This window comes from Botryllus schlosseri, chromosome 3, assembly GCF_051294905.1.
Source record: "Botryllus schlosseri isolate E-star chromosome 3, Bs_hap1, whole genome shotgun sequence".
In the NCBI taxonomy this organism is placed as follows: domain Eukaryota; kingdom Metazoa; phylum Chordata; class Ascidiacea; order Stolidobranchia; family Styelidae; genus Botryllus; species Botryllus schlosseri.
In genome coordinates this window covers 15,589,171-15,661,259 of record NC_137238.1, presented here as the reverse complement: position 1 = coordinate 15,661,259, position 72,089 = coordinate 15,589,171, and the positions used below count along the sequence as shown (strand labels likewise).

At 41.5% G+C, this 72,089-nt stretch overlaps 1 protein-coding gene and 2 long non-coding RNA genes across 3 annotated transcripts; 1 reads left to right on the top strand and 2 right to left on the bottom strand.

The window, feature by feature from the left end:
• Positions 1 to 25,322: 25,322 nt before the first annotated feature.
• LOC145435296 (uncharacterized) lies at positions 25,323 to 49,369 on the top strand. The gene is made up of 5 exons (XR_013913795.1): positions 25,323 to 25,509; positions 25,581 to 25,704; positions 47,533 to 47,695; positions 47,778 to 47,860; positions 49,226 to 49,369. It is a non-coding gene; the product is annotated as an uncharacterized LOC145435296 (long non-coding RNA).
• On the bottom strand, positions 31,962 to 37,079 carry LOC145435870 (uncharacterized). Its single transcript, XR_013914085.1, has 2 exons — positions 36,881 to 37,079; positions 31,962 to 33,140 (listed from the first exon to the last, which is right to left on the bottom strand). It is a non-coding gene; the product is annotated as an uncharacterized LOC145435870 (long non-coding RNA).
• LOC145435394 (uncharacterized) lies at positions 41,944 to 43,436 on the bottom strand. The gene is made up of 2 exons (XM_080312670.1): positions 42,818 to 43,436; positions 41,944 to 42,681 (listed from the first exon to the last, which is right to left on the bottom strand). The coding sequence occupies exons 1-2, from the start codon at positions 43,238 to 43,240 to the stop codon at positions 42,559 to 42,561; spliced, it is 546 nt and encodes a 181-aa protein (XP_080168796.1). The 5' UTR covers positions 43,241 to 43,436; the 3' UTR covers positions 41,944 to 42,558.
• Positions 49,370 to 72,089: the final 22,720 nt, after the last annotated feature.

Genomic DNA, 72,089 nt, shown 5'->3' with positions numbered 1-72,089 from the left:
TGGTCCACTAACGGATCGAAAGAAGGGATAAAAATAATAATTAATCATCACTGCACGCCACTTACATATCGCAAGTGTAAGAACGTGCGCCCGACTACCCCAGTATAATGTGCTTCGAAGACTTACACATGGCAATGCCTGATGACGTATCGACCGGTAAGATACGTCTAAACGACAGTCTAAGTATTAGGTCAAATTCCCCAACACTGGATAAATAATTTATCCAAAAAAAACGTATATACACTAATAGTGTCCGATCGTGGATCATTTCGATAAAAAAGCGTACGGGCGAGACGCGAGTCGACCGAATTTCACCTCAACTTCGTTATGTAATGATGGAAGTTTATAGCATGAGTTAAAATCGCATGTTTACAACCCATAGATTCCCCGGCCGGTAGAATCGCTGAGCCACGCACAAGCAATTCCCATGTCTAAAAACGATTTGGCGAGATAACATGGCCAAACCCACTCATTACACACGATCCCAGGAGCAAAAGTGAAATCGTAGACCCGGTACTTCGACCCTAACCTTAATTAACGAGTTCCCCCGAGTAGCGACAATGGGCAACGTGATATTCAAAATTTAACAGATTCGTGACTATACAAACGTTTCACGGATAGGTGACCAGATGTCAGTAATAGGTAGCAATGCCATGAAATGTACAATGTACAATGTATAAAGGTAAAAGATATGTATAGCTAATCGCCTGTAACTATAGGTTGCAAAATCTGAGTATGTTCAGATGACATTATCGCGGGTAAGTATATAAGGACGTAAATTACGGGAAAAAATGACAATTTGTCACCGTGTTAAAGCGGCCTTATTTAAGTATAGGTAATTAGAAGTAAGCGAAAATGTCAAAGACCTAGTATAAAGAAAGTAAGGAAGTCAAGGTTTGAAGAAAATAGGGAAGTAACTTCCGTATTTATAAATTCCAGCAAAGCGCTGAGTTAGAAGTAACGCTAATATGTGATTAAAATCGAATTATGATTATGGGTAATTGAAGCAAAAGCGAGGTTATGCGAATACGTGTAGTGAGATAAGATGAAGTTGCGTTATGCAGAGTTAAGTTAGTTATAAAATCGCCATTCCCAGTGATACTGGTATATTTCAATAATTCAAAGCCGAAATCTAAATTTTCGGTTAAAAATAGCAGATTTTGCCGCGGAACATCATATAGAATCCCGATGGAATGCTATGCTATAGTCCGGCGAAAAGCCGCGTCACTATTTTTATCGAAGTAACATTGACGGTATATAGTTACGGTAGTTAAAAAGGGTAGCGCTTAAATACGCGCGGAAGTCAGTGTCGCATGAATGACATATGAAATCACAAAAATTAATATCCTGGAATTGGTAGTTATGTTCCACGGAGATGCCGTGAATTTAAAAAAAACGAGCAAAAAAATAGATTGGTAAATTTCCACTGTGGTTGGCAGTGATTTACGCGGTAATATGAAGGTAGGAAAAACCGCAAAATTTATAATCAGAATCGAAATGGGGGTGTTAAACAATCAAACAACTGTAAGCAAATGGTATGTTACACGACTAAGGTAGGCTATTCGTGCGAAAGTGAAGTTGTATATATGGAAATAGTAAATAGTTAATCGGTAGTAATTATTCGATTTCACGGGAGAGAGAAGCAATTGTACCGGGCGATCGAGAGTGTAATTCCCGACGAGGAATGGATGTGATAATTTCGTTAGAAAACAAAACGCTAAGATTCAAATAATAGTTTTTAAGGCCGTAATATAAAAACGAAACCAATGCACAATGTTCTGTCAGTGTCAGAGTATCACTCAAATCTGGTTCTCTGAATGTCATGGCGATGAATATAGGACCACAAACAACGAACATAATTATATGGAAAGCACGAATCGAGCAATAACGAGGAAATTTGCTGCTAGCCGATAAAGCCAAGTGAGATAAATCATTCTCACTGCAAAATGCATTCCCGAAATTCGAAGTCAAGTAAACGGATTTACCGTGTAAGGGTGGAAAAGTCCTGGATGGCTCCATAGCAGTTGTTAGTCCAATTGTGTAGGAGGCGATTCGTCCTTCGTTGAAGCTGAAATCATCTCACGAGCGTGCACCATATGGGAGGGTGTGTCGTCTGATAACCTGCTAGAGTTGCAACCTGAGTCCCACGTAATGTGTGGCTGGGTAGATATACTTAGCTCTTTTTCGTAGTAGACGCACGTCCCTGTGTTAGTCCTGGATCTGACAACTTCAACGTGAATGCAACGACATCATTGCCTCAGATAGATATATTGGTCGAATATGTATGGAATATACAGTAGGATATCGCAGATGAGTCTAGCTTGTAAAATGAGATGCACGAGCTGATAAATGGTAAGTCACGTGGTAGCGAGAAGAAAGATATAAGTCACGTGATATACAGATATGGGCGATGTACCATAATGATGTTGTATCTTACAAAGTGTATGAACCGTGAGAGGGCGCAGGGCGTCCCACAACATGCAACGTCGCCAAATGAGACTTCTCGTCGGGCGTTGCCACAACAATATCATCACAATACAGAAAAGGATTAGGAATGTCACCAAGCAGTTCATATGCCAATTTGCATGATCCCCACTGGACCGAAAACCTCAGACACATATTATACTGAAATTACAACTGACCTCGATATTACGATACGCGCTCGCAATATGAGGCGCGGAAAAGACTTATTTGGTCCCTGCTATCTGCGTTCGCATTGACGCAATATTCGGTAATGGATAACATTGAGGGGCAGCATGCGAATTCAAATACCGATAATCGATGCACAGCAGTACACCGAGAGGTTTCCCCTCAACGTGACTCTGCTTTGGAGCACACACGATCGGCGAGCAAAAATCCGAATCCGATTTTGAAATTACACCGCGCTCCAACATATCATTAATTTGCCGCCCAACTTCTAATAAATACTGAGGTGGGATCGACCGCGGTTTTGGAGATTTTAAATAACCGAACGTTTTTATTCTCATGTCATGTTTCATATCGCGCCGTTTCACAGGCTGCCGGACCAAGATCTCCGGAAACTCTTCAAGTAAATCGGCGTATGGCGTGCGTTCACTTGCATCAATATGCGCGACGATAGACGAAAATTTATTTTGAGACAATTTAATAACAACACTGCGGTCACAAGTCGCGAGCTCATCAAGCTCCGGATCCAAAAGCAACTTATGCTTTTTCATGAAATTCAAACCCAATATTGGCTTCGACACTTCCGTTATTACAAAAGGACATTCAAGTGGCTCATTATCATCGAACTGCAACATCAAAGTTTTAGTGCCATGAGCATTAATCACAGACACATTTGCTCCCCGAAATTGCCATTTCGGCGTATAATGCCGAATCACGTGTTTACTCGCTGGTAAATTTGAAATCATGGAACCACTGTCACTCAAGAAATCAAAACCATTTAATTTATCAAACACATAAGCCAGATACTCAAAATCAAAAGAATTTATACTAGGACCAATATTTACACCCGGCATAACATGAGTAGCTCCGATCATCATACCGATGATGATTTTGGCATGTCCATTCGGTATTACTACCGCTACCAGCACAAACATTACCGCCACGGTAATACTCCCTTCCGCGACCACACGGTGTAAAACCCTCTTCCGCGACCGCGGTGTGACTCAGGATGATCCTGCCACGTGCGGCCATTGTCCGAATTGCCATTGCTACCTCCGCCTGATCCAGCATCATTTCTCGACGGCTCATTTACAGGCCTCTCACTAACTCCTCTTGGTTGCACTTTAACACCAGCTACCTTCAACTCCGCCATTTGCTTCTCCATAATAACAAGTTGCCTACTCATCGACTCGATCAACTGCGTATCTTCCTCAGATCTAAGCACGCGCTTCTTTCCCTGTTTTTCCACGCTGACCTCATTAGTTTGAATGGAACTGCTACCCGGATTTGATCCCCCATTAAACAGCTCAACCGCGCGGTGACACATAGTGTCGAAATCGTCTGTCGGAATTGCACGTAACATGAAAGCAATGTCGGGCCTACAGTACTCCAAGAACGTGTGGCGCTTGATTCCCACGATATACGGCGAATTATCGGACCCTGCGCATACATTAATCAGCGATTTCAAAGATCTGGGGTTCATGCCCGGAACTGCCTCGGCATAAAAGTTATTGAACTTCTGATTAATCGGAGCATCAAAACGGTCCAACAAAACCTTTTTAAGCAAATCGTAACAATTAGGATCATGTGGGCTAGGAATACTCCCCTCAATAGTGGCTAAGTGTGCATCATTCAAGTTCTTCAACAAAATGAGATATCTAGCTTTTTGTGACCGTACATTCTCACCCTCGAGCTGATGCTCTAATATTCTGAAATACCGCGCCGGCTCAAGCTTGTTAAATGGACGATTGATAGTGATCTCGCGCCTCCTACCCTTGCTTCTAACCAGAGGTTCGCTATCACTACTCTCCACTTCTCTCGTGTACCGCCTGCTACGCACACTGTCTCTGTGATCCGACATGACCAGTCGTCGTGGGGGCAAAGGCCCCTCATCGCTTGACTCTGCCATCGTTTCATAAACCCTCGAAAGTCCTCTGCTTCCGCTTGATCAAGTATCAACATTGCGAACTTCTGCCTCGCGCTCACGGCCTCGGTCACGTGCTATCGGAGTCTGGACGTTCCGACCTTCTACCTCCTGAGCCTTTGAGCTGCGCCCTGTCAAATGTTCCGGCCCATCGACTCGTCTCAAACCAGTACACTTTCGTTTTCGCGGAGAGGGATCTCTACTCACTCCCGGCCCTTCTGGACGGCTGCTCTGTCTCCCTGCTCTAGGTTTCGGAACCACCCCTTGAGGTTCCTGGCGCACTCCGCTGTCAAGTGGTAATCTATTCTGATGCCCACTATTTTCGCCGAAATTATTTCCCCGAGGTGGCACATACAGTGCGTCCGCCTCTGTAAGCACATCGAAACTGAGTTGTACTGGGTTCCCCCGTCACTTAACTCGCGAATATTTTTATGTTCACCTCGTATTGGCTGTTGCTTGGGCGCATCACGTTCGTTTCCCCCATATCACAGGGTTCTGAATCACTACTTTCCCTACCAGATCGGTGGGGCATTTTGTCCCCCAATTCCGCGACATCGTCTGCCGATGCCGCAGACGCAACCCCCTTTACTCCGCCAACGGCTCCGAGCTCGTGGTCAGCATCTACCCGGGGAAACGTACTACTGGCCCGTTCCGTGGTTGGTTCAACTTTTAAGTGACCCTCCTTTGCGCGCGCACCGAGAGGTTTACCCTTTTTAGTCGAAGGATTAGGTACATCTTTAAATATTGCCAATGTTCTATCTATCACGTCAAGTTCCGTATTCTTTTCTTTGGACATATCGGTATCACTTTTTGACTGGTACACTTTACCACTACACAATTTCATAAATTCTACTTCCACATCTCACAGTGAATAGCAATAGCTCATGCGAGAATTGGAAATGATTACCTTCTCCGTTGCCCGTACACGCAAATGTCGCACTGCACACAGACGAGGATTCCGCCAGAAATACGAACTCAGACTTTATCACGAATTAATGGCTATATCACTGAGAAAACAAAATGACAGTAAGCAACATGGAATTCACACAAAACTACTAGCAATTTCTAATTATAATTAACCTGTTCAACGACCACTAAAATTTCCCAAAACAATACAATTTTACCACATAGCTCTGACATACTAAATCAATTAATTCCGCTATTGACACACTTCCATGCACGCACACACCACCGTCTCTGAAATCGAAATAAATGCAAGACCCTATCCGGGAATGCTACTTAAAGGGGCACTGCGCTCTAAAAATGATGTGGTCTCAAATTGAAGGTGAAAACGAACAAAAATTTTTGGCCGCGGTCATTTCCTTCAGAACGCCACCGTAATGGAGCTGCAATTTATTGAAATTTCTACAAGACCAGCTGCCGCGGCTGCTTAACCCGTTACATGGCACGATATCTCCACCGTCGCACTTGCTCGACGCGATTAGGCATTCACGTAGAGAACGAATTTTAGATAGTTATCAGCCGATGTTATGAAGGAAGTGTGTCTAAGTTTCTGCGTGACTGCGGACACTTCATTGAGTAATGTTGACCGTGGTTGAGTACTGCTATCACCTTTGCTGGCAGGTATTTCACTGTTTTTTCGTTTGTTGGTTGATTGTTAATAGGTTTTGCGAGCATAGTGAGAAAGTGCTGCATACTAAGGTCTAATGAAACTTCCGCCAATGCGCAATATTCAGGTACTGACTAGCTGCTTAGGTTTTTGCATCTGTGGATCAGCGTAAAAAAGCTTGGATAATTAAGACAGATTGAGATTCGAACATTTGTAAGCATCAATTACGACATCTGATATCTTGAAAGCGAAGCTGATTAAGATGCTTGTGTAAGTGGGTGGCCAACCTGAAAATTCGATGAGACTCATTTAACAGAAAGCAATAATATTTATAACTCCTTTTTCTCACTAATAGTTGATTGATGAATAGTTGGTTGCGTCAGAATGGGGAGATAGTGTTGCATACCAGGGTGTGCTAAAACTTCTGCCAATGCGCATTTGTTTAAAGTTCCAGCAAAACGTTTTTGCCCTGGAGCCAAATAGGCCTATAAATGGGCGGAAAACCTTGAGAAATTTATTAGAAGCATGCGCCAAGATCCGTGGCTGGATCAATTGTACAAAAAAGACGATTTAAAGATTTGCGAACTTCATTCGCGTCACCTGATTTGTTGAAAGGTGAGGAAGTGATTCTATACTGTACTCTTCATCATTGCATAAGCACTACAGAGTGGTAGGCTACCTTGACTATATATTTTCATTCCCATGGTAGTTGACTGGTAAAACTGACAAAATGAGTTTCGTTTTAATTTCTAATGCATTTGCTCTTGCGGACAGGACACAAATCGATCAATTTGAAAATTGGAGCCATTCCAACCTTAAATTTGCCTGTATATTGGCTAGATTGTGTTCTCATGACTTTATAGCTGTGTCGAAGACTTCGTCGCGAATATTTCAGCAATGCTGTTCACTGTGAAGTTTCATGTGTCTAACTACTTCTGATTTTTGGCATTTTCAGTGAAAGAGAATATTGTATTCAGTACAATGAAAGACGGGATGGTAGGATTCGTTTTTCTTGGGGAGTCTAGCCTGTAGATGATGATGAACCAGCTACACACGCTCTTCAAGTTTATGCCAGTGGCCTGGTAACGTCTGTTTCCAAAGCCTTGGCATACTACGCAACAAAGTCGGTGCCTTCATTTCAACTTTCGAGTATATTCTGGAAATGTGTCGGCATCTTGGAGGATTGTGGATTTCGGGTAGCTGCGTTTGTTGCTGGTGTCGCAAGATGTTCCAAGAGCTGAATAACTTGAACTTAGAGTATCCTTACAAATGCAAAAATATATTCAACCCCCAGCATGAGATATTTCTGATTTTCAACCCTCCCCATTTGTTAAAAACCGTACGTAACAACCTCTACGCCAGCCGCACTGGTGGTACGAAACTTCTCAACAATGATGGTAAATTTATTCGATCGCGGCATTTTACGGCTGTTTGAACCGACGGAATTGAGATGCTGCAAACTGACGGATGCACATTTTCGTATGCAAAGCTTGGCAAAGATACGGGAGATTTTTGCTGCTCAGCTTCTGTCTAATAGTGTTGTGCGTATTATGCGAGCGAGGAGAACTTCTGCCTTCTACCTCGCCCTCAGCCACATGCCATCCCATTTTGTCGCTTGCGTCTTACATTATCTGCATTACTTTTCATTCAGTGTGCATGCTTCTTATTTACTTCGCCTAGGCTAAGGTGGGTGTCTGATCTTAATGGCTACTCTAAGTTGTTTCGACACCTTCCTATCTTTTCATTGTATCGAAGTCTTGTGATGTTTTGAAACGATCAAAATATTAATAAACCTGATTGATTGATTGATTGCATGGTTTGCAGGTATTTACAAGTGGTTCGACATTATGAAGACATCGACCAAGTTCAGCTACAACGCCGACTTGAAGCCATATTGCATTTAATAACCCTGGACTGGTACGGTCAAATAGCCGAATCCATATTCTGCACTACAGATATTAATGAATTTGGTGACACCTTGATATCATATAAAATTATGGAAAAAGGATGTTCCCCATCCATCCGACCAATGATTCGGGCAAGAGCAAGCAAAGATGGACAAACATCTAAACAAGGCAGATTTCATCAAGAGGGGATACGGCATCATTCGGGTCGTAATTGGCCATTTTTGAGCCAACGAAAGCGAGTGTACTGCTACATTTTTGAAGGACGTCATCCAAATACTTTTCCCAAGCTGAAGATGACAAAAATTGATATCTATAGCACTGTTCTTGCCTAAAAAATCCCGCATAAACTGTTTTTGTTGTCCGCATGGTTATTTTTTCATCGATCTAGTTCTGTACAGTTGCATCTTAATGTTACTTTTTTCAAATGCATGCATCATTATTTCGGTCATATACACATGAATTAGGGATTTGAGGATTATATTATGTATTCGTAAATGTTCCATCTGTGAATTGTATGTATCTTGTTTCATCATTCCTCATTTCTTTACATAACATGATGGAATCCTGAAAATTCAATTCTGTATTGTAAGGCATCGAGATTTTGTGGAATGATCATGGATAGGTGACATTTTTTAGAGGTGGGTGATGTATGCAGCGTTGCTACTGAAGTAGTGGAAGTTTTGCTACAATGATTTACTCAGGTTCTAATAGAAGTAGCGAAAATATATATCTGTAGAGTACTTTTAAAAAGTTCTGAAATTGGATTTGATTGTTCGTTCGGAGTCAGTCGGAAATAGTCACTTTTGAAATTGCAAGGTGAAGCTAGGTGACTACCGCAAAATGACCATTGAATAAGTGGGTGCTATTTTCAAAAACCTTCAAAACCCAAGGGATATCCAGATATCCCTGGCAAAAACCAAGATGTGATGTTTTCGTAATGGTGAGTTGAGTAGAATGAAAACACAATCACCAGAGGAAGTAGGCAAACCTACTCGAGTACTCAAAATAACTAGAATTACTTCTCTAATACCTACGTCTGCTTGATATTTAATTATATATGATGTTATCGATTTAGCAATATGATGGAAAAGCGACACCTCAAGTTGTAATGAAGGTTGTGTCACTTTGCAACAATGGTTGAACGTCCGCGACTGTGGGAACATAAGCCTCGTTGGTCGTCACAAGGCTACATCACGGGGATTGCGTATAATTGTGAGTCGTCAATGTGTGAATTGGATTTGCGATACGCGCATGACGCGCGAAATTTATCTTGTGAACTAGGTGTACGACTCTACGAAATACGTGTACGTGAATCAACGTTTATATGGCAGCGGTCCGCTAGCATATTCAGAAAAAATCCCAGACGCGAGAAAGAAATGCGCTTTTAAACCTATTTAACACGTTAACGCTAATCGCCACTGATAAATATACCCAATGAATTATATATCATCGCTAGTTTCTCAAGGAAGTATTGCTGAGGAAGCCTTTGTTTACAGCACAACTGTGTATGCGATGAAGCGTGACCAGGAACACGCTGAAACGCAGAGCTCACGGCAGTTTCCAATCATTGTATATATATCATTGGACGAAACTGATGTACCAGTATGCCTACGTGATGAACATTGTGATCGGAGGTGGTCTCGCAGTAGCAAATAATTGTGAAGACTTCATAGTACGAGGTAGAGTTGGGATCAGGTCACTCTCTTCGAGTCATTGCAAATTTTTAATCAAGAAGTAATTTCTAAATTTTTCAAGTCAATTCAGGCAAGTTCTAAAATTGACTATGAAGTCAGGCCTTCTGAAGTTGTGAAAGTAGGCAAAACCTACTTGAGGACTTCGCAAAAACTATCACGTTTTTGAAGTAACAATAGTCCTTATTCCTTTGTTGTGGAGATTCATCTTGTGATTAGAATGCTCCTATATACAATTTAAGAAATTTGATTATTTTTGTTTGATACTCGTCAGGAGTAATCGTCAGCAGCTCATAGATAGTATACAATTGACGAACAAATGTATACAAAGTCTAGTCTAACTTATTTCTTCATACTACTTGAGTTCTTTTCAGACCGTTCATTTTCTGCTTCAACATCCAATTGACTAACAACCGTCTGCGAAATCTGATCTTAACCTACTTTTTCGAACTACTTCATAAGTACAATGATGTGATGGCATATCTGATAAGTGTATGTATGCGCGAGAGCGACCCACAATAGGTAGAAAGTTCCTGCCACTGTCCATTTCAGGTTTGATGGACTTGTGCACAGCCAATGATATATAAATGATTGTTCACAGCGTATAGGCTACTTTGCATAGTAATTTAATTGCAATACCGTCCATGTCCAGTTTGTCAACTCTTACAATCATAGTTGACTTGCAAGATGGTGACTTCGAAGAATAGGACAGAATAGAGACTGTCCAACAATCTCCTTCACTCAACATATTTCCGGACTTACACATGACCATCTATTCCTTCAACAGTCGAGGTGATCATGGAAGAATTTTATCAAATCCGAGCGTCATAACAATGTGTCATCGGATGGGTATTACAGACGCAGGATTTTTAACAGCTTAAATACCTCACGGACTCCTAAATGCGCTGATACTAGTTATGACTAAATTTCTATCAGGATGCCAACACCATAATATCAATGAGAATTTTATGCAGGGTATAGATATTTCATTTACTATAACACTTGAAAACTGTATAAACATATTTTGTTAATAGGTCAGAATTGTTGTCATCAAAATTCAGAATAACAAGAACCAAAATCTTAGTCAACGGAAAGCTTTCAAGTCAGGTCAATATGTAGCAAAAAGGGATTCTCATGTTTATGCGAATTACAATCTCAGATATACCTATGTTATATGTACCATTCCATAAATGTACTGCATCTATCCATCTAATGTGCACAATAGTGCATATATTTTTTCTGTAATTTATGAAAGTGTGCTGTGCTATTATGAACAATCAAATAACTGTGCCTAATAGTTTATAACGTCAATGTTTCTTGTCACGTAACAAAAATACATTTTCTCAAATGTTATGTTTTCGAGCGTTTCTATTCTCTCTTAATGACAATAACAGGACTGCAGTTGGATGGTAGAGCAGCGGTTTTACATGATGTTTAGCATCAGAGGGCATTGAAGCATCAAGTTCCGTGGCGTTTGAACACTAGTATGTTTCAAGCCTCTTTAGAAATCAATAATTCTTTGAAAATTACCATATCGCAGGTACGGCCAGACTTCCTGATCAGGCTAAAAATGATTCCAATAACGGATCAAGACTCAATGTCTTGATGATAATGAGGTATAGTCTGCTCGATGGATTGGCAAAAATGTCCGTATCAAATTTATCATTGCTGTTGTTTTCTTGTCTCCTTGATAAGCTTCCCTGCTCACGAATTTCGTTGCTTTGGGCGTTGCTGTTTCTGCGGTATGAGAATATCTCCAATATTGCAGTAGCGGCATATCTTTTTCCAGCTAGTACAAGTGAAGCAATATTATCTGTAATGCAATATTGCTTAAATGGCAGTTGTAGCTGAACTTGGTGTCGTATTCACAAAATTATCCGCAGATTGCATTGTAGTGTCCATCTCCTCACCTCTCGCACTCGGATAATATGCATAGTTTCTCAGCAAGACTATTTTTCTCCGCATCAATCGACCCAATGAGTATCAATCCAACCCGGCACCAATCGTAAAGTAATATTCATTTTGACTACAATCTTTCGAAATATCTCAATGTGCGAAGCAGAGTGGAACATGACATGGTTGTTTCTCATGGAGTGCCTGCCGTGCCAGAATCCCATAAGATAATGATTTGCACTTTTATTAAGACCCCTAAATTATTTTCAATTTCCTCGCGGTTGTGGGTTGCTTTGCGGCTGTTTCAATACACGAACAATCCATTCTTGAAAGTTAGAACAGACTTCAATTTTCAAATTGGTCAATAACGGTTCTGTAAAATTTTTTTGCATTAGACATTTACAAAATGGGAATTTGCTATGTCGAAGTTTTGCCAGTCAACTACTATTGAAATCAAGTTAAATAACTATTTTCCGTATTACCGCATATGCAATATGTATGAGCATGAGTATATTCAAGAGAGAGATCGCGCAACGGAGGATTATGGAGTTACATTGCTGGGAAATTAACCTGGGCATTTGAGGCACCAGTATATACAAATACAAGTTAATGCTCATGCTCAGGTCATAAAGCGTGAATAAAATAGCGAAAAATTATGAAGGTTTTACATAAAATACCATAGACGTACACACTATGCAATGATGGTTACAAAATCATTTCATAACCTTTCAATGAATAAGACGCCATAGAATGTTGCTCGCAAATGCACAAATCATCTATTTTGTACAATCCTTCCAGCTATCAATCTTGACGAGTACTCCTTGTTTATTTTCAAGGTTTACAGGCAATTCATGGGGAACACTTCACAACGTGTAGTTTATATGGAAGAAGTACCAAAACGTTTACCAGGTATATTTTGAATAAATGAGCATTGGTAGACGTTTTCGCACATCCGGTGTGAAAGATTCAACTGTTGAGTGGAGTACGACATATCGCGCCAGGTAGATGTGAACAATACCAACTATGAGTGATTATCCTCAATGTCATTTTAGTGCATTGTTTTGCCGATGGAATATTGTTTGGAAAAATGCCGATTCTCATCATTGATGGGGATAGTTTTCGGTTAGTTCCGATTTTTATATTATGAAGGTACAATCGCTATAATATTGATACTATACTATATAAAACAACTTAGTTGCTCACACAATTATCGTAATCAACCCTTTTCTTTTAAGAAATCAAGTGAGGTAAATGATGCCAGAAAATGTTCAAATCCTCTTTTAACAATCCTTCCAGATTCTGCACATCTATGTTGACGCTCACGCACAGTCTCTGGTAATTTTTTAGGCTGTGTCGTACATGCATGGTTGCAACCGATGCTAAAATGCCTCGCAGCTAGTCGGTACTTTGATAAATGTGCATCGTTAAGTTGTATTACATGCAGCACTGCCTCACTATGCTCAAGAAACCAGCTAAAACTAAGCCAATTAGGGAAAATCAGTGAATTATTACGCTGACAAGGTCGATTGCAGCACTACACCACAGTCGGTATACGGAATCCCGTACCTCTACTCAAGCATATCCTGCGACGGACTGATTTTGCCGGGAACCTATCTTATAGCGTTGAGGGGCGTGGCAGTGTACAGCCATTGTATATATATCATTGGAATCAATGAATTGCAGCGAAATATATGACTGAATTGAATCTACGTGGTATTACATTCGTATATATATTATAGCCACGAGAGATTATGTGCACCAAACATCGTACGATTTATTTCTGTTATCTACGTTTCACACGACAAATAGACGACGCACCAAAGGTCTTATCTAGTTTCATTTCAGGGAAATAGGTAAGGTTTTATAAACTCGTTATTGAATATTATTAAAATGGCGTTATGCCAATATATTCGGTTAAAGCAGTCTAAATAGATAAACACTTGATTAAGTATGATGGAAGCAGGCAAAACCGACTTGAGTTTCGCGATCGAGTCCCTCCCCGTAAAAAGTGTGTACGGCTTTAAACTACTTTTACGAGTATACTTAACAGTTTTAGATAAAATTCGAAAAAAAAACTAGCTCATTCACCTACTTGGAAATCCCTCCTTTGACTTGTACTTGAGTGGACCAAGTAAATCTTATTTAATAATAATTCTACTTGTATACTTGAACATATTTTATTACTGACATAATTACTTTATGTTATATTTTATGTCTGTAAAGTAACAGTATATGTTTAGGTGACCTCATATTCGCTACGCCGAGCTCGTTCTGTTTGATCAACTGAACTAACGATATTCATTCGGCGACCACGTCAGTGATCGCCTTGAAAGTTGGATCAGTGTTAGATGACATTATAGCGATAGGGAATTACGGCAGTTTAACATTAGCTACCTTGGGTCACCAAATTTCGTTTCTTGACTAACGATATTCATTCGGCCGTCTCGTCAGTGATAGCCTTGAATCTCAGTTTGAATCAGCAGAAGCGGGATTACTCGCGCCAATTACTAGGTACATAATACCGCAACTTAACACACCTTGATGTATTTTTCCTGATTCATAAGTTTAGCGGTTTGGAATCCACGATAAATTGGTTACTGAGCGAAGTATTTTGTAAATAGCAAAAACATATCCATATTTATATTTAGTCCGTACACACAGTATATTAGAACATGATATTTAAACGGGTAGAACCAACGAAATTTGGTGTCGTAATGTAGCTAATATTAAAATGCCGTAACTCCCTATCGCTATAATGTCATCTAACACTGATTCAAATTAAGTTTCAAGGCTATCACTAACGAGACCGCCGAATGAATATCGTTATTCAAGATGATCAAACTGAACGAGCTCGATTTAGCGAATAGATGTTACCGTAACATTTACTGATATTTGACAGACTTCAAATATAACGAAAAGTTATTATGTTATTCTTAAACATGGTCACGTATAATACATGTAGAATAATTAAATGAAATTTACTTGTTCCACTCAAGTACATGTTAAAGGAGAGATTTCCAAGTAGGTGAACGAGCTAGTTTATTTTATTCCGAATTGTATATCTAAAACTGAAACTGGTAATTACTGGTAAAAGTAGTCCAAAATCGTAGTCACTTTTTACGGGGAGGGACTCGATTGCGAAGTACTTGAACATTTTGGAGTACTGAAGTAGGTTATGCGTGCTTGCACTATACTTAATCAAGTAATTAGGTAGACTAATTATCTATTTGGACTGCATCTACTTCTACTTCAGAGTTTTCAGTTTTCAAGCAAACTGGGCCTTCAATTCCCCTTCTTGCAATTGAGTAGAAATTTAGTGCTAATAAAATGTTGAGATGTACTTTTTTCAATGGCCTTGATGAAAGGTACCAGTTTCACATATATCCTACAAATACAGTTTAGCAGTCCAGAATGACTTATTGCGATGAAAAAATAGCAAAAGCAATCTAATATTTGCGAAGTCTGACTATTTGAGCTTCACAATTCACCATTCGAAATTAGACCATGTGTTGGATTTTATCGAAAAGCTTCGTAAAATTCCGTTTCAGGCGCTACGGTTGTAACTCGAGCAAATAAGTAATACCAATCTCATGAATGAAATTACCTTCGTGATGTTAAATTAACGTACGGGAAAATAAATTGAAAAAAATTGCCGAGTCCCGTAGGCATCGAGACACTTCTCAAGGTCAGACCACAGCCCAATAACGAGGGCTTCGAGTGGAATATTATAGGAACCAAGCCGAACCAATGCAAAAGTGACGTTTCTGCGTCCAAGCGAGTAAAATTGCAGAAGTATCAAGTTATTATTCAAGGTCTATTATTGCTTTATTCTGAAACTGTCTTGAAGTTGAAACAGTCCTATGTCATAAACACTTGATTATCTGGTGCATGTCTGCAATAAACTACTTGAGTTCTCTGGAAAAGTACAAGTACTTCCCTACTCACCATCTCTGAAAGCTGGAATTACAGATAGTCTACAAACATTACCACTTACTTCAGGGGCGGTCAACCCGCAAATGTGGCCAGTGAGAAGGTTTTGAGTGGCCCGCAAGGTAATTTCAAAAATTAGGTATTATATCAAAAAGTAAATTACCCAGGTAATTTATTGTTAATTATAAGGCTAACCAAAAATTTGGTTACCCTGACCTCGGAATTTGGGATGGTAATGACTAAAATATCAATTTAGACACATTTTTGTAACCGGGAGCCAGCCACATTTTCGATAGGTCTTCGTATATGACCATGAATTAGAATATTTCGTGGAAGATTCAATTGACCTAATATTTTTCTTAGCAGTTCGGCCAATTTATTTTCTCTCAATTACGTTCTTTTAGTATTGGTGACCCGCCTGGAAATTCGAAATACGCCCAATTTACAGAATTGAGTCGAACTATAGTCGCAATTATTATAGAACGGTCGTGCAACAGTTGACTTCGCGTCTGTGCACACTCGCAGAAAGATTGTCGGCGATGAAAAATATGCACAAAATGTTTGGCAAGTGGTTCCCAACGTGGGAGATTTTGAGAAAGAAGGAGGTGAAATTACCAAATGGGGCGACTGGGATGCGATAGGGCAGTGGTTCTTAACCTTTTTTCCTCCAGCGCCCCTTTTCAAACATTATCGTGCTCCAGCGCCCCGCTCATATTGTAAGTACTGTAATGAAGACAATGGGTAAGAGGGAGAGCCGTAACAGTACTTCGTCAGCCCCCCTAAAACGATTGTCTTGCGTACCCATAGCGTCATTAACCAAACTTCTCAGGGCTTCGCTCCCAAGAACCCCGTCGCGTGATTTCGATGGTCAGCAAAGTTCGTGTGGCCTGGCCGCCCTATAGGCGTCAACATTTTCTATAATGCACGAATGAATAGGTGGCAATTGCATATACATGTCACTATAAACTTCTGATCCTCTCAGGCCACGTAATCAGATTTACCAGAAGCGCTGAGTGAGCTGTTGTATTGGAAAATAAAGGCCACGTAATTAATAATTGAACGTATTCGGGCGTGCCCGTTGGTACATTTAATTCGTTACATGTTGTTATATTGTTACCTCTTGTCCGCTATATAGTCGAAAGAGTCCCGTATTGACCGGAACTACATATGTCTTGTGTCTTCGTGCATCGTGGCGTGATAATGACCGACGCCGATATGCCTATTTATATAATTATGCGTATTCTTCCGTGGTGGAAGCGTCAAAATATGATGTGTAATTGATGTTGATTCACCGAAATACTTTAGGGCACCCTTCGAGCTCACCGATTCGGGGTTTGGGTTACAGCAGTTTTGGTCCTGGTGAGAGGTCAAAGTCCGGTCGTTTTTTTCGGAACTTTGGTATTGTAAATATTTCGCGCTTTAATCGCGCTCGAGGACCATTCGACTAAAATACACCATATAATAATTGTGTGTGGTATATTCAGGGTCAAATAAAGGTTGTTATAACAACAATCGGGTACGGTATCATTCCCTGTGGTTCGAACCATCCAGAATTCACATCGGCGATTGGCAATACGGGGAAATTATTGGTATTGGATTTTGTCTTAGTGCTTTGTGTACCAAAAAGTAAGTCAACTGCGAATGGGATGCATATATCTGCTCACATTTAATTTAGTACTGTACCATGTATTTAATTTTAACATGAATGTATTCCAAACAGAGCGACTCATATTATATAACGTTCATGTGAGGCTGTGAACCACAACACTAGATAGTATCATGCTTTATGATAGGATGAAGAAATATTCTGACGAGTTAATTTTGTAGATCTCAAATACAAATATATTTAGTAATTCATTTCGTGGACAAAGCTTCAAAACTCATTTTATGTACACGGGGCTCTCACTCTCCAAAGTGATATACAGTGCCTCCTCCTTCTTCGATTTTCACACGCTGTGCGCTGCGGGATATGATACCTAATTCGAAACATGTTGTTGAAAATAACCGTAGCAAGCGTGACGGTAGTGTTTTAACGGTAAATTGGCGATTTAAAAGTAAGCGCAATTCGTTTATATGAATTATAATAACCCACTGCATTTATGAAAACATATATGTAGCAAACATCGTCGCGTAGCGTAGCGCAACCAAACATTTCGGGATTTGACGTGTTCTGTTGAATGTTAATTTGCTCTAAATACTCATTAAGGATATGTCCTACTACCACATCATCTACTGCAAAGCCATTTTTCTTCTCGCCCCCTGAGCGTTTCCGCCCCCTTCAAAATCGCCAGCGCCCCTGGAGGCAAGGTTAGGAACCACTGCGATAGGGGACGAAATGTTAGAACGTTCAGTGAGATATATTTAATTAATACGGCCAAATATGCACTGCTTATTCTGAATATGACCCGAAAAAAGGTCAACTCAATTGAAAGTAGACGCGTAAACCCCCCTCTGAAAGTTACATTTTTGTTAATACATTAGCCAGCGATCAGAGTTATATGAATAAATTTCCCGGTTATATCACCTCTTTTTCGGATCCCTAAATAAGGGGGCTTTGTGTCGTGATTGATAAGGGGGGATTGTGTCGAGATTGATAAGGGGGCGATAAGTATAAAAAGATTGGAAACCACTGTGTTAGACGCTTGTTCACCGAAATCTTTGATATTGATATGTCCAAGCGCCAAATAATCCTGTCATTGCCAAATGAGCCCAACGGTATGCATAGGTGACCTGCAATACATACATGTAAAAATATTATTGACCGAATTCATTCATTAACTTTGAAAAAAAATCGCGCAGCTAGGACATGAATGCACTCTTAGTTTTCATGACGTAATTGATATCGATTTTGATGAGTTGTAAGATAAGACTTGTTTTCACCGTTACCGAATCCGGTTCGTTCCTATCGGACGACTATAAAAAGGTAATCGTCACTCAAGTGACCCGCGCAATGGTTCGTATTGAAAGTCGACGTCAGTAATATTCAGGTTACGGTCGATTCAAAAGATCGCATTATTAAAAGAATTTCTAAAAGGATCAGAGTTGTACCGAATTAAAACATTAAGATACGAATCAACTTGAGTTGTTTAGTGAGTTTCATTTCAAGTTGACAAATTGACACATTACTTGTATATTCGCATGATTCTTATCATACAACTAAAGTCGACCACGTTCCGAAGTGTCAAAACATATAGCGACCACCAGAAAGTGTCAAATTGTTGGTTTACGAATCACCGTCTGCGACGACTCTGTGACAAACTAGTTACGGAAATATTACCTTGTGAGCGGACATGAGCGATCGCTATGTCTGGAGCATTACCCTGTGAGCGGTCGTAGGATTTTAGAATTATTTCACGCCTTTTTGAATAAGCGTACACTTCACAAAGGATTAGGGTTAGAGTAGAAATAAGTGACAATTTGTCGCTATTCAAGTTACCGACACTGGCGGTCTGTTATTCGTTACTTATTAAATCTTTACGAGTGAAATCAAGCTCTGTGACAAACTGCTTACGAAAATTTCACCGCGTGAGCGATCGATATGCCTGTAACACCAAGTCGCGAAAGATGGTTATGTCCGAGACATTATCTTGTCAGCGATCGCGGGGTTTTGCAAACTATTTCACACGTATTTGAAGTGTTAGTTTGCGACCGTTGTTATTGTTGATATTCGTATCGCCGTCTACGCCGGCTCTCTGGCAAACTAATTACCAAATATTACCTTGCTAGTGATTCCTAGATTTAGCCAACTATTTCACACCCTTTTTGGTGAAAGTACGACATGCCGCCCGCGGTCTATACCGAAAGTACGAATCATCGCCGCATCCATAAGACGCAATAGCCGCATGCGACCGCACCCATAAGAACACATGGCGAGTCACCACAGACCCCGTAAGAATACATGACAGACACATTTATCGTCGTTAGCATGTCGCCGCACGTACCAAAAAACATTAGCATGCCACCACGAGTTTTCACGTTAGCATGCCGCCGCCGCCTATACCCGAAAACGTTAGCATGCGACCGATCCCTATCTCCGTAATGCTATCATGCGACCGCACCCATAAGAAATAAGAGCCGCATGCCACCACGAGTTTCCAGGCGAATCGCCGCCGCACCCATAAGAACCAATGGCGATTCGCGACCGATCATACCTACTACTGACGGCAGTGTTTTAACGGGAAATTGGCGACCTAAAAGCAGTGTTGGAATGACTCGAGTCAAGACTTGAATTGACTCGAATCACTTTGCTAAAATGACTTGACTTGACTTGACTCGGCTTATCAGAAATGTGGATTGACTCGTGACTCGGAGCAAAATTCACGAGTCAATTTCAAGTCATCAAGTAATCGGCTTTGATCAAAATCACTGCATCTTGCATATGTTCGTATTGTTCGCCAAACGCTGGTGTAACCCGTGAGAGCGACCAATCATTTAATGATCGTGCGTTTTACTGAGCCTCCATTATGCTCTCACAAATGAATTGACCGCAAACGACTTGATCGAAGCTTACAGCTTACGTTGTCGTAAACTAGTATAGTAAAGTAAATTTTGTTCTCTGTTTTTACCTTAACCAAACCTCTTGTTTTATTGAAACTCAATTCGAATATAGTTTATATAGTCCTCAACCATTGGCGCTGGCTCGAATTGTAGCCTATCATATCGATTTGTAAATGCGCAATGTATTGCATCTTATCAATTCGTATCTATATTCTCTATCTTGGCTGGTAACTATAAACTGAGGTTTAGCAGTTGAACTTACATGTGATCGATACAGCGCCTTCTTGGTGTATATTTAACTCTATATGCGTTCATCGGTTCAAAATCAATGAACACTAAATCTGTATATCAGACAGCTAGCAAAATGCAATGACGTTATCATGCCTCATACTTCGAAAAGGCAACTTGACTTGAATTTTGACTTGACTCGTGACTTGACTTGACTCGACTTGACTCGAGTCACCTCCAAAAATGGAGTGACTTGACTTGACATGAGTCATATTTGAAAATCGATTGACTTGACTTGACTCGAGTCAAAATGTGCAATGACTCGAAATGACTCGTGACTCGAAGGTAGTGACTTGATCCCAACACTGCCTAAAAGTACGCGCAATTCATTTTAAATGAATTAAAATAACCCACTATATTAATAAAAACATATGTAGCAAACATCGTCGCGTAGCGCGACGAAAATCGCGGGATTAAACGTGTTTTGTTGAATGTTAATTTGCTCTGAATACTCATTAGGGAGATGTCGTACTACTAAATCAGGGCCGGCCAACCCGTGGCCCGCGGGCCACATGTGGCCCGCGAGAAGGTTTTGAGTGGCCCGCGAGGTAATTTCCGAAATTTCTAATATCAAAAATGGATTGCACAGAGAGAGAGAGAGAGAGAGATATGATATTCTTTCTCGCCTGCACCATCGAGATGCTTTGGCGACGGAGTTGCGATACGGCCCCATGAGGTCATCTAGTCTGCGCCCCCGTTTTTTTTTCTCCTCCATGCTATCCGTGATTGCTGAGCGCCTAGCAGGATAGCTGCGGATACCATTTTTCGAGTCTTTGGTATGACCCGGCCGGGGATCGAACCCACGACCTACCGCTCGAGAAGCCGGACGCATAACCATTACACTATCTCGCTCGGTTGTGAACTTGCAAGGCCAACCAAAAATTTGATTAGTTTGGCCGCAACACTTGAGATGTGATGACTAAAATATCAGTTCCGACGCATTGACAGATCCATCAGCCAGTCACATATTGGTATATCTTCGTACACTACAATAAAGCAGAATAATTTGCGGTAGATTTATCAAAAGTAAAAATTTTCTGCAAGCTTAGCGCAACATGTTGTCACTCGATTCCTTGTTTTTAATATTGTTGCCCTTTTTGTGAAAATGGAAGAATGCCTGAGGTATCAGATTGAGTCTAACTATACTCGCGATTACGGGACAAAGTGTCGTTCAACATATGCGACCTTGCGTTTGCGCTCGCAGTAAGATCGTTGACTATGAAACCTAGGCACGGAAAGATTGACGCATGTTGGTCGCAGCTTTCGATATCGATATGTCCATGCGCCGAATAGCCCAGTCCTCGCAAACTTAGCCCAGCGATATACGGCAGGCTCGCAATATAGTCAAGTGACAATATTATTGACCTATGAACTTCAAAAAATTTTCGCGCTTCGCGCGGTAAGTGGCCCGCGCGATATTTTGTCAATCGAATGTGGCCCTTTGGCTGAAAAGGTTGGCCGGCCCTGTACTAAATCATCTACTGCGAAGATATTTTTCTTCAGCGCCTCCTATATCGCCCCCTGAGCGTTTCCGCCCCCTTCAAAATCGCCAGCGCCCTTTGGGGGGCGCTGGAGGCAACGTTAAAAACCACTGGTCTATATATACGTTGGATAGTTGCTGAACCTACGACGCTTTCGAGGCTTCCAATCACACCGTATCGTAAATCGGTCACTGCGAATATACCGGTTACAAATCGTCCAAATCGTCCGTAGGCTCATACTGCATGCTTTTGAAGATGATATTTACACAATTATGGTACAAATATGCAACTTAGAAAAAAAAACATTTTGTTGTTTATAAAAGGCATGTTCTATTCAGTGTTTTAAAACACCATTTGTTTTAAATGCCACCCTAATCGAGACAGTGGAATACAAATGCTATCATACCATCCATTATACTACAAATTACTGGAATGTTTACTAGGGATGGTGTGAACGCGAGGTTCACGTTCGCGTTCTGTGTGTGAACCTCGGGAAGGCTCTACACTGTGAACCTTTTTCGTATATTACAATTTTCACTTCATAATGACATACTTGGTTCGAATTTATTGCATTTCAACGGCGGGCCACTCTATGAATGACGTCGGCAGCACAAAAAACCAACTCTAACCGAGCATTCACCTTGACAATCTCAAAGATTGTTACAAAATTTTGCTTGAAATATCCAACTTCCCGTTTGTGAATATTTAGTGACTCTCTGCTGTGAGCTCGACCCGCAATCACACAACATCACGAGCGACATACATAACATGTAGAAAGCGAATGATGCTTATTCAACCAATCAATTAGATCGATATCGTTTTTTGATGTAACAAATCTTGCTAGCGTACGGGGTCAATCTTCACTTCATATGTTTACAGTATCATTAAGTCCAAACCCGTGCGATTAAAGTGTTGGCTACCTTTTGGGGTAGCCTAATATCGGTAGCAAGTGTAAAAACCTGTTTTACACTCTGCTCAATATCAATGTAGCAATACTCATGCACCGAATACATGCATGTCCGGTCTGGTCAAGACCGTTAAGGCGTAAGCTTATATTCCCTGGCAACTCCTCGTCGAAATTATTGGCAAAGCGACGGATGATATTGATTTTATGGGAGTATTATATCATTTGATTGCCTCAATTGATACATTTAGCGACGTTTAAAACGCCAAAATGTACTTCAGCATTGTGGCATTATGTGGCCCGAGTCGTCGCTAGGTATCGTGTACATTAATATAGGCTATCACTTCATTGAAAGATGGGGTTGGAATTAGCAATATGACGTCACGAGGTTCACGTTCGCGTTCACACAGAACCTTTCAAAAAGGTTCGCGTTCACACGAACCTGAACCTTTCAGAGGTTCACACCATCCCTAATGTCTACCCTCGGTTGGTACAATATTTAATGAAGGACATATGTATTCTACGGGCGATCTACACAATCTGTTCATGCCTTTTTTGGTTGGTAATAAGAATAGAAAATATTAGGCTTACATTTACTATTTTACATAGTTTGAAGCAACCTCGTGAGGTCGAACGATACGGAGAGCGCTCGAGAATTTTGGTAAGGCTTTTTTATATACTTATTTCCTGAATGCATGTATTAAATTCCTGGAAATGGCTGAAGAAACAACATAAAAAACTCGATCATTTAGACATAAACATGTCTACAAACATCGCCCAAAAACGGCCAATATTAAAATTATAATAACACTGAAACACATTCCTTAGATATTCTGCAGTTGATGCTATTTGGTGATATTATCGCCCACCCGTCGCCGTAGTAAAACGTGTCTGAATTTACGTATTGCATATAAGCCTTCAAGGCTCTCACGCAGTGCAGTCATCTTTCGCACCTCGATGCAAAGAAAAGCAACATGCCTGTGAAGGCAGTCATTGTTCTTGGAGTAGCGTTACTTGTAGCTTTGGACCTGTGTAACGGTAATGTACGACATATATTATGTTATAGAATGCAAATGGAACGCCAAAACTTGCTAATTTATAGGATTGATGGGTAGCCTATGCTATATGATTAGTCTCTTAATTAGATGATGTTTGAGGGCGGGCAAGACATTCACATTTAATTTCTACTTAACAAATCGGTTCGCAATGAAGGACTGTAGAATATATCATTGTTGATGTTGCTCTGTGAGCACCATATAGTCCAGGGGCGGGCAACTTCTCCTGTCGGCGGGCCGGATATGAACCAATAAAGCACTTGGCGGGCCGGATTCCCGAATCGATACATTTTTTGCGTATTTATCCACCTATATAAAAAACAAATCGTATTAATGTTAATTTCAAGCGTAAAGCATACAGATCAAAAACAGTAGCCAATGAAATTATCAAGTAATGTACTTCAAAATCTCTTGAAGTCAATGAGATATATGTGGTCTATCGAAGTTGTCAACAAGTTCTTTGAACTCTGGCTGCATGTTGGACGTAGGCCTACAGCCCCTTAGCAACGACTGCACTTGAACATTAGTTCGATTGGAATGCAGCTTCGTCTAATAAATGCTAATGTTCAAAAACGTTTGCACGCCAATGCATGTAGATTCGAGCCGTGAGCCACATTATCATGTAACGCTGGAAGCTGTCCGCGGGCCGCTCAAAATCCCGCTGCGGGTCGGATCCATCCCGCGGGCCGTATGTTGCCCGCCGCTGATATACTCTACAACTTGTATTTGCATTCGTTATTTACTTTCCCTTTAACTGTATTATATGATTAAAATTATAGGGTAATTGAACTATATGTTAAGCTATGAGTCAGGGGTTTCATCCGCGAGACGCATGTAAAACATTTTCGCCTGAAATAGGACGCGACCAAAAAAATTAAAAATAAATGATGAAACAATGAAATATAGACTATGGAATGAAATTTATTATTGTGTGCTGATACGGGCTGCTGGTAATACGGCTCCACATGGGCTGCAAGATGTTTGAAATCAGGCTGATATGATGTATCGGCGGTGCGAGGCAGTTCGTTCAATTGCTGATGAGAATTTAAGAAAGATTTTCGCGACGATAAGATGGCGTGAAATTTTACACTATCATAAATAGGTCGTGTCGAAAAAACATTGAGAACCACTGCTCTCGTAGGGCTACGGCCTATTAAGCCACAGGAAAGGAAAGGACGTAGTTTATTTTTGTCCAAGGGGCAATATAGTATCAGTATTTGCATAGAGGACTACAGATTCCTAATTGCATATTTATAGGACAATTAACCATCCCCTGAGTCCGTGACCAAACGTAGAATTGATATTACCGCCGTGAGTTGACTCGGCACTCGGCATAAATACATCATAATAAATTTACAAGAGCTTCACCATCTTGATTAAATACCATGTCTCTTTCTTCAATTGTGTTTCAAGCATTATGATTATGAGTGAGACACTAACGCCCGATGTCAAGTTGAATATTTTTTTCTATATCATCAACTCGTTGCCTGTGAAAAATCCCAAACACATAACGTACATACTTACCATTAGGATGCCACCCACGTTGGGGAAGAAGAAAGAAAAGACAAGCGCCACATCTCGCGCAAGAACTGGCTAATTTTTTCGGGGAATGCGATGAGCTTGTCGAATCATCCAGTGGCGTCCTGAACTCGCTGCAGTCTGTAGTCGACATGGTCATTCGGGATACGAAGTGGTACAGAGACGTTTCCTCGTCGACTTGCATGTCAGTACACTCATTTCATTTTCGTAATTTGCTGCACTTTGTGTACAATCCTGACTTTGATTTACGAACAGTGGAGCTGCCGATAACAGTGCATGTTGGATTGCCGCCACTAACTATTTATGGCTCCGGATTCCATACTTCAAGCCGCCATCAAACTGTGCATGGTGAAGTATGCGCAAGAAGTGCCGAAATAAGGTAATTATATGGATTGCATTTTGAACTAAATGTGTGCTTCAAAGAGCTTTTTGGAGGTACAGAACTTCTATATACAATTGAATAGCATATTAATATGTTCGGCTGACACTCGTCACTGGTAATCCGTCAGCAACAACTAATAGATAATTGGAAAGAACATTATATATCAACAATCGTCTCCCAAAATATGACGTCATCGTTATGAAATTTACAATAAGAGAGTGGTCAATGAACTATTTTAGATGGTAGACGAGCTCCTTCTGGTGACACACAGCCTTGGCTGGCGTGTTTTCATAAAAGTCGACTCCAAGTCACACAAGTGAAAGTGTGAACAACCCCTCCCGACAACGCGAAATCTGTCTTCTCGATAATTATTCACACAAACGCGAATATCCAACAAGTGTTCGCCAATAGCAGAATTCATGGGCTTTGCATGCTGTGATTCCAGTTTCAGGGCATGAGTCAAGGGTGAGTTTTTTTTACGAGCGTGATGAGCGTGTTCTAATAAATTTAGGGAAATGCTGCGTTGTGCGTTTCTGGAAACGTTGTGACCAATGTCCACTATCATTTTTCACGAGTCTGCGCGCACTCACGAACTCAGACTACGGTGCGTAACGACTAAAAATAAAGTCATCACTTCAGATTTTTTGTGGACAGCTTAGATTTTCTGTGCGCAGAGACCGTGTCAGCACTACGGGAACATTGATTGTGACGTTCTTCCCACGTATAGCCACAATCACAGTGGCTCTTATATAGGCTACCTACCAGAGTTGGATCAATTACAATATTTTAATTCAATTACAATTACAATTACTTCCATGTTTCAATTACATTACAATTACAATTACTCAATGCTAAAAATGTAATTAATGTAATGTAATGTAATCCATGCTATCCGTGATTGCTGAGCGCCTAGCAGGATAGCCCCACGACCTACCGATCTTGAAGTCGGACGCATAACCATTACACTATCTCGCTCAGAGCCGAGTCAGGATAATGAAATGTAATTGGAAAGGCGTCAGCGATAAGGATGATACCGATAAGTTGCGTGAAATTAAAATAAATGCAAAAGGAAAGAACCTCCTGATAACTAAGAATTACAATATTTTGGTTCGCATTTACATTTTCAGTTGCTCGGAAACTGTTAGATTGCATTTGATAAACATTAGGGTGCGAAAAAGTTTCTGGCCCCAGTAAATTTGGCCGGATTAGAGATAATATTGGGATAACATCTCTACAAATGCGTGATCAAGTTTGATGAAGCCTTGGTTGGAAACTTTTTTATTGTTGCAAAAAGCCTCGGTACTTGTCAGAGATTAAAAAAACTTTGACCGTGGTGTAGGAAATGGTTCAGCATAGATTTCAGAAGAGTTTATTTGCTGTTCATCCATTTTTGGAATATTAAGATTTAGTTTACCCCACTGGTTCTCTAACTTTTTTAGACACGCCCCCCTTTATGACAGTGAATATTTCGTGCCCCCCCTTATCGTCATAGCACTCAATGAAACCAGAAAGTTAGCAATCCTTACATATAGTTTGATGGTATGGAAGGTTATGACTGTTGACGAGAGAATTCTCCAATACGAAATTCAGACTATACACCGAGCAATAACCATAAAACGGAGGTGAATCGGGCCAAGCGCGGAAAAGATTTCAGTTCACTGGACCGTCGCGCCCCGTTCAGATGCTTTCACGCCGCCCAAGGGGGCACGCCCCCAGTTTTTGAGAGCCACTGGTTTAGCCTATATTGTAATTCACAAAGTTTTCTGTTGACACTGATATATGGGAAACAGTTTAGCGTGACTGAATTATCTAATTATAACGCAGCAAGCATAGAACACCGATGTAAATAGGCTAATTATTACATGTGGTGACTGTTTACTAAGGCCTCAAGGCCCCCCGTCATCATCCTGGTTCGTACCGGATTTTCACTGGTGCGACGAATAAATGATTGATTAAATGATTATTTTATGTTGTGATTGTCAGGTTTCCATGAAAATGTAATTGAGATTGTAATTGAGTAAAATTTTGATCAAATTACAATTACAATTACACAGAATAGAAAAGGTCCAATACAATTGCAATTACATGAAAAAAATGTAATAATTACATTCAGATCAATTACAAATTGCAATTGATTCAACTCTGATACCTATACACTACATCAGGGGTGTCAAACTCAAATTGCGTCGCGGGCCGGATTCAAGCCTTCAAATCGCTCGCGGGCCGGACCAGTCAACTGATTCCAAAATGTTACCTCGTGCTCTTGCTTTTCATATGAATAGTGAATACCTTAAAAGCATATATAGATAATAAACGGATCGATTTTTAAAGTAGGAGTAGCAAGTCGCATAACCTCTATTTGCGAACAATGGAATTGGCTAAAATACGATGATTGCCAGTTGAATTCAGTTAAGAACTGCTGAAACAGTGGCGTTAACGAAGATGTAAGTAGCCATATTCTATGCTCCCTTTGATTTAGTCGTAGTCTGGCGTTAGCCCTCCATATGGGTTGCGGTAGCCCTCCATATGGGTTGCGAGAAATACAAGACATTTAATTGGAAACGCGGACGTTAGAGTTTGGTTTATTATTATTAAACCGCGAGTCCGGTTTCTCTGATGTCTGGGGATATATTGGATCAAAATTGACACAGCAGTGCGACCATAAATCTTTCAATTATATATATGTGCAACTAATATATTTTCCCTGTCTATAACGGTTCCGCATTGGCGTTCTCGCTTCTGTGAAGAATTACCTTTTTGGTCCATATTTATATAAAACTACGAACTGAGTGTGCACTTTTTGCCTTCTTGAAATTGGATGTTGATTTCACGGACTTGTTACTATAGTGGTAACTAGAGTGAAACCACAGCGCTGTCGTCGGGTAATGGGCATTATAAATATGGAAGTATTTCCTGCAAGATATCTCAACATTTGTTACAAATGTGCTTGAAAATATATAAAAGAAAATTCAATATACTCAGAATTGCTTCGCGGGCCGGATGAAATCGTCTGGCGGGCCGGATGCGACCCGCGGGCCGTATGTTTGACACCCCTGCACTACATTATTTCTTTGAATTTCAGGAGGAACGTCCTAAAAAGTTGCAGGGGGCAGTTGGGTTGTCGTAAAAATCACGTTGGTCTTCACTGTGTCGTAACCAATGCTCCCTTTAACTATGGATAACTAACCTACGGATAGATACGCAACACCCGTCGTCACTCTTGCTTGCTCGGAAGAAATTACTGCTCAGCAATTTGAACGCAACACAATAGCTAATACCATAGCTGAAGACCCGCGTGCTCAAATTAAATACAGTTGATCTTATATGAAAGCTACTGTCGCACTGATTCCGAAAATTTACATTAAAATCTAATCAGGACAATGGAACCCCTCGAAATACACCTCAAAGTCTGAAAATCGGCATTGTTCTGAACAATCGCAACCACGCAAGGCCCATTGTTATGGTCATTGTGCTACGTCGCTGCGATCGTTTAGAACAGTGGTTCTCAAGCGCCGGTCCGCGACGACATTCCTGCCGGTCCGCCAGGCATATTAGAATTTTATACTTCAATTTCAAGATGCAATGTTGAAGGCTTGTTCATTGATAAAATAAATGAAACATCAAATTTTAAACTGATTCATTACTTCGTGAGGTAACATTAGGGCTAGAAACATGTTCGATTTGACTTAAAGTCTAAGACGTGTCATTTGACGACAAGCAAGTGACAAGTGCACAGAACAGATACGAGCCGACTCATCGCTAAACAGCACAGTTTGATCATTGGTTTTTGATTCATTCATTTTGTGCAGGACCGTAACGGGGGCACCCCAAACCGCCCAATTGGAGAGGGGCCAGCTTGAATAGGGCTCAAAATTATTTCGCAAATGAACATAAATCATAGCATATTTGAAACTTTTTCCAACATTTTTCAATTTCTTTTCGCGCTTTGCACGATTTAGTATCCCTAAATGTCTTGCTTAGACTATTAGGTGCCCTACTCTGAGAAATACGGCGTCAGCCATTACCACGCCACGGCGTACCAAGGCATAATGAAGCTTAGGTTAACATGGGAATCCGAAAGGTTGGCCAAAAATTCGACCGCGAGAAAACCGCTTCACTCGTGAATGATCGAAAATTTTCGCTATTGGCGCAATTAAGCTACGTAAACTCGCTGCTTACGCTGAGTAGAATGGATGTGCTCACAAGTACAGGTGAAAACATCCAACCAACTGTAGGGTCTGGGAGTGAAGCCCCGGAAGTTTGTCTTATCACCCCGTGGGCGCCCCAAGACCAGCGTTTTTGGGTTGGTCTGACGAAGTGCTTTTTCGGCCCGGATTTGCGGATGGCCGGTATAGCTGCTGTAATGTGTTTTCTTGCGGCACGCATTGTATTCGTATAGGTAGTTGCCAGAGTAGCCTGCTCCTGGTGGCAGTGGGCAATGAGCATGAGCAATGTAGCACGAAAAGGTGCTTGGTTCTACTCCGATACGACTCTTTTCTCGATATTGTCATAGAGAAGAATATTATTAGTATTGGCGTGGTCGGTTAAGCCCACGGGGTTCGGCGCGAAAGACTGAAAAGGTCTCTCGGCGGTAGCACGTGTATCTGGACAAGGCAATTTTACCTCGACTCGGCAGACTCACTACCATAAAATCACATGGATGCCATCATGAATAATAATTGAATGCGATCAAAACCCTCTAAATTTCACTATCTAGCACTATATAATTGTAAAAAACGGTTGCATACACTACATTTTGGCTTCATTTCAATTATTAAAGTTCACCGGTCCGCCAGACATTTTTTGAAATTTTACCGGTCCGCGAGGTGAAAAAGGTTGAGAACCACTGGTTTAGAACAATGCCGATTTTAAGACTTTGAGGTGTATTTAAAGGGAGTTCCGTTGCTCTGATTGGATTTTAATGTATATTTTCGGAATCAGTGCGACAGTAGCTTTCAAATAAGATCAACTTTATTGAATTTAAGCGCGCGGGTCCTCAGCTATGGGGTTAGCAATTATGTTGCGTTCAGATTTCTGAGCAGTAATTTCCTCCGGGCAAGCAAGCGTGACGACGGGTGTTGCGTATCTATCCGACTTAAAGCTGCGCGCGTGCACCTGCTCGCGCTGCCGACAAAGTCTGCGCGCACAGAAAGACACGAGCCACGCACAAAAAGTATTCACCTGTGGTTCGGAAATCTGACGAAGCAACACCACCTTTTTTTCTGGAAAATCTATTAAAATGCGATAAACAATACTCGAGTCCATCGCAGCGAACGTCAGAGTTTCGCAAAATTTGAGAAAATCGGGAGTCGAGTCAAAGTGATGACCGTTTTTTCTACTCAATTCCAGATATTATCGTGAAAAAGTGGGTAATTCTTGAGTCGAGCTGAAGTGAACATTTTTTAAATCCACACTACACATTACCGGATAATTTTCGGGTAAATAAGGAGTACAGGCGTGACTGCACAGTACACACAGAAGGAGAGAGAGAGAGAGTCTTTATTTTCATCGAACCAAAATACATAACAAACGGCAGTGATGGTGGTACAGAAAATATGCGTGCACCTGCACAGTATTCGGTATTAGATAGGAATGCTCGATAAGACCGTGAAGGTCATCTAGTCTGATCACACGAGCATCAAACAAGTACACTTGACTCTGAACAGTCTGGCTGTAAAGAAATGTTTAGTTAAAGGAAAATAGAAAAAAAATCAAACAATGGTGGCAAATGATCAATAAAGGAATGTCTGGGCGAGGTAGGGCAACAGTGTTAGTGTAACGACAAGAGGTGATCAAGTAGGGCTTTTTTGAATCTATTATAAGGCAATTCACGGATATGTGGTGGTAATGCATTCCAGATGATAGGTCCCGAGTAGTCGATAGATCTCTCTTAGTTAGGTTGCTATTGGGTGGGGGTTAGGTTGCTATTGGGTGGGGGTAAGTAGATGTTTCCTTAAGACGAGGATCTCGTGTGATGGGAATGGACATGTTTAGCAGGTATGAAAAAGTCATCAAACACAGTAGGCAGACTATTGGAAAAATATTTGTGAACAACTTTTGATACTTCGAAGCGATATAGTTCATCAACTCGCAAAATTCGATGCTTACGGTAGTAAGGCGATAAATTGGTACGTAAAGGTACAGATGAGATCAGCCGTATCGCACGGTTTTGCAGGGTTCGAATTCTGCACAAAAATGTTGTGCATGCATTTCCCCATACTACGATTCCATATTGCAGATGAGAGTGGAAAAGAGAGAAGTAGATGGTTCGTAGCACTGATCTGGAAACCAAAGATTGGAGACGGGTCATTATTCCCACACACCGAGCTAGTTTTGATATTGTGCATTCAATATGCTGCTTCCAAGACAATTTGGAATCAATGGTGACGCCGAGATATTTTGCTGAGTCACATATTGAGATTTGTTTATGATTGACGTTCACAGTGAAATTATGACTGACATTATTTAAAACGAGCATCTCGGTCTTATCTGCATTCAAACTTAGTTTGTTTGCTTGGAGCCATCTCGACACTTTTGGGAGTTCCATATTCACAGATGCATGCAAACCATCGACAGTGTTGGAGGTTATGAAGAGGTGAGTATCATCAGCAAATAGCGTTGTGCGGAATAAAGATGCATTAACAATGTCGTTAATATAAATGAGGAAAAAGTCGGCCCAAGGACTGAGCCTTGTGGCACTCCACAAGTTATATCTCTGGTAGTCGTTCTTAATGACCCCAGTTTAACAAATTGTTTGCGGTTTGCCAGGTAGCCTTCAAGTAGAGTTGCTGCAATACCCCTGATTCCATAGTGTTCTAGCTTGTATCTTAAGATTCTGTGGTTAACTGTGTCGAAAGCTTTGCGGAGATCGATAAAAATGCTGCAGCCACTTTCTTTTTGCTTGATGGTTTTGTAAAAGTCCGTTACAATTGATAGTATTGCATGGTTGGTGTTGTGGTTGGATCTGAATCCATGCTGAGTCGGAGACAGTACTGCATTCAATTCAAAAAAGTTCTTTAGTCGGCAGTCAATCAGTTTCTCAAAAACCGTGGCAAGATTTGGCAAAACAGATATTGGTCGGTAGTTAGAAATTAGCTTTTTACAGCCTTTCTTAAACACTGGCATTACTCTGGCAGTTTTCAGCGCATCTGGGAAAATGCCTAGACGTATCGACTCATTAAAGAAAATGCATATAACATCACCAATAATATTAAAGACTAGCTTCAGAAAGTGAGTTGGGATGAGATCGGGTCCTACTGCTTTGTTACTTTTCATTTCAGATGATACGATCGCAACTTCTCCTTTACTAGTCGGCTCAAGAAAAATGGATTTCTGAGGGCCAGGACTCAAGTACGAGAGAAAGTCATCGGAGGAGTATGGTATTGAAGCTGCAAGATCCGGACCAATGTTGCAAAAATACTGATTAAACTTTTCTGCTACTGCAAGCTGGTCTTTGATGATGCTGCCATTCTCGAGTAGTGCACACTCTTGTCCAAATGACCGCGCAATGAGTTGGTGGAACCGCGCAGATTCGTGGATATTCGAGGGAACATTGGTCGTAATACTTTCTGACCGCGGAAATCAGTTGTTTTTCAATGCGGGTGGAAATGGGACCAATCCATGGTAGACTGATACAAACATCATAGGTTCTTCGTTCGGTACACTCTGCTGACTTGTTTGCGTTGAATTGCGGTATTTTTACCTCTGTGCCGCGATTGATGACGTATTAAGGGTAAACGTTATCAAGTAAGATTTTGCGGATGATGTCGAAAGCTCTAGTTCAGCTTTTTACCCGAGCATATCATTAACGATATATGCACGAGAGTGCCTATGTCGTATATTTTTCTGCGTCTAGGATTAAATGCATTCCAATGAAGCTATAGGCCTGTGAATATCGGTTTTCCTAAGATCGATGTTTCACATTTGTTGGTGCTGAAGCGAGAGCTCCGTTTATTGCGAGCGAAAAGAGTAACGGACCGTAAAACGCATCAACATGCATGCATTAGAAAAGGGACGCGGTAGCATTCACAAATTGCTAATCAAATAATTGACACGATCTACGAGCGCGCCTTGTAGAGCTACACCATCCCCCTCCAGCGACGGGAATCCTCAGGAACCGTAGCGAGATGGAGGATGCCTGTTGCGTTTTGATCTTCTTGCATGTTGAAGATCGCGCGGTTGTTCGATCCCACTTGCTTGCCGCGGTGGTCTGCCCCGTCTCGCAGGTTGTGCTACTTTTACTGGTTCGTTCAAGTCCATATACGCCGGCTTCAGACGATCGACGGACACCACTTCTGCTCTGCCGCCCATGGATAGCGTAAATGATTTCGATGATTTCTTCAGAACCTTGTACGGTCCGTCGTAAGGTTTGGTCAATGTTGGTCGGTGTGCATCCTTTCGAACGAAGACGTATGTGCATTCTTCCAAGCTTGCCGGAAATGCGGTTTTGACCATGCCGTGTCGCGACATAGGACGTGCTGGAAGGAGATTGCGAATCTTCTCCTGTAACGTTGGCAAATCCCGATGTGCGCTCTCTCCTGAAAAAGTAACAAAATCGCCCGGAACCGTCAATGGAGCACCGTACACAAGCTCGGCCGAAGAGGCGTCCAAATCCTCTTTTAGGTGTTGTGCGGATGCCTAAAAGAACCCATGGTAGCTCATCCAGCCAGTTTGGACCAGTGAGTCTCGCCATGAGGGAACTTTTCAAATGCCTATGGAAGCGTTCCACAAGGCCATTGGCTTGTGGGTGGAAACTGGTCGTTCTATGTAGGAGAACGCCTAATAGCTGATTGACTTGGGCCCACAAATGCGAAGTAAATTGCGGTCCCCGATCCGAAGAAATGTGTGCTGGAATACCGAAGCGTGCCACCCAGTTGGCGACGAAGGTCCTCGCGCACGTTAATGTTGTCGAGTCCTCCATTGGGAGTAGGGTTGGGACTTCGGGATCGGAATTTCCCGGGATTTGCGCTTCTCAATCCCGGGATTAGCAAAGTATAGTAAAATACACATACAAGCTACACACACAACATTTATTCCTTGTAGTATTGACGCAGAAACATGCTCCCGGCAAGACGACTGAAACCCATCAGCGACGGAAGGCCACCCGGATAATGAGCGTTTAAATTCGTGTACCGCCTGTTTCGTGTAGAAGTTAATTCGTCAAACGTGATCGAAAACGTCCAATGTTGCGTTTCATTGCCATAAGCCAGTGGTTCTTAACCTTTTTTCCTCCAGCGCCCCCTTTCAAAAATTTTCGTGCTCCAGCGCCCCCCAACCTCATATTGTAATGAATGTAATAAAGACAATGACCAAGAAGGAGGGCCGTAACAGCACTTCGTCTACCCCCGAAAAACGATTGCCTTGCGCACCCAAAGCGTGATAAACCAAACTTCTGAGGGCTTCGCCCCCAAGAACGCCGTAGCGTGATTTCGATGGTAGGCAAAGTTTGTGTGGCCTGGTCGCCCGAAGGTACCAAGATTTTCTATAATGCATGAATGAGTAGGTGGTAATTACATATATAAGTCGCTATAAACTTTCTATCCTCTCAGCCCACCTAATCAGATTTACCAGTAGCGCTGAGTGAGCTGTTGTATGGGTAAATAAAGGGCACGTACTTATTAATTAAACATATTCGGGCGTGCTCGTAGGTACAATTAATTCGTTACCAGGGCCGTAACAGCACTTCGTCACCCCCCCCCCCCAAAAAAAAACGTTGGTCTTGGGCCCCCCATCGGGTGATAAGCCAGACTTCCGGGGGGCTTCGCGGCCAGACCCTCCTTCGGCTATCCACTATTTGCTGATACTAGTCATCTACATTGGGTGTCCGTTCACTGAGTCAGCTATTCAGGTCCAATAATTAATGATTGAATTGGTCAATATGATCGGGAATTGCATGTATACTGATATCAATTTTTATACTCTCTCTGCTCACGTAAACAGATTTACTGGTAGAGCTGAGTGATGTGTGATTGAAAAGGTAGGACCCCTCAATAATAATTATACATCTTCGTGCGTATACCCGTTGGCAGGAACGAAACGGAACTTCGTCAGCCCCCCCCCCTCCCCGGAAAAAAACTTGGGTCTTGGGCTCCCATAGGGTGATAAACCGACCGCCCCCCATCATGTTGTTCGCTCTAGCCACGAAATCAGCTGTACTGTTTGGCAAACCAGTGCGAAGCGCGAAACCTTTCGATAATTCATGATAAAATCGGCCAGTAAGATCGGGAATTGCATATATATTGCAATCAATTTCTTGTCCTCTATGCTCACGTTACCAGATTTACCGTTAAAGCTGAGTGAGGTGCAATGTTCCCTCTAAGCTGCGCACGTGCGCAGTGCTGACACGGTATCTGCGCACAGAAAATCAACGTTGCGCACAACAAATCCGAAGTTATGACCTTTTTTTAGTCGTTACGCACTGTTGTCCAAGGGTCTGCGCAGTGAGTTGTTGAGTGTGCGCAGACTCGTCACAACGTAGAGCGAACATTGTCAGGTGTCTTGGAAACTGTACGGCCCGTAACTAATAATTAAACATATTCGGGCGGGCGAACCCGTTGGTATGACTTCGTTGCATGATGTTATTTCGTGACCTCCTGTCTGCTATATCAAAAAATATAGAATCGTCCAACAGGGATATCGTCCAACAGGAATATCTAGCTTTAGATATCCCTGTCGCCCAATCGTACTTAACTAAAAGACGCACACGATTTCAAATTGGGATTTCTTCACTGTCATGTAATTTTTCCCTGCCAGATGGAATTCGTCTTCTGGGTTTCAGATTGCCAAGGCAGGAACATTCGGTGCCAGTCATTTAGGCGCCAATTGTCAATTAAACCTATATGTCGAAGTTTTCGGTATTAATTTTCTCTGAATACTCATTAGGGAGATGTCCTACCACCACATCATCTACTGCGAAGCCATTTTTCTCCAGCGCCCCCCATACCGCCCCCCTGAGCCCAGCGCCCCCCATATCGCCCCCTGAGCGTTTCCGCCCCCTTCAAAATCGCCAGCGCCCCCTGGGGGGCGCTGGAGGCAAGGTTAAGAATCACTGCCATAAGCTCTTCTTCTGCACACTTACGGATTTCTTGTGCTGTGCTAAATTACCAAGTCACAAACCCGTTTGCGACATCTTGACAAGTCATAGCCATAAGCCTTGAAGGCCCGACAAATTCACTCACTCGAGAATGGCAGCATCATCAAAGACCAGCTTGCAGTAGCAGAAAAGTTCAATCAGTATTTTTGCAACATTGGTCCTGATCTTGCAGCTTCAATACCAGACTCCTCCGATGACTTTCTCTCGTACTTGAGTCCTGGCCCTCAGAAATCCATTTTTCTTGAGCCGACAAGTAAAGGAGAAGTTGCGATCGTATTGTCTGAAACGCCCTCAGAAATCCATTTTTCTTGAGCCGACAAGTAAAGGAGAAGTTGCGATCGTATTATCTGAAATGAAAAGTAACAAAGCAGTAGGACCCGATCTCATCCCAACTCACTTTCTGAAGCTAGTCTTTAATATTATTGGTGATGTTATATGCATTTTCTTTAATGAGTCGATACGTCTAGGCATTTTCCCAGATGCACTGAAAACTGCCAGAGTAATGCCAGTGTTTAAGAAAGGCTGTAAAAAGCTAATTTCTAACTACCGACCAATATCTAAGTTTGAATGCAGATAAGACCGAGATGCTCGTTTTAAATAATGTCAGTCATAATTTCACTGTGAACGTCAATCATAAACAAATCTCAATATGTGACTCAGCAAAATATCTCGGCGTCATCATTGATTCCAAATTGTCTTGGAAGCAGCATATTGAATGCACAATATCACAACTAGCTCGGTGTGTGGGAATAATGACCCGTCTCCAATCTTTGGTTTCCAGATCAGTGCTACGAACCATCTACTTCTCTCTTTTCCACTCTCATCTGCAATATGGAATCGTAGTATGGGGAAATGCATGCACAACATTTTTGTGCAGAATTCGAACCCTGCAAAACCGTGCGATACGGCTGATCTCATCTGTACCTTTACGTACCAATTTATCGCCTTACTACCGTAAGCATCGAATTTTGCAAGTTGATGAACTATATCGCTGTGTTTGATGACTTTTTCATACCTGGCTAAACATGTCTATTCCCATTACACGAGATCCTCGTCTAAAGGAAACATCTACTTACCCCCACCCAATAGCAACCTAACTAAGAGATCTATCGACTACTCGGGACCTATCATCTGGGATGCATTACCACCACATATCCGTGAATTGCCTTATAATAGATTCAAAAAAGCCCTACTTGATCACCTCTTGTCGTTACACTAACACTGTTGCCCTACCTCGCCCAGACATTGATCATTTGCCACCATCGTTTAATTTTTTTTTCTATTTTCCTTTAACTAAACATTTCTTTACAGCCAGACTGTTCAGAGTCGAGTGTACCTGTTTGATGCTGGTGTGATCAGACTAGATGACCTTCACGGTCTTATCGGTCATTCCTATCTAATACCGAATACCGTGCACGCATATTTTCTGTACGACCATCACTGCCGTTTGTTATGTATTTTGGTTCGATGAAAATAAAGACTCTCTCTCTCTCTCTCCCTCTCACTTTGGGTAATTGAATAAATGTTCACCCGTCCACAGCAGTTAACTGGTTAAGAAGTTCATCGAGGCGAGGCTTATGCGATTTATTTTATAGGAATCGATCTTCATTTTTATTTTGGCTGATCTTTCTTTGACGTGTCCGATTGAATCATGCATGGTTTAATTACTATCATTTTTACGGACCTTAAATGCGTTATCAGTCCCATTGTGCTAGACACTGAAGCTTTCAAAACGTCTTGACACAAGTTGCATTTGGCTTCTTATGTAGATTTATAAAACAAACAGTGTCGCCAAACATGTAATTTTTTCTTCGCATTGAAATCTTCGAATCGAAATTCGCTATTGTTCGACCTGTATTTCACCTCCACAGCCCCGTCCTTGTGACTTTCCGATACTCAGTTACACTGCTACGATTCGTAGACTACGACGAAAGTGATTGTGTAATTCATTTTTATGACATAGTTGGCTTTAATATCAAATAATTGTGAATTGTTTTAGACAATCAGCAGAGTTTGTGACATTGCTTTATTACCAAAATAAGAGATATGGCGCTACATAAGCCTTGGAAAATGCTGTTTACTAATCCCGGGATTTCATTGGGATTAATCCCGGGATCGGGATTGCTTCAAATCCCGGGATCCCGGGATCGAGATTACCCGAGGTCCCAACGCTAATTGGGAGGTCCTCGCGCACGTCAATGTTGTCGAGTCCTCCATTGGTATCGCCTCCGGCCAGCTTGTGAAACGATCTACCACTGTCAGCAGATACGTTTTACCTTGTGACATTCACAATGGCCCCAGGATGTCAATGTTAACCGACTGAAAACGAGAAGTTGTGGATGGATAATTCGCTAGCGGCGCCCGAACGTGTGATGTGTACTTGGGTTCGTTGACAAGGAACACATTGTTTTGCCCATAATTCTTCAGGCCATGCCATACAAATTTTGATGCCGCCCAGTATTCGTGTTGTTCGAATAGAAGGATGCGAGAGTCCGTGTACAGCTTCAAAAACTTTTCTTTGCCAAGAGCGAGGGACTACTGGACGTGGCGTCCCTCTGGAAGTGTCGCAAAGTAAAGGCCGGCCGTTCCAATCGGAACGTTTTCGATGCATAGGTTTGATATTGCCGTACGATATGCTCAGGGTCAAGCTGTGCTTCCGCCATTGCCTCATAATCGAAGTCGAGTAATGGGTTCTGAACGTTAGAAATTGCAATTCGTGAAAGAGCTTCAGCTACACGATTGTTTTTCTCATTAATGTGCTGAATATCTGTGGTATACTCAGAGATTGCCGACAGGTGACGTTGCTGACGCGCCGACCAAGGCTCTGATATTTCAGCAAATGCGAACGTTAGTGGCTTGTGGTCGGTAAAGACTGTAAAGTTGCGGCCCTCAAAAAAATACCGGAAATGGCGAATGGCAAGGTGCAGAGCCAACAATTCCCGATCAAACGCACTGTACTTGAGCTCCGGTGGTCGGAGGTGCTTACTGAAAAACGCTAATGGCCTCCAGCGTTGGTTTATGAATTGCTCCAAGACTGCCCAACGGCGTATTGCGAGGCATTGACCGTCAACGCAGTCTTTGCCTCTGGTAAAGGATGACGAAGAATTGTGGAGCTGGCTAGAGCTTCTTTTGCTTTTACCGTTGCGGTATCCATCTCCGTTGTTCAAAGTAGCGTTTCTGGATTTCCAGAAAGAGCGCCATACAATGGCATCATGATTTTCGCTGCCCCAGGTATGAACCGATGATAGAAGTTGATCATCCCCGTAAATTCCTGAAGGCCTACCGTTGTGGGCCGGGGGAATTTCAAAATTGCGTCTACCTTTCCGGGCAGTGGTATCGCACCGTGATTATCAACCCGGTGGCCGAGGAAATCTATCACGGGTTTGCCGAACTGGCATTTACCGATGTTAATGACAAGTCCGTGTTTGGATAGCATTCCAAAGAGCTCTTGAAGATGTCGCTTGTGTTGTGCGAGTGATTCGCTCGCTACCAAGATATCGTCGAAGTAGACAAAGACAAAATCAAGTGACTGGCAAACCATGTCCATCATTCGCTGAAATGTCTGCGCTGCGTTTTTGAGCCCAAATGGCATGCGTAGGAATTCGAACAATCCGAATGGTGTGGTGATCAGGGCTTTGGAGCAGCCGTAAATTTGAACTGCTCCAGCTCCGGAGCTTTCTTCTATCATACACTAGCTCCGGCTCCAGCTCCGGAGCCGCATTATTACCACTGCTCCGGCTCCGGCTCTGAAATTATCGAATGGGCCAGTCTATATCAGGGGTGGCCAACCCGCGGGCCAAGTATGGCCCGCGAGAGGGGTTTTGCGTCGCCCGCGAGGTAATTTCCTATTGTTATCGAAAATGAATTGCTCAGATTGTGAACTTGCAATGCTAACTAAAAATTACAATTCTGGCTGCGACACTTGGGATGTTCATGACTAAGATACCAGTCCCGACGCATTGGCAGATCCAGGGTCCAGTCACATTTTCAGTAAATCGTCGTACATTACAATAAACTAAAATTGTAGCGAAATTTTTCTTCACGCTTCGCGTGTTCAATTGTCACACGATTTCTTGCTTGGTAGCCTACACCCTACTGAAAATGAAAAAAATGCGTAATTTAACCGATTGAGTCTAACTGTGTTCTCAATTACGGGAGAAAGTCTTTTCGCGTTTGCGCTCGCATAAAGATCGTCGACGGTGAAATGTAGGCACAAAATGATTGTCGCATATTATCGGAGATTTTCGATATCGATGTGGCCAGACGCCGACTAGCCGTGTCCTTGCAAACTGAGCCTAGCGGGCGGTATACAATAGACCCGCAATACTCAAGTAATAATATTATTGACCTAGTTTATTCATAAACTTTGAAAATTTTACCCATTTGGCGCTGCCAGTGAACCGCGCACTCGTTCGTCAATTGCATGTGCCCCTTTAGCCGAAAAGGTTGGCCATTCCTGGTCTATATAGATTACTAATCTACCCATAGGTTAGTTATCTATAGTAATCTGTAGTCTGTCAGCCGTCAGTAACATCCGACGTAGCAACGAAGACATATAGGTGCCGCCGTGCCGGCTTGTGGCGTCATAATGAATACTTGTCAATTGTCGTGCCGGCTTGTGACGTCATAATGAATACTTGTCAATTGTCGACAACATCATAGTTGCACTAGAACGCACTTAACTCTATGCCATTGCTGTGCACAGCATTAAAATTCAGGCCTGCTGTTCAATTATGATAATTCAGCAGATGTGGTTGTTGCATATAAAATAGCATCTTTTGAAATAGGTCGGAGCCGGAGCTACTCCTCAAATAACGGGCTCCAGCTCCGGCTCCGGCTGAATTTTATGTACAGCTACGGCTCCGGCTCCAGCTCCGGTGAAAATGCACGGCTCCGGGGCTCCGGCTCCAAAGCCCTGGTGGTTATGGCTGTTTTCGGAATGTCATCAGGTGCTACGGGAACCTGATGGTAGCCCCGCACCAAATCGATTTTAGAAAATACATTTGATCCCGCGAGGCGCGCGGTGATGTCTTGAAGATGTGGGATTGGATAACGGTCTGGTTGCGTGGCGGTATTAAGACGCCTGCAATCTCCACAAGGCCGCCATCCGGAACCCTTGGGCACTGTGTGCAAAAGGGAAGACAATTGGCTCGAAAAACGGCGAATGATTCCCAGCTCTAACATCTTATTGAACTCGGTTTGTGCGATGGCGAGCTTGTCAGGGGCCAATCGCCTTGCACGTGAATGAATAGGTTGTCCTGTTGTTGAGATAAGATGCTCCACTTTGTGCTTGGGTTGTACATGCGTAAAATGCGGGGTAATAATCTCGGGAAATTCAGCTAAGATTTGCGCGTAGCAAGACCAGCCCGTGCTGACAGAATTAAGACCAAGCGAAGCGTGTTCACTAATACGGAGAGGAATGCTGGTCAGGGAATGCAATTGAATCCGGCGATGGTGTTTGACATCAACCAGCAAATCTTGTGCTCGAAGGAAATCTGCTCCGAGCAAGGGCTGGGACACGTCAGCCAGGGTGAATTCCCAACCATATTTGCCTGTCGGGAAAACCAAAGAAAGACGCTTGGTCCCGTAGGTACGTATGATGCTTCCGTTCGCGGCCGTAAGCAGTGGACCGGAGGTTTTGTGTCTCCGTTCGAGCCTGGTGGGTGGGAATACGCTCACTTCAGTCCCGGTGTCGACAAGAAAAAGGAAGTTAGACCTCAGGTCTTGCAGGTAAAATAATTTTTTGCCGGTTGCCCCGTTTACTGCGGACAACCGGCTTTGTCGTTTTCCTGCTGCCAAGCACAGGGAGGGCAGCATTGTCGTGCTTTCTTACCAAATCGTCGATGGTAGAAGCAGAAACCATAGCAGAAGTTTGAAACCAGCTCAATAGTATTAGGGATGGTCGGTTTTGTCCTAAGTCACTTTACTGATGCTGTAATTGCCAGATCTCGAAAGCCACATTTGATCAGCCCGCCGAGCCAAATCTCGGGGGCTATCTAAATCCTTTTTTGTCAGCACTATCCGTATGTTTTCCGGCATTTGCTGTAAGAAAAAGTATTTGAAAAGGAAACAGGGGTGATGAACTCCTAGCAGCGCGAGCATTTCGCCCATCATCTCTGTCGGTTTTCTGTCGCCGAGAGGCGACATATTCAACTGACGTGCAGCTCGCTCTGGTGGAGACAATGTAAATGACTGTAATAACCTGCTTTTGATTGTGTTGTACTTCTCTGCCTGTGGAGGATTGTCCAATAGTTCTATCAGCCGTTTTGCTGTGGCCTGATCTAAAGCTGAAACCACGTAATGGAATTTGGTTTCATCCGCAGTAACTCCTTCCAAGGCGAACTGTGCTTCCGCCTGTTTAAACCAAACTCGTGGTTCCTCTGCCCAAAAGGTAGGGAGCTTAACAGCTACCGCATTTTGATTGCCTGCTTGCTGATCCATGCTCGTAGTACAGGAATACGTTCCTGCGCGTCGGAGTCACCGATGAAGCGAGAGCTCCGTTTATTGCGAGCGAAAAGAGTAACTGACCGTAAAACGCATCAACATGCATGCATTAGAAAGGGACGCGGTAGCATTCACAAATTGCTAATCAAATAATTAAAACAATCGACGAGCACGCCTTGTAGAGCCGCTACAGTACCATGCTTTTCGACTAAAACGTCCAAAATAACAATATTATTGCGTTCTTTTTATGATGGAGACGTCATATTTTGTAATACGATTGTTGACATACAATGGTCTTTCCATTCCTCCGCTAGTTGCTGACGATTACCCCTGACGAGTGTCAACCGAAAATATTCGGGTTCATTTCAATATGAATATACTATCCAATTAAATATTAAAATTTTCTTGGGGTACAACTTCTCGGGCATGTTTTAAGCCAGCGATTCGCGACAAGGGTTGAAAGGTTAGCGGTACCCTGTCTCTGGATCGTTTTCGTGAGGTTTCAGTGTTTTATTAACACTGCGAAATAATATCTATAGCGGGCTTCAAAAATTATATTTATTCAAATGTCGGCGTGAGATGCTTTGAAACATGATAACATGACTGGAAATCAGGTTACAAAAATGCCTTCAACGTGTTATCGGAGGGAAGGCTTTTCACCCAAAGCTCATTTATACCATTTGAATACGATTTGATCAGGTACTGATAACCACTGCACAGTGAAAGAGGGTACCTCATTTAACTTGCACAACATATTGACGGACACCACTATCCGTAAACACGAAATATATTTTGTAGCTTAATCAGGACAACGTTCATAATGATTGACGATAAACTATATACTTTGAACTCTAAATTATTCCATTAGCTTGTGTTGTTGGTGAAACTGATTGACTTGCGATTTGCAGTAACGTAAGACGATTTTATTATTGAATAATAGTATATACATCCTATCAAGAACGAATTCCCCACTGGATAAGGGATGAAGGTAGGCTATATGTCATGTCCTGGCAATTGATTATAACGACATTATAAGATGCATTTTAAGAATTACACAATACAACTATCTCTAATGCCAGGATTTTTTTACTTTCAATACATATCTTGCATACATCTTTCCTAAATATAGTACGAATTGCAAATAGCAAGGAAATGAAACTTCTGTGAATTCGCAATATATCAAAAGTATGCGATTTTTGTGACATGTCAAAATAAGTCAAAAAATTTTCCAAATTGTTGCGTTAGGTCAAAATATTGTCAAAATCGTATACAAAGTCAAAAAAAAATTGCCACCTGCATTTCGTTGGTATAGTAGATGTTTGCACTGTCGGTGTAGTCATCATTTGGCATTTTACAGCTCGTAGAACACTTTATAGACGGCCCATGGTCTCCCTATTGTGAATCATGGACGGTCAAATGGACCAAATAGGATGTTCTGTTGTTATGCTCAACGTACCGCAATACCCTAACTCAAGCAAGACTACGCGGGCATTGGTTCTTATATATGCAGTGACGTGCGGTGAGGTTCATTGGCTGGTGAGGCACGGACCCCCCCCCCACACACACACACACGCAAACAATCACGCACGTTAAGTACCTGATAAAGAGACTCAAAATGTGAATAACAACAGCAGCGGGTATAGAGAGCATTTACTTTGCACGCTGATAGCCGTTTCAATTCCACATTCTACAATACATGTAGGAGTGGTCGCTATTGTGCCAAATGAGCAAGTTCAGACGGATAACAATTAATATCTCTTCAAGTAACGGTATAAATTATTCGAAGCACATGAAAATAGTATCCTCATTTACAAATATTTTTCAGTAAAAAAAACTAAGATTTGCCAAGTTTCGAAAGAAAATACGCTAGGTCAAGTCAAAATATACTAGGTCTAGTGTAAAAACACTAGGAGTGACACCACTGACCTCAAACAACGACAGCGCAGGCTATGTTCGTATAGCTATCACATACCCCATACTATACCAATTAAGGGTTATTATAGGTATTGCAGTCGAACACAGCATAAAGGCCACAAACAACGACAAAAACTGGTGGAATTGCATTTACAATTGTTGGGGGGCTCTTTCAGACCAAATAAATGTAACCTTGTACGAAATGTTACCAACGAGTTTCTTTATTATATTATCCTATGAGAATGGCAGTGATATCGGTATGACTAATGCTAGGTATGGCTCCAATCCCATTTTGGTAATTGACTACCTCGGATTCTTAGTCGGAGACAATATCTTATTGGTTATATTATACAGAATGGGCACGGAAGCGGGTGGGTATTCAAGAATACAATATACATCAATCTTACCAAATATGCACACAGTTATGTATAGGCAGCACCGTAACTGCCGCACCCCAAACCCCCCAATTGAAGGGGCGAGCTCGAAGGGGCCCAAAATTATTTCGTGAATTAGCATAAATCATAAAGTATTTTTTGAAAATTTACGCAATTTTTTCAAAATTTTTGCGCGCTGCGCGCGAATTAAAGTAGCCATTTATCTTTATTATTGGGTATTGGGCCCTTACCGCGCCACGACCCACCAAGACATAGAATCAAGTTTTAGGCCATATAACATGCGACTCCAAGAAATGTGCCAGAACGATCGGCAGCGATAAAACCTTGGCCGAAAAGGTCTATGCCCTTATGCTGACCGAAGACTTCGTTATATATACAAAATACATAAAGGTTTAATTGTCCATAGGCGCCTAAATGACTGGCGCCGAATGTTCCTGTCTTTGCAATCTGAACCTCACAAGACAAATGACATCCCGCTGGGAAAAATTTTATGCCAGTGAAGAAATACCAATTTGAAATCGTGTGCGTCTCGTAGTTTGGAAGCCTACGTTTGGGCGATTCTACATTTTTTGATATAGCAGACTGGAAGTCACAAAATAACATTATGTAACGAAGTCATATCGACGGGTCCGCCCGCCCGAAGATGTTTAATTATTATTTACGAGCCCTCCCGTTTTCAAGAAACTTCACTCAGCTCTACCGGAAAATCTAATTACGTGAGTAGAGAGGACAATAAATTGATAGCATAATATATATGCAATCGCCTATCTGATTGACCGATTTTATCATAAATTATCGAAAATTTTCGCGCCTGGCGCTGGCTCACAATACAGTACAGATGATTTCGTGACAAACGCGAACAACGTGATGGAGGGGTCGTTTCATCACCCTATGGGAGCACAAGACCCACGTTTTTTGGGCCTGATGAGGTGCTGTTTCGTTCCTGCCAACGGGTATACGCCCGAAGATGTTTAATTATTTTGAGTGGTCCTACCCTTTCAAACACACCTCACTCAGCTCTACCGGCAAATCTGATTACGTGAGCAGAGAGTAGATAAAAATTGATAACAATATATATGCAATTCCCGATCATACTGACCGATTCAGTCATGAATTCTAGACATTTCCCGCGCTCCGCGCGCTTAGGCAACAAAAGCTGATTCACTAAACAAACTCCCAACCAATATGATAAATAGCGGGAAACAGGCTATCGCCGGAGGGGGGTCTGGGGTTCGGTCTATAACCCTATGGGGGGCCAAGACCTAAGTTTTGGGGGGGCTGACGAAGTGCATTTACGGCCCTGTGTATAGGTACATTTCAGCTAACGCGCTTGAGAGTGAATATTCATATTCTGGATGACGTTATTGTGACATCTTCATCATATTATCGAAATAGCTTCCCTAAGCTGACCTGACTCGGATCCGCGCCAGATTCTATTTACTGTGATACGGCCGGAACACCAGGGCAGGACTTAGTCATATTCGGGGTGGATATTGACAGGATTTTTATATACGTATGTAACTGTTGGCGCCTTTGCGGGGAACTTGGCGGGGCATGGACTGATCACTGACTATGCTAATGTAGGAATTCTCGAGAGTGGTGCTGCGCCGATATAGGCCTAGGTTTCCATACTCGATTGGAAATGGCAATGCTCTTGTTGTGTACGGATGAGGTTTGTGTGGAGTTATGTTGATTTGTGTATGTGCCGTATGGGTGTGTTAGTTCGTCTAGTTCGGTGGTAGTTTTGTGAGGATCGCCGTTTTCCGTAATGTTCGTGTCCGTGTGCACTTGTTGCTGTTTCCGATGAATATCGCAAGAACGCGTTCTTGCACCGAGGAATCAATGACGTTCCAACAAGGTATCAGTGAGCTTAAACCAGAGACGCTGCAATATTTAAATGCCTGCATATGTAGGCCGAAGTTATACTTCGTTACAATGTCTCTTTTCGCTTTCTGACGTTCATTTATTGTTTCCTCATAGTCAAAGGTTGGTACCGCCGAAAACGCTCAACAGAATATAAATCGAAAACGCAAGGATGCGTCGATAAAAATCTCGAAGGGCAATACAGTCAATACCCGTCTCTGCGTAATGTCGACATGCAAAGTATTGAAACATTCTTATTACAACACTATACATATTCCAGGTAAACTAGATTTGTTATACTATTTAATCTAGTTATCATTAGGACCCTATTTCACAGACAGCGATATATGCTCCATTTTTAGATCCACACAAGACGTGACTGAAATATTTACCGCTGCAATTAGGGAAGATTCTCCACTATATTCTGCGTATTTTACATGCCGAGGTATGCCTCAAGACTTCTACCTATTATGTATATTCATATTTTTGTTCTACCACAACACAAATGAGTTGCGGATTTCGAGCCGGATCAGGGACGACTGAAGAACTCTTTCCAAAGAGTTCAAGGTTTCTGCAGACTCCTTACCGCCTAAATGTGCGTTTGCGGTCTCTAACAAAATCTTACAACAAAGCTGGTGTCAAACCGATAACAACGCTTCTCCACCAAACAAGATCAATTTGTACTTTCACCAGATACGATCGGTACTTCGGGTCAGTGTAGATATGAACGGTGAAGTTCAATCTAGAGCCAAGAACGGCGAAGTTCGATCATGTTTCAGTAAAATGTGTCCCTCACGTAAATACGAAGCATACAAATATTACAAATGCATTTGCTTCAATGTGGAAGGCTTGAGTCGCCAGATTAGTGGTTCTCAAACTTCTTTAGATACGACCTCCTTTATGACAGTGAAAAATTTCGCCCCCTCCTTGTCGTCATATCACAAAATGCAACCATAACCAGACGGATAGTTTGGTGACATGGAAGCTTATGACTGTTGATGAGAGAATTCTCCAATATGAAATTCGGAGTATATACAGAGCAAAGCCCATGAATTGGAGGCAAATCGCACAAAGCGCTAATTTGTTTTATTTAACCGCAGCTTCGCGCCCCCTTCAGATGCTTTCACGCCCCAAAGGGGGCGCGCCCCCCAATTTGAGAACCACTGCGCTAGATCTGAACAAAGTTGATATTTGTGTCCCTCTCTGAAAAGTTCAGAGAAACACCGATCTTTGATAACGGAAGACGGTATTGGTTGTTTCGCAAGCATTCCACCCATATGTTCGTTCTCTCGTGTTATATTTTAGTTATTCTTGGAGCACTCTATAGTCTAGTGCAGATATGTGCGACCTCTCTGATAGGCGGCGAGTTGGCTCAAAAGTAGACGTAAGGCCCATCAACACATGACGAATTGGTAACAATAATGGCGACTTATTTGTAAAGTTCGGTATCGGACCACGCATAACAATCGGTAATGCCTGTAAGCCAATAAATAAATTTTGTCCAGCAGTTTCATGCTCAGAGTCAGCATCTCCATTATCCATATTTTCATTGAATTGTGAGCTGTATGTGTGTGATCTGTACTCACATATCACTTTAACTTGGCTAAAACCTATACGACTACAAGTCTATTCGTGGTCAATATTGCGTGTCGGCACCATTCAAAACTAGAACTTCTTCACCGACCGCGCTATTTTCTCTGCTTGCTGATATGGGCTGGGTAGGCCTACAACAGGTCGCAGGTCGCTTCTCAACAGTGGATTTAGCTACGTCTTCAACTCGTATTTGCCAGCTTCGATTTCTCGATTATAGCTTTGTCCGATTCCATGCCCTCGATGATACGATGATCACGCGGATCGGTGGCGGTCTTGGCGTTTGTAATATCATATACCGGATGCCGGCAGGAAGAACTGAGAAGATTTGAGCTATTTCTAATATACCTTATTGATTGTCTCATGGAAGTCTGACATGTCTGTCTGTAGTTTGTATATATCATCGTGCATGCACTCCTCTAAGTGATAATTCTTCTTTTGGTATTTCATAACCGTGATTACAATATTCTGGTGCGTAATGATAACAATAATCCATGCATATCTAGATTTGCATGTAGGCCTAGATATGTTGGATTAGGACAATTTTCAGTTCGTTATTTTGTATGGAAGTCGCAATGGATAATAACACTGGTCAACAAAATGAAAATGATTGGCAGAACATCTTGGAGTCTTTTCTGGGGTCTTCAAGGATGCTGATCACGAATTTCACGTTAGCTTTGCTAGATTGACTCCAGTATAGAAGATACGCATAGCCCAAATAACTGTATTTACTGTATCAATTATTGTAGTTTCTTTATGTACAAGTGTTTAAGTAGGATACAGCTAATACCCCTAAATATAATATTGTTGCTGTATATTGATTTCAAGCCATCTTCAGCGTGGAAAAGGAATTTCTGAACTTTAAAATACGACTGAGCTGTTCTTAAATAGCCATCCAGCGAAAATATTTGGTTTTAGTCAAAATAGCCCCATGAATTATCTCCAAAAACAGATCAAATTGGAATAAACTTACGTCATATTCGGTAATGTGTGTTGACCACTGTAATTATTAGACCAGAGAAAACGTTGGTAATATCGACGTCTCGTAGGAACCAAAGCAAGTATAGGCCTATTTCTCCTCCAAGAGACATGTCGGTTCAATCATGTTCTGCATTTAGTTTACTTTAGCGACACACTGTAGATCTGGAGTCACCAACGCGGTGCGCGCGGGCGATAAGTCACCCGTCAGGACCGAATGGGTCACCCGCAGTCACAGTAGCAAATAATCAAATGTGAAATTTGAAGGCCGAAGTGGAGAAGGGTACCATAGGGGTAGCAGTTGAACATGAGTCAATCGACGCTAAGGAACATACGAACTCAGATTTGGACCGGGACGTTACTCATCTTCACCCACGGAGAGGCTGATCGGGAATTTAGTTGATATTCTCGAGCATATTATACGCAAAGATCGGCGTGTCGTGGCGCAGAGGGGCAACGCACTCGCAGGTAGACGCTGGTGTGACTACCGGTGAGACTTAGCAGTCCTTTGGAAGGAACGGATTACTTGCCTAGTGCTCTGAATGTGTAAGTGAAGAAATCCAACCTAGCGCGGATAAACAACGATAGTAAACTGTAGCCCTTCGCATTAATCAGTACCTATAATGTAACTCTTGGTTTGAAAAAGGTTGGTTACCCTTACTATAAATACACGCCACGTTCATGCGTGAGATATCAACGTGGACATCGCAATACTGAAGCATAATCACGCTGGGCTCGTAGGTATCACTGGGGAACAATTCTGAACAAAAAATTGTTGACCTTGATTTTGTACTTGATATAGGTTAATATTGGTGTGGTGATTCCAGATTTGCCACTCGCTTTCTTTTATCATGTCCTGTTTTTGGTCTACAGCATTGGTTCCCAACGTGGGCGATATCGTTTTCATCGTAAATGTTTGCACTGTCGGTGAGCTTATCATTAGGGACGGTGTGAACCTCTGAAAAATTCAGGCTCGTGTTAATGGTTATCGCTAACCTTTTTGAAAGGTTCTGAGTGAACGTGAGCGTACTTCATGACGTCACGTGACGTCATATTGCTAAATCCAACCCTACATTTCAGTGAAGTGATAGTCTCTATTATTGTACGTACACGATACCTAGCTACGACTCGGGCCACATAATGCCACAATGCTGAAGTATATATTGACGTTCTAAACGTCGCCAAATGTATCAACTAGGGCAGGGCTGGCCAACCTTTTCAGCCAAAGGGCCACATTCGATTGACGAACTTTTGCGTGGGCCACTTTCCGCGCGAAGCGCGAAAATTTGTTGAAGTTCATAGGTCAATAATATTGTCACTTGACTGTGTTACGGGCCTGCTGTATATCCCTGGGCTAAGTTTGCGAGGACTGTGCTATTCGGCGCATGGACATATCGATATCGAAAGCTGCGACCAACATGCGTCAATCATTTCGTGCCTAGGTTTCATAGTCAACGGTCTTACTGCGAGCGCAAACGCAAGGTCGCATATGTTAAACGACACTTTGTCTCGTAATCGCGAATATAGTTAGACTCGATCTGATACGTACGGTGTTCTTTCATTTTCACAAAAGGGCAACGATATTAAAAACAAGAAATCGAGTGACAACTTATTGCGCTAAGCTTGCAGAAAATTTTTACCTTTGATAAATCTATCGCAAATTATTCTGCTCTATTGTAGTGTACGAAGATATACCAATATGTGAATAGTTGATGGATCTGTCAATGAGTCGAAACTGATATTTTATTCATCACATCTCAAGTGTTGGGCCAGTCTAAACAAATTTTTTGTTGGCCTTGCAAGTTCACGGTCTGTGCAATCCATTTTTGATGATATTAGAAATTTCGGAAATTACCGCGGGCCACGGGTTGGCCGGCCCTGAACTAGGGCAATCAAATGATATCATAAAATCAATATGCTCTCCAATATGATATTGAACAGAGTTTAAAACGGGTTTCTTACTGTCTATAGGCCAACTTGCTACCGATATTACCGTATTAACAATCAAGTATACAGTAGTAACCCACACCTCAATCGCACGGATTTGGTTTTTATGATACTATAGACATATGAAATCAAGATTGACCCCGTACGCCTACTAGATTTTTCACACCAGACAACGATATTAATTTCATTGGTTGGTTGTATAAGTATCATTCTCTGACTACCTACTTGTAGTGTATTTCGCTCTTGATATCAGAGAGTCACTAAATATTGGCCAACGGAAAGCTGGATATTTCAAGCAAACTTTTGCAACAAAGCCAGTAAAATTTTTGAGATGGTCAAGGAGGCCCGCCGTTAAAATGCAATAAATTTCAACCAAAGATGATATAATGAAGAGACATTGTAATATATGAAAAAGGTTCACAGTGCAGAACCTACCAAGGTTTATTGTGAACGTGAACCTCTTAATTTCTGATGTTCATACACAGAACGCGAACGTGAACCTCACGTTCACACCATTCCTAGTGCATAGTAGGCCTGTGGGGATGTTCCGCTTCTACAATTAGAAACTTTTAACCGCAAGGGGATCAAGAAATCAGTGATAGCACGAGGGCTATCCGCGGTGCAAATCTCCCATATAGTCAATTTAACATGTGGTCCAGATGTGCCAGCATGACGACTGTTCGCTTGGATGCGACTGTATGCTAGATATATTAGTAACACCATAAGTAGGCCTACTAGAGAATATCGCACTGTTAGTGTAATGGTGAAATATAAGACGATAAACCCTTCTAGGTTTGCAAACTATCTTGGCATATTCATTGATGGCGATCTATCCTGGAAGGACCATACCCAGAAACTAGCGGTTAAACTCTCCCGTGGTGTTGGCGTCTTACGTCGCCTTAGACATCTAGTTCCGAAGACGGTGCTCCGAGGAGTGTATTTTGCAATGGTTCACAGTCACTTGCAATATGGAATTTTGAGTTGGGGCTTCTGCAACAAAACTACTTTGCATCCAATACAGGTCATACAAAACAACGCCATTCGTGCCCTTACGGGTTCATTTCGATGTAATCTTGGGAGGTCATATCGGGAGTGGAGAATATTGAGAGTAGAAGAAATTAATATCTGGAAGTAGCTAAATTCATGTATCGATTTCACAATAAACAGCTTGCCTTTAGTTTGGAGGATCAATTACAACTATCAACATCCACCCCTAGTCACAATACCAGATTTTCAGCCGCACCAAATTACCGCCGCAATTTCGTAAGGAAGGAATTCTGCAAACGATCTGTCATCTTTTGATAGCCGGTCCGAACATCTGGTATAGCATTCCCATTACTATTCATGAACGAAGCTTCAACGGGTTTTAAAAGATCACTGATAGACTATCTGCTGGACCCTTCTAATCAACCTATTGGTCTGTGATTGATGCACTGTTGTTGTTGCTGTTCGAGCATGGCTTTCTTATGTGTATGTTGTTCGTTTATACCTATATTTTCATTTTTGTGTTTTTGAAATTTATCATTGCGTTCGTCTGTCTCGTGAGATATAATTTGTATGCTCTTTAGGGAAGGGATTAACTAGATGACCACTCGGTCGTATCGTCCCTTCCCTATTACAAAACCTGTGTCGGCCAGTTCAGAGGTGAGATCGATATCCCAGTCAATTGTGCTTGAACCTACGACCAAATACGAAGTAGAAGTAGCCATCCACAAACTGAAATCGCACAAGGCCGACGGCTATGACCAAATCCCATCATGGTTTTTAAAAATGATAAGCCTGCATATCGGTCAATATATGGCCCATTTTTTTCAACTTCATGATAGAAAATGGAGTCTACCCTAGCTATCTAAAAAAAGCCAGAGTAGTCCCTTTACACACAGCTGGGGATAGAACTAATGTCACCTACTACCGTCCGATATCCGTTCTCCCATGCATCGGGATTGTATTCGACCTGATGTGTGGAACAGTATCCCGCCGGCCATCCGACAGTCGACGAGCATGTCCACATTCAAGTCGAAATACAAACAATTACTACTAAATAAATACAGTCCATCCTCAAGATTACCGGACCACGACTGACCTATCGATCTCGCTTCCCATGACATGCCGCCCTATTTCTTGTCGCATTCTTTTTCTATACTATCTTCTTTACTTTCATTCAGTGAGCATGCCTCCTCTTTACATCGCCTAGGCCAAGGTGGGTGTCGGATTCCATAGACTACTCCTTGTCGCTTCGACATCTTCCTGTATTTTCATTGTATCGCATTTTGTGGTGCATTGAACTGATAAAATTGCCAATAAACCAATGATGATGATGATGATGTCCATACCGATTATTTGAATGCTTCAAATTTTCCTGGTGAGACGAATTTAATAAAATGATCTATCTATATATAATCGAAATGTGGCTGGTACAGTAAAAATGTTGAACACCCTTGGATTAGGCTTACCATGGAATCGGTGTAATAAGTGGTTGGGGTGTACGAGTTTTGAGTAAACGTCAAAAGGGTGTGCCACGATGTAAAAGGTTGAATAGCACTGCCTTAATGAGATGGTATATCTTAAAAGTGTATGAACCACGACAGGGCGCCGGGCGACCTACAATGATAAGATTTTTCTGACATTGGTTTCTCCGGAAAATACCGTCTGAGACCGTTTTCATGCTCTATGTCAGTTTTTCTCAACCTTTTTATCTTCGCGGACCCAGCACCGTAACTGCCGCACCCCAAACCCCCCAATTGGGTGGGGCCCGGGCTCGAAGGGGGCCCAAAATTATTTCCTGAATTAGCATAAATCATAGAGTATTTTTTGAAATTTTATGCAATTTTTTCAAAATATTTTCGCGCAGTGAATTCAGTGAATTTTTTCGCGAATTCAGGTAGCCATTTATCTATATTATTGGGTATTGGACCATTACCGCGCCCCGACCCACCAAGACATACAATCAAGTTTTAGGCCATATAACATGCGACTCCAAGAGGTGTGCCAGAACGATCGGCAGCGAGAAAAGCTTGACCAAAAAGGTCTATGCCCTTATGCAGACCGAAGACTTCGTTATATATACAAAATACTAGGGATGGTGTGAACGTGAGGTTCACGTTCGCGTTCTGTGTGTGAACCTTCGAAATTTAGGGGTTCACGTTCACAAACGAACCTTGGTAGGTTCTGCAATGCGAACCTTTTTCATATATTACAATTTTCACTTCATTATAACATCTTTGGTTGAAATTTATTGCATGTCAACTGCGAGCCACTCTATGCGTGGCGCTGGCAGCATAAAAACAAATCAACACTGAATGACCATGCACCTTGAAAATCTCAAAAATTCTACATGCTTGGTTACAAATGTTTGCTCGAAATATCCAGCTTTACGTTTGTGAATATTTAGTGACTCTGTGATGTGAGCTTGGCCCGCAATCACACAAGATCAAGAGGGAAATACGCTATACGTAGGTACTCAACTTAGCCAGGGATATCCCTAACTTAGCGAATGATGCTTATTCAGCCAATCAATGAAACTGATATCGTTGTCTGGTAATAAAAATCTAGCTGCCGTACGGGGTCAATCTTGATTTCATGTGTTTATTGCATCATAAAAAACAAATCGTCGCGATTGGGGTGTTGGCTACTGCTATATAACTTTTTAATGGGGCAATATCGGTATTAGGTATGGAAACCCGTTTTACGCTCTGCGCAATATCAATGTAGCAATACTCAGACGCCGAATGCATTGTCTGGTCTGGCCTAGACCGTTAAGTCATAAGCTTATATTCCCTTGCAAGTCCTCGTTGGCAAAGCGACGGAAGATATTGATTTTTTGGGATTATTATATGATTTGATTGCCGCAGTTGACACACTTGACGACGTTTGTCGACGTTCACATTATTATAGGCTATCACATCACTGAAATGTAAGTTTGGAATTAGCAATATGACGTCACCTGACGTCATGAGGTTCACGTTCGTGTTCACACCATCCCTACAAAATACATATAGGTTTAATTCTCCATAGGCGCCTAAATGACTGGCGCCGAATGTTCCTGTCTTTGCAATCTGAACCCCACAAGACAAATACCATCCCGTTGGGAAAAATTTTATGCCAGTGAAGAAATACCAATTTGAAATCGTGTGCGTCTCTTAGTCTAGAAGCCTACATTTGGACGATTCTATATTTTTTGATATAGCAGACTTGAAGTCACGAAATAACATCATGTGACGAAGTCATATCAACGTGTCCGCCAGCCCGAAGATGTTTAATGATTATTTACGGGCCCTCCCGTTTTCAAGACATTTCACTCAGCTCTACCGGTAAATCTAATTACGTGAGTAGAGAGGACAATAAATTGATAGCATAATATATATGCAATCGCCGATCTGATTGATCGATTTCATCATAAATTATCGAAAATTTTCGCGCATTACGCTGGCTCACAGTATAGTACAGACAATTTCGTGACAAACGCGAACAACGTGATGGGGGGGGGGGTCTTTTCATCACCCTATGGGAGCCCAAGACCCACGTTTTTAGGGGCCTGACCAGGTGCTGTTTCGTTTCTGCCAACGGGTATACGCCCGAAGATGTTTAATTAATATTGAGTGGTCCTACCTTTTCAAACACACCTCACTCAGCTCTACCGGCAAATCTGATTACGCGAGCAGAGAGAAGATAAAAATTGATAACAATTTATGCAATTCCCGATCATACTGACCGATGAAATCATGAATTCTAGTAATTTTCCGCGCTTCGCGCGCTTAGGCGTCAAAAGCTGATTCACTAAACAAACTCCCAATGAAAATGATGAATATCGGTAAAAGTGTATCGCCGTAGGGGCTTCGCCCCCCAGAAGTTGGGTCTATAACCCTATGGGGGGCCCAAGACCAAAGTTTTGGGGGGGGCTGACGAAGTGCTGTTACGGCCCTGCGCGGACCCCTTTAGACCGTCACGGACTTCCTCAATATTTAGTTCCAATTTAGCTCAATTATCGTGCAACCGTCATATTTCTTGTGCTAACATCAACTGTAGGCCAGTGATAAACAGCAACAAAATAACCTCTCTTCAAAATAACATCTTACTATTGATGCATAAGTTGGGTTAACTTTTGTTATTTCAAAGCGAATTCTGCAACTGCACCTCTTGAAACACGTGGTCGTGTCTTAAAAATCAGCGTATTCGATTTGATATGCATGTAGGGCTAAAAATCCATTTCCAAAAAGACTGGTGGTGGCGAATGTAATAATAACGCGCGCGTAACGCTTCCGATGACAGCTTTGAGTATGATCACAAAAAACGTGGCACCAAAATTGAGAAAGATATTTTTATGAGCATATTCGTCCAGCCACGTCATTTATATCTATCAGCTCATCTTGAAGCTATTATGGAATAGTGGTAGTGTAAATCACAGGAGAAAATGGATTTTAGCAAACATTTCGAAGTCACCGTGACAACTTACGGAGGAAGATACTTTGGCTAAAACACCAGAATGTCTTGTTTACTAAATTCCTACCAGCTATACATATATCCTAAACATATGTCTTAAACTCTGAACATGAACTTTGGTGGATCCATCGCGGAGACTGCTCCGACTTTTTATTTTTCCATAATCCCCAACTAAACATCTCTAAACAGCAATACACGTTTGTATAGGTGCAATTTAGCAATATTAAATGAGTTGGCACAGTATAGCAGGTAGATCTGCCTCAGTCTATAATTATAAGCCAAAATAGAGAAAAGAATACGAAACCTCACAAAGTGCAAACAAATTGATATGCTGCAATACACTAGTAGTATATAGGATCGGTCGTGACCTGGCTGGGGTTCTTATGGGCGGGGTGGCATGCGGCTGGGAAACCGGGGGTGGCATGCGGCTCTTATTTCTTATGGCGGGGGTGGCATGCGGCTATTTCGTCTTATGGCGGGGGTGGCATGCGGCTCTTATGTATTATGGGTGGGGTCGCAAGCGGCTGAGAAACTCGTGTTGACATATCGTACTTTCGGGTGTAGGCATCTCTCGCACATCGTACTTTCGCATGTCGTACTTTCGCGTATAGGCTGTGTTGGTGATTCGCTATGTGTTCTTATGGTTGCGTCGGCATATCGTACTTTCGGGTGTAGGCATCTCTCGCACATCGTACTTTCGCATGCCGTACTTTCGCGTATAGATTGTGTTGGTGATTCGCCATGTGTTCTTATGGGTGCGGTCGTGATTCGTACTTTCGGGTAAAGGCATCTCTCGCACGTCGTACTTTCGCATGCCGTGCTTTCGCGTATAGGCTGTGTTGGTGATTCCCTATGTGTTCTTATGGTTGCGTCGGCATATCGTACTTTCGGGTGTAGGCATCTCTCGCACATCGTACTTTCGCATGCCGTACTTTCGCGTATAGGCTGTGTTGGTGATTCGCATGTCGTGCTTTCGCGTATAGGTTGTGTTGGTGATTCGCCATGTGTTCTTATGGGCGTGGCGGTGATTCGTACTTTCGAGTATATACATCTCTCGACCGGTGTTGAATATGTATCAAGTAAATAGTCATGTGAATGAATCTTTGTTAATGTGTATATCGTGCCGCACAAACGGAAACGCGGCTTGTTGTGAGGATTAAGCAGTGCGACCTATATTTCGAATGACCTGTGTGTGGAATTGTTTCACGGCCAGCCGCGTGCTACTATCGATTATTACACTAATCCAGTCAGCACTCTTACATTCAGGAGTATTCAGTATTCAGCAGCGACACGAAAAGCGATCAACAAATAACCGCGTTCACAAACTAACACTTCAAAAATGTGTGAAATAGTTTGCAAAACCCCGCGATCGCTGACAAGATAATGTCTCGGGCATAACCATTTTAGTGACTTGGTGTTAAAGACATACCGATCGCTCACAAGGTAATATTTCGGTAATTAGTTTGTCACAGAGCCGTCGCAGACGGTGATTCGAAAACCAACAATTTGACACTTTCTGGTGCTTGCTATATGTTTTGACACTTCGGAACGTGGTTGACTTTAGTTGTATGATAAGAATCATGTGAATATACAAGTAATGTGTCAATTTGTCAACTTGAAATGAAACTTACTACACAAACCAAGTTGATTCGTATCTGAATGTGTTAATTCGGTACAATTCTAATTATTTTGAGAAATCTTTTGATTCGACCGTAACCGAATATTACTGACGCCGACTTTCAGCCGCATCGAATTATTCGCACATTCCGCGCCGCTGTTTTCGCACTTATAGAATCAATACAACTATAACTCTACAAGAACCAAGAATCACAAGTATGTGTATTATACAGTTATTGTCTTTATCAACACGAAATCAAACTCTTAACAAAAACACGCAACTAATCATTTGCCAGCTCTAACATTATCAAAAAATTCCAGTATTGTTGATTGAAAATCCTCGAGTCCTTATTATCAAAAACGTTATAGTACAGTGTCGGAATCCATTCGCGGGATGTACTAAAGCTAAATCCAGATAATCCAAAATGAAATATTTGGACTTTGACATAGTGTGAATTGAAATAGGATTGACAAACATGACTACCAACTTCCCCACAGTCCCGTTTCGATATTATACACACATTTGATTTGAAACAAGTAATGAAACATTACAACTCTATTCACGGTCTGGCTTTCCGTTTGTCAAAGAGATATTTTTACATCTTACCATACTCAAAAGAATTATTCACAACATTACCAATTGTTAAAAATCTAGTTTTCAATTACTTGATTATATCACTGCAACTCATGAATTTGAATTAATTCATCCTGGTTGTATTCGTATGCTCGGTCTTTTTTTATTCGATTGTAAAGGTTGTTACGATTCTGAAGACAAAGTATTTACTAATCGGTGCATATACGTTTTGACTTGGACATATTATATTTTGAGTATACGAGATTTGAATGTCTGAACAATAACTGAGAAATAATTTATCACAATTAAATCCGTATATTACAGCGTAAAAGATATTTGAATGTCAGCAACTCGGTAAGGTCATAGTTACTACCACATTACCTAATTTACCCGACCAACTCGTCATGATCATTCCCGAAATCAACACAAACATGACTACTGACTTGAGTTAACCACAAAACAGCATCAAGTTTTAAATCCACTTGTAGCTTACGGATTATTTGAATGCGGGTTATGTTTTGTTGTAATTGAGTGTACGGAAATAGTATTACGTCTTGACATCTTACCATCTTACGATATTCAAAGAGTCAACCACGAAAACATTGTCAAGTAAATCCGTTACCCGACCAACTCAAACAGTATCAGTATGAAAAACAGCCAAACATACACGAGTCCATACAATCACTAAAACCTAAAATCCATAACAAGTTCGGTTGTATTCATATCCCTACACATCTTTTTTTTATTCAACTTGAAAAGTCGTTACTATTCTGTAAGATAGAGGAATTACTACGCGGTATATTCTGCAAGACAAACTAATTACTACTCGGTATATTTTGTAAGACAAAAGTAATTACTACTCGGTGCGCGCAACTTGAGATTAACATATGTTTTGAGTATACGAGATTTCAAAGTCCGAGCAACGTAGTTGAGAATTCATTTCTTACAATCGAACGCAGGTGTTATATTGAATATTATCATGATGTAATCATAAGGATTGATACTTTAGTTTGACATACGAGATTTTGTAATAGTTGATCATGACTTGATTATTGAATCATGACGTAATTACACCGGTGTTGGTTATTGTGATATCAACAAACTTTTCAGGGATATTTTTAATTAACGCATCGATTTGTAAAACGAGGACTTGCATGTGCGAAATGTTTTTGATCGGGAAATTAATCCAGAATCGTTCGAATCGTGTGATGAATATTTAATCCTTTCACACCCACCATTGTACGTGCTAAATGTAAAAAAAAACAATGTGAAGTCTATAGATCTACACTTCAAGGTTTTGATCAGCACAGAAGCAATTGTAATATCTTTACCGATGCGTCCTATTCCACAGACTTGGTTAATACAAACTCATATCAATAATAAAATCACAGTATGTGCTACACTGAAATCTACAGAAAATGTCTTTGTATTGCTGCTCATAGTAGTGATATCGATTTGAACCTCCAGAATAATTGTCATCATCTAACCAAACTACTGAAATTCGTTGTCAATTTGTCTGATGTTCACTGAATGCATACTAGAACTATTTAAACAACGCACACGATCAGAGAAATTGGAAATTTTCCCATCGTCATTCGTCAAAGTAAATGTCGTCACAATACTCAATCACTAAAAAAAAAACGATATACTTGTATGTGATTGAATCACCGGTAATTAACTAGCTAAATCAAACCCCTAAGAAATTTCACTCACTCATTGGGTATGAAACAGCGTCGCTTAATCGGTCTATATCGTTTTTCTAAAGGTAAATCATATCCATCCAATAGAAAACAATTTTCACTCACCTGGTAATGAAACCAAGTGGTGGGTCTTCGTTAAATATTTTGTTTGTGTCAAACACTTTGCAATAAACACACTGGAGTGGTTGAGCTTTACATCATCAGACTGTCATCTGAAAATCAAGCTTACATCCGATTTGTAACTGTATCGTTTACCTAACCGAGTTTGATATTTTTGTCATTTAGTGATTATTGAACATACCACTTCCGAAATACTGCGTTGATCTCAATTCCCTTGATCGTGATAATCGAAGTACATTTGTTTCGAATTCGTAACAGCCGACTATGTCACGACGATTTTTGGAAAAGTTATGCTTGGAAGATTGGTTGTATATCACGAAAAAATAATTACCGCTCATATTGATACTGTTATCCATTGTTCGGTATTTTCAAACGAGTAAAATTTATTACTTGAGTTACTCCGCTTACTATATTCAAATGTAAACACAGCCGTCTTTCAACATCACAAAGACATCGATACAAAGTATACAATCAAACCCAACAAGTTTTACTTTTGTAGGTTGTGTATGATTATCCTGCATAACTCATTTCTTACCAAAAGCATATGAAAAATATTTACGTCACAAAAATATTCGACGTCACTCGATACTAGAGAATGGTCGACTACGCTTTCAAAATGCTTCGATACCTCAAGAACTTTATTGTCTCAATGGATGTTCCCGTATCTTGATAATCAAATAGTTCAACACAGAACTAGTACGAACAGAAGCTTCAGAGTTGTTTACACAAAAGTTTGTATGTGTACAGTATGTGAATACCATGTGTAAGTCCAGCACAATTGTGGTATCCACCCGAGTTTAGTAAACACAATTTATGACACCGAGGTCGCGTCATCTTTCGTAAGACAACAAACCAAGACTTCAGGATATGTCCATGTCATAGCAATAAATCAGCTACTCCAACAACAGAGTGCATATGTTTTCTAGTTACGGTGCTTACATCTTACACACAAATCAATCTACTTTGCTAACGAAAAGTGGTGAGTCATCATATGGTTGTCCTCACAACAATACAAATAAAACATACTATCATTCAAAATGGTCGTTATAGTTTGCACACCAATGGTACATCGTACAAGTAACAAGTCTCGAGAATCCAGTTATTCAAAAAACGTGAAAGTATTTCTACGCCAAGTCGTTATGTTGACGAAAGCGTATATTGTAATATCATGATCAATTTGCATTCGTTGGTCACAAACTGTCACTACTCTAAATAATTATTTTTCACTAAAACACAAAAGCATACTTGTTACCATTCGTTTTCATCAAGCACGAGCTCAAGAAACTTACTACGATATGAATTGTTATTTTTATGTTGTGTAAATATGTAATAATTAATTTTAGTAACACTATATCAACATCTCGGAGTTGTGCGAATAGATTTACATGTGGTCTTGTGGTTTTAATCGAAGTACACAGCTCGGTTTAATGTAGAGTCATCTCTATTGTACAGCAACTCGGTAATCGAAATGCATTAAAATTTAAACAGCGATCTTGTTTCGTCACGCAAAAAATATCTTTACCGTCGCAACACTCTGATACTCTGCACAAGATGTGTAAATCCTTTTCACACTCATAATAATACACTAACGGGATACCGACGTCAAGCAACAACGTTTAACAACATCACTGACACTGAACATACGATACCTACCCAAGTAAAATTTCCATTTTCACCTGGAGGTCAGCCGTTACCTGAGTAAAAATACCATTATTCTTTGGAGATTTATCGTTTAATCAGAGTAACAAAACATTTTCACTTAGGGGTCCATCGTTTCCCAGAGTAACAAGCCCCCTTTCCTTTGGGAATCTATTTTTTTTCCGTGGGTAACAAATCTTTTTCACTTGGAAATATCTTTTTTCCTCGGGTAACAAACCTTTTTCGCTTGGAAACATATTTTTTTCCCTCGGTAACAAACCTTTTTCACTTGAAAATCTATTTTTTCCTCGGGTAACAAACCTTTTTCACTTGGAAATATATTTTTTCCTCGGGTAACAAACCATTTTCACTTGGCGGTCCGTCGTTTACCTGAGTAAAAATATCATTTTCCTTTGGGGATCTGGCGTTTACCCAGTGTAACAATACATTTTCTCTTGGTCATCTAGCTTTTCCTAGAGTAACAAAACCATTTTCATTTTGAAATCTGACAAACACACCTGACAATTTGATATTTTTGTATATTGTTACAACGGATAGCGACAAAATATACACCAACAACAACTCCAATACATTTGTGTAATCGCATATTCACTTGTGCTGATGCAACCCATCAAAATCATCGGTTAACCACATACAATATGCTCTTGTACACAGAAATGCATGTTTCGGAAAATTGGACAATAGACTTCGATAGTTCTGTGATGTCCAGGTTCACGCTTTGGATTTTCCAGAGTCAAAATGTCTGAATAAAACACCTCCTCGACGATGGTTGGTATGTGGATAACGGTGTTCGGAAAACGGTTGGATTTATGTCACCCATCGCGATAACAATTCCAGGTCGAGTTTTCCCCCCGCGTGTTTACTATATTGTGTTTTTATTGGTCAATGTATGTCTCGACATTCAGTTTGAAATCGGAAACCCTGATAAAGTATGTAACCGGATACGGATATCAATTCTGAATCGATAAACCAATGAACAATATTCAAAGTAAACATGTTACATCCTGTGTTTCCACGAAAAAATACCATCCAGACATACGTCGCGCTTGTTTACCCACAACAGTATACGCGTAAATGGAGGTGTGTGACATTGCATGCAATGTGTTGGTATACAAACATCGGGGAGTAAGCCTTCGATCCACAGACATTATCATAGCCGGTAGTTTTGATGTAGATCGAATGTCATCAAGCACACCCGATAACAATGTCATACCAATGGAGATTGGCATTGTGACGTAACGATGGTGTCTGGCTCTTTTTCTCTTGAGCTACTCTCTCGTTTCGCCAGACAGCATTGTTATACGTCCTGAGCTACTCTTTCGTTTCGCCAGACAGCATTGTTGCGTCTCAATGCCAATCTCTGTAACGATAAAAAATTCGAGGCTGATCGTGGGAGTTCCTGGGCCACGAGCGGAATAAAATTTATATTTTTGTAATCAGTGGATAGTCAGCTTTCGATTGATACCCGTTTTACCAAATTTAATGCTCGGCAAACCGGTCAAAAAAGACCGTTAAATTGCCTGTAGCCAAATGGAAATTGTGACGTGATACAATTTCACTGAGGCGTGAGATTTGCCTGTGTCGACACCATATAGGACACTATGGTAAAACCCACGAGAATTGAATGATTGGTCGCTCTCGCAGGTTACAATGTTCAGCGTTTCGCGAACAATCCGAACATATGCAAGATATAGTGAATTTTATCGACACTGACTATTGGTAAATTTTGCTCCGAGTCACGAGTGAATCCACATTTAGGATACGCCGAGTCAAGACAAGTCAAGTCATTTTGCAAAGTGACCCGAGTCAAGTCCAGTCATACAAAAAAGGTGACTCGAGTCATCCCAACACTGCCATTAGGTACAAGTCGGCGACATGCACACTCAATTCCGTGCAGGCGAAAATTGCACAATGAATTTCTAGTTCTATGGAAGAAATTACCGAAGAGTAGTTATTTATAGAGGCGAAACGCCAGTGCGAAACCGTTATATGCAGGTTAAATGATGAATATTATAGTTACACAAAAATATATTCAAATATCCGTGATCGCAGCTCTGTCTCATTTCTGACCGAAAAATTCCCGGCCTCCAGAGAAATTCGTATCCCGATTGCATGATAGCCTGACGATCCAAATTCCAACGTCCGGGTTTAAGGTTATTATCTCTTGTGTTCTTCACAACGCATGCGCATGAAGGCTAACGACTGAAACAAAGGGAGCATAGAAATAACCAACTTATATCACCGTTAGAGCAACTGTTTTATTGGTTTGTAATTATATTAAACCGGTCAATCAACCTGCGGCCGCGGAAGAAAATTTGTGCGGCCGTGGACTCGTAATTCAATTAGTATGTGCTGGCCGCCGTCGACATGAAAATTGAATTTACGAATTGACTTCCGAATTTCCGAGAGATTAATTAATCTTTGAGAGATTTCATTATTCTTGAAATTTTCTTCACGCTAGGTGCGACTCAATTCAACTTATGCGATTTTAGTTTAGAAGCGTCCTTTGCAGTCCGAGCCCCAGAGTAGGCCTACAGATGCGAGCAGCAGAGGGAAATGATGCACCCCATATATAGGCCTAAATACCAACTTGGAATCGTGTGCTCCTCACGAAAGAAATTTGGTTCTGGTACGTTTGGGAGATTCCAATATCTTACCACTATAACCGACAATCCTGATGGAAGGTCAAGAAATAACAGCAGGCAACAAAGTGACTGATACCATTATTAGCCCGCCCGAATATGTATAATCATTTATAACTTGCCCTAAATTTCCGAAAACACTCCCTCTATCAACTGTACCGGTGAATCTAATCACATGGACTGGGAAAGGATTAATATTTGGTAGTAATATGTGAAACTGCTAATATTAATGACGAAATTCATTCGTGAATTTGAAAAAAAAATTGCGCTTAACACGACCATATCTACTCCCAGCGACTGTTCATTACATTACCAATAGCGATTTCAATGCGTGTAGTAAGCTTTTCAGATAATTATATTCTTTGTTATGGAATATTAGCAACGAAAGTTCAAGAATGTAAACGTGAAACCAAGATCTCCTCAATATAGCCAACTCAACAGTGGGACGGCAACGAGAATGACAATTATAGCTAACGATACACTCATTTCATATTTCATTTGAGCAAAGATTGGGCTTTCTTTTATAAGCTCATCCAAACGCGTTCCTCCTTTGTTTTTGTATGGGAAATCATCGACCGGTACAGGTTTGCCCAGGAGCTCGCACAACGGTCCCCAGCCCTCCGATGGATGAACAGTAAGAAATTGTTCCTTTGACGCCGTCTGTGTCAAAGAAAAATGTTCGACTCGACACATTATTGCATCTATGAGTTTCAGCGTACTTCTGTTCCGACCAGTGTTGGGATTACTCGAGTCATTACTTGAGTCACCTTTTTCGTAGCGCAGACATTTAGAATTTGTATTTCCTACCGGATGGTATAAATACAGCAGCATACATGATTGCGGGGGGGGGGGGGGGGGGGTAGCCAGGTTGTCTTGGCGTCGAGTTTGAGAACCACTGTGTCAGATGGTGGTCCGGTAACTTCGAGCCCTGATTATAGTACTTGGCATTTCCTTTACGTTGCAGCCTTACTCATCCTTACTTCGATTAGGCCAGGGCGGCCAATCTGCGGACGCACGGCCACATGCATCAGTAAAACCATAATTATAATTATATGGCCCGCTACACATATTTATATTAGCGTGTGTTAGCGGCCGCAAATACGCAATTTAAATTGGTTCCCAAATCTCTGAGAGATTTAATTAGACTTCAATATCTTCTCCACGCTTAGCGCGATACATGGTGACTTGGATCTTTCGTTTCTAATGTAATAGTGTCCTTGCAATAGTGTCCTAGTGTCCGTGATTCGCTCCATAAATAAATACGTAGCTGAAATCGTAAGCGTCTCACGAATAAAGGGTTTTCTAGTGCGTTTGAGCAATGCCAATATATTTTGGCTATACCGACAATCCTGAAGGTAGGTCAAAAAATAGCACATGCAACAAAGTGAATAACAAACCAGGAAGCTGCATCATCAATAATTTTGTGACCAACATTCTAGATGACAAATCCTCCATCAGCTCTACCAGTTAATATCATCACGTCAGCTGAGAATGGATAATATTTGACAGTAAAATATGTGAAACTACCAATATCATCGACGAAATTCATTCATGAGGTTGAAAAATTTATCACGCTCCTCGCGACTATAAAACGAATCCCAGTAGCCTGTCGTTGCAATAATACTCTGGATTTGAGTGCAAATATAGTAAGCCTGTGTAAGTTGTTGTTGTTGTTGTTGTTTATTAAAAAGAAAGATTTGGCGCTTATCACCTGTTGGTCTTTTGCACCACGACCAAGAATTGCGTAATAAATGAAAATCAGTTCACGATGGAGTACGTATTGGATAGACATTTGAAAAAAAAACAGCATTTCATTGATACATATACGAAAGAATATCCAGGCGAGAAAAGGGAATTCACAGAGCAGTTAAAAAGGACACATTCACGGCTATTCACAAATTACGGTTGCAGGATAACACAAATTCAATTGTAAAAGGGATGATTCGAACCTCCATGAGGATAATTTCAAGGCGGAAATCAACATTCAATTCAGCACATTTAGCAATGAGAAAAGTACGATGGAAATCATATTTTGAGCAGTGGATCAAAAAATGTTCAGTGGTTTCAGGATAGCGACAAAGAGAGCAAAGAGGAGATTCCACTGAACCTATCCTAAACAAATGGTTATTCAGACGACAGTGGCCGGACTGGAGACGAAACAGGATGCTTTCTTCTACGCGGTTTCTACGTGCCGGCGGTTTGTTCGCAATGGATGGATTAAAAATTTTATACTGATGTCCGTTTTCGGATGCTTGATATTCTTCGTCCCATAAAGCCAGACAATGCCGCTGGATGATCTTCCGCACCTCGAGTTTTGATAGTATCGGCAATTGCTGACCGATATTGGCTGAATAGTTGGATGCCGTTTTCGCTAGCCGGTAGCCTGTGTAAGTGTTCTGCTTCTACGATTAGAGACTTTAATACGCAAGGTATATCTCAAGAAAACAATGATGGCACACAACATCACAAGGTCTGTCCGCGGTGCGAAGTCCACGGTAGCCAATTGAACATGAGTATTTGTCCATCAGATGGGCCAGAATGACGACTCTCTACTGGAATGCAGCCGTAGGCCTATATGCTTCTTCTATATATGTAATCGAAATGCGACCGAGGAAGCAACAATTTTTATCGTCAGGTTGCAGATGTTCGGCAAAAGAATCATTCAATTGATTACTTTTGGGCTGTCATGAAATGTGGTATCTTAAGAGTGGCATTCTACAAAATGTGTACTAAACGACCAAAGAGCATAAACATACTCGGAGTGGCTACTTCGACGCTCCAAGCCCGTTCGTTTTAAAGCTTTGCTTCTTAGATTCAAAAGGCATACATGTTCTATGATATGACCTTATAAGCAATCATAATATTTCTCTATAACTTTGTATCTTTCAACGCAACTCTGCACAGATTCATGACAAACAGATCAAAGAAGCATCAGCTAACACCCACACGCATTCACCAGCTAATCCTAATTAATTAATATATATCTTCTGATCGATGCAAGGTCCGGAATCAGTCACAATGTAGCATCGGTGTATGTATAGTACGACTTTATGACATTTAAAACGCAATATAGGCTAATTAACATTATTGCCGCTGCTGCAACTTGGAGGTTTCAGCAGAGATTAATCTCGTTCCGAGCTAATGAACTGTATTTCTCTCATGAACAGGTATTTCTCTCATGAACTGTATTTCTCTCTTCTGCTGTTGAACGTTCTTTCTCCATTCTTGGCCAGCTACTTAGTAAGGGTAGACTAGTGGTTCCCAACGTGGGCGATATCGCCCCCCAGGGGGCGATTTGGCGGCCTAGGGGGGCGAAAATGGACAAAGGGGGTGACAGGGGGCGATAGGGGGGCGATGACGCGTTAAAACGGCTATTTTGGAGTCAATTCGGAGAAACGACCTTTTTTTTTTTTTTTTTTGGTCAACCCACGGAAATTTGGTTGCAAAAGTGTAAAATTCGACAACGATCCGCAAAGTTGACTTTTTTTTTAGTCAACTCGCCGATGACTGCAGATTGTATACCGATTTTTCGGTTCACAAAATCAGGGGGGCGATGATCGGCCTTGAGCTTGAAAAGGGGGCGATGAGTCGAAAAAGGTTGGGAACCACTGGGGTAGACACTTTCTACCCGTGAATGTAGAAAAGTATCTTTCGTTGTACTACAACAAATTTTAAATATTTCTACTATAATGCGTGATGTAACTATAGGAATTCTTTATAGGTCCAGAATTCGTTAAAATGAAGTTATTTCATGTTAAAATTTGTCAGTTTATGAGTCAAATAACTTTTTTTCAGGCCAAATTACTTCGTAAGGACAGACAGTTCCAACCGGAAATGAAGATAAGTAGAACAATTCTAACATTATGAGGAAAAACCCCTAATTTACATACATTAGGTCACAATTGGGTTTTTAAAATAAAAAAATGTCAAAATTTTGTTTTTTCAAGTCAAAATCTTAACTACATTACTATTAACGCTTCGCGTTTTTAATTGTCACACGATTTCATGCTTGGTAGCCTATCCCCTCCTCAAAATGAAAAAAACGCCTGATTTACCCGATTGCGTCTAACTGCAGTTTCATGTATTCGTAATTACGAAATAAAGTCTTTTCGCGTTTGCGCTCACAGAAAGATCGTCGACGATGAAATGTATAGGCATAAAATTATTTTCGCATATTAGCGGAAACCTTCAATATCGATATGTCCAGATGCCGACTTTCCTTGTAAACTGAGCCCAGCGGGTGGTATACAGTAGACCCACAATATAGGCTACTCAAGTAATAATATTACTGACCTAATTCATTTATAAACTTTGAAAATTTTACGCGCTTGGCGCGGCTGGTGGATCGCGCACTCGTTCGCCAATAGCATGTGGCCCTTTAGCCGAAAATTTGGCCCTGGCGTAATACATAGTGGTCATTATTTTCGAACCGTACAATTGGCGAACAAGGTTGAGCTGATCACGAAATCGCGGGTATGCCTAATACCCACAATATTCACAGGCATATCCAGTAAAGAGATGTTCGGCGCTCATATATGAATATCGAACATTGAACATATGACTGCCCTGCTGTTAAATCCCCAGGAGCATGGTTAGCCAGAAAAGGTAGCGCCAAAGAGGTAAAGATTCTTAATTTCGCGAAGGCCAGCTGTTGAATTACGTGGAATCCGCAGATATGGTTGTTGCATGTATAATAGCATCTTATGGAATACGTTGGAGCCGGAGCTACCTCAAATAAATGGCTCCAGCTCCGGATCCGGCTCCCGCTGAATTTTATGTAGAGCTCCGGTGAAAATGCACTGTTCCAGAGCTCGGGCTTCGATTCCAATCATGCGAATCCAGTTGGTCTCAACTGAGGGCAGGTGCCGTGGCACCCTAAAGGGCCACGAGATAATGATATGTTGCAATAGTGCGGCCTATGACTTAGTTTAGCTTGAACCTGTTTGGTGCAAATTACATGTATTTAAAACCCGGTGACATTGCGGACATAACGGTTCGTGATTGGAAAGCCACCACAGGCGCCTCTGCCTTAGAATTCATCAAGAAGCATCGGAATATGGCGCAACACAAACTAGATACATTCTTGTGATACTGTAGATAGCTCAGGGATTCGCTGCTCTGCGATTATCCGGAAACATAACATTGTCGACTTTCGTACTACAGTTCGATTTTGAAGGGGTGCACAGTCTAGATTTCTAATTGACATTTTCGGAACAAAAGCGGCAGTGGTTTTCAAATAACACAGCTATATCAAAGAGAGGCAAAGAGCGCCACTTTTGGCTTTGTGTTCGTAATAACTCGATACGGAAATTGTTATATTCCTCAAGCTATGTTAATTGAGTGCTTTTGCTGCTTCATAAGTAAAATGAACTTTTCCTAGCGAGGAACGGAAAGGACGTAGTTACCTTGATGCTGTTGCGGCCCTTTGGCTACAACAACTCATGATATACATACACATGATCTGCGCATACCATGAGTGCATATGTCGCTGGACAAGGAAGGTACAGATAGGCCTATAGCTTTCTAAGTGTTGCACCATCCCTCCATGCTATCCCAATAATGCATGATCGCGAAGCGGCGAAGTCATGGATACAAGTGTTACTAATCAGATCGGGCCAACAGGCCCCGTGCCACGGCCGGGGACCGAACCCACGTCCTACCGATCAAGAAGCCGGACGCTTCACCATTACGCTATCGGACGCTTCACCATTACGCTATCGTGTCGGTAGAATCGTTAAACATGCACGATTAAACAGAATATGCTGCAATATCTTTTTTTATTTTGTGTGCGAGAGAGAGAGAGAGAGAGAGAGATCAGTTATATTTCCGTTCGCACCATCGAAATCCTTTGATGATTGCGATGTTATGATAACATTTCGACAAGCCCACACGTCGGATACCACGCCATAACCACACGATACCCCGCCACCCGCAACCTTTATTCGATTAACAAATTGCTTCCTCGCGTGATGACACAGTGCGAAGACATTAAAAGCAACTGTCACAGGCACCAGATATGATCTTCAACACGGATTAAAAGATCGGCGAAATTCACTTTGCCTTGTTTCATTCAGATTGTTATACTGATATCAAAATCATACTTCCCTCAAGATCTGCAAAACTGTGGAATGCGTGGCGCTTATCACATCATACAGCGTTTAGTTCTATGGAACGAGATAAATTACGTTAACGGACATTTACAGCTACAACATACCAGGAAAATAACACGCTACGTACGCGTATACCAGTGGTCGGGAACCTTTTTCGTCCGAAGAGCCATATTGGCCCGATATTTTCCATGTTAACCCATAAAGAGCCATACAAGATAATCAGCTGCTACGTCACAATTGAAAACTCATGACGTCATGGTAGTACAATTTCGAACTCACTATGACATGGGATTCGTCG

Coding starts and splice junctions, on each gene's coding strand:
- LOC145435394 (XM_080312670.1), bottom strand. CDS start 43,240: ATGGATCAGCAAGCAGGCAATCAAAATGCGGTAGCTGTTAAGCTCCCT. Junction 42,682..42,817: donor TGCCGGAAAACATACGGATA/GTGCTGACAAAA, acceptor AATACTATTGAG/CTGGTTTCAAACTTCTGCTA.